The following is a 66,517-nucleotide window of genomic DNA, read 5'->3' as shown; positions in this document are numbered from 1 at the left end:
AGAACATATTTCTATGGGTAGAATCACTTGCATGTAATATTTAAACATGATGAAAATAGCATTATGGTAAAATCAGCTCCTGGTATTGTTCAGTGGGACTATGAAACATATGAACTGAAACAGTTCCCACTTTTTTTTTTTTTTCCTCCACAATAAAAGTAAAGATTGCTGTCCAGCTTCAGTCTTGCTCTTCAGAAAATGTGAGAAATTAGGCATTTCTCAGTATATGTTATCAGCAGTCACAGTTGGTCTCAGTAAATTCTGTATTTCCATCCTATTAGTAACAGTCTTCTGCCCTCTGGGAAAACTGCCTTGATGATCACCAGCTGTTGTGGGTTTAGTTCCATTTTGGCTTCTTGTTCATTTTGGGGTTTTTGGAGTTAATTGGTCTTTGAGCAGTTGTACTTGCAATAGCTCCAGCATTTTCCATCACCTGTCTGTACTCTTTCAAGCAACAGAATATGCAAGATCAAAGGGAAAACAGAGTCAGCTTTAGGAGTCTATCTGGGTATTGGATGCAAATCCCTGGGTGCAATTAGCAGAACAGATATTTTATACTCTAACTCGGCAAAAATGTGGTAGGAAGGATCAAGAGGCCTACATCAATCTGCTGTGTAGGATTTTAAGTCAGAGACCTCTGGCAGGCAATTTTATTATCCTGTAAAAACTAAAAAGCATGTTACTAACTCTAACCATGAAACTTAAAAATCAGCAAATGTATAAATCCACATGCTTAGGAATAAAAAGCAGAAAGTCGCTTTGAGACACCAGTGGTACCACGTACACTGGACTTGTAAAAGGGAAATAAATTTGCTGTTAACATTAAAAACATGAAAGAATAAGGAAAAGGGTCTTCCTTTATTAAGAGCCCACTGGAGGGCCCCAGTAAAGCTGCTGCGTTTTGTTATTAACTGAAACTCCTTGTAGTAACCTGAACCCTGTAGTGTAGATCTGCATTGGTGCTGAACTGTGTTGGTCACTGTTTGTTTTGTGATTACGGAAGGAGGCTGCAAATTGTCAGAATCTAAACAGTAAAAGTTAGAGGTAGTACATAAACATATGAATGGATTTACTAAATCTGCCCACAGTAGCTGTGGCTGTTAGCTGTTTGGAGTTAAGACTTGTTCACATAGTGCCTTTTTATTTCTAAAGAGGGTTGGTGTTGTAAACACGGAGTTAATCAGTGAAGTTGGAGTGGGTTGAAACAGAAGTGTGTCTTGCTTTCACTCTACTACATTCTCCTTAGCTGCATTTCAAGTGAAGGAGATTCTAATCTGTATTTGGGCTAGGCATTTTGCTACCCTTGTTTCACTATTACAGCAAAAAATTAATGGTGAATACCCTTCATCTGTGTAATCGTGTCTTGGTGTCTTCCGGTGATCTTTTCTGTGCCTCTAAATTCAAGCTGGAAGTGAAACAGCTTCATAATTCTTCTGGTACATATGGTACATGTCTTACATTTGTTCTGTTCAGTGAACCAGTCTGCTCCGGGAAGGGCGGATAATGGGAGGAAGGGCACCAAGACTTTTTTTCCCACTGTTGGGTTTTCCTGGACTTCAGTGAAAAAGGCTTCATTTTTCTTTTTTTACTTGGCTATTATCAGATGTTATTGTGTTTGAGTCATATGCTAGCATTTAAATTTCAAGCAGGATGTGATACAATATGCTCAAATTCTGTTAATGTTAGTATCTTTGTCTTGCTGTGCTAGGCACTCGTGAGATACACTCAAGGACCTTGTTTTAAAGAAGATATTAACATAATTCCTGGAAAACCTTAAATGGGAAGGAAATTAAGTCTCAGCTTAGTTTTGTGAAAACCAGCTCTTCAGAACCAGCATAAACTTCAGAAGTGAGGTTTTGAATGTGTAAATAGGGTGTTACTGTGGGAGTACATGAAAATCTGGAAAGCGGAATTCACCAATTCTCATTAAAAAGATGAAGCAACTACTTTCAAAGAGAGTGGTTTTCAAACTTCAGGTACTTTTGATTTTTTTTTTTTTAACGTAGCAAACTGCTAATAAAATTACTTTTCATAATTTCCTTCCACTTAGATCCTTCAGAAGGGACTTATTAGCCCAGAAGGTCAGCAGTTGAAAACCCACTAATCCAAGGTCCAGTAGTAGTAATGCAAGCAGAGTTTCTGGTGATCACATTAGTTATTACAAGGTCAAGGTTTTTTTGGTCCTCCTGGTGCTTTCTTTGGCATCCAGTCATGACAAGCACTGCAATCTATACAGCTATCTTCAAGATTTATTTTAAATTTGGGAGACTTTTAACTGGGTGAACTTACAGATCTTCCACAGTATATCCCCAACTTCCAACAATCAAAAACACATTCAATGCGTCTCACTTTGGTTTCCTGTAAACCTGTAAAAATCTGCCCTTCATCTTTTCTCCTACCACAAGAGATGCCACCATCTAAGCTACGTGTACAATTATGTAGAGTCTGCTCTTAACAAAAATGGTAAGTTTTAAGACTGTCTTGGGGCGATGTGCTGTTTTTCCTTCAGCTGCTCGCAGTAATGAGAACATGAGCTGAGAACAGTCACCAGGCTGTCCAAGTCTGCTGAAGATCCATAGAAGAGCAGGATTTCTTAGCTTCATGCTGATCAGAATCCCACAGCTCATAAAGTGCTTTGGTGAGATTTTGTGACTGTGTGGCATCTGGGAGGAAGAGCAGGAGGAGCTGGTGAGAGCAGCTGCTTGTCTGTTCGAAAGAGTTTTAATTCCTGGTGGATCCAATTGATGACTACTGTGCAGCGAGTGAGCAAGTAGAAAGCATGCTCACAGTATCCTGTAGCATCGTGACATTAGAATCATGCAAATTGAGGTTGGAAGGGAAGTCCTGAGGTGATGAGTCTTCTGCTCTGTAGCAGGTGCAATGAGAGCAGGTTTTCTTGGACCTTGTCCAGTTGAGTTTTGAATATCTTCGAGGATGGTGATCCTACAGTCTCTCTGGTCACCTTCTCCAGCATTTGAACACCCTCGTGATTTATGAAACAAACAAACAAACAACCCAGCAAGCAAAACTTTTACCTATTAGATATCTAATTGGAATTTCTGGGTTTCTGACACTGATCCTTACTACGTGTCTCTGACAAGCTTGGCTTTGTCTTTTCTATACCCTCTAAAGAGGCAGTTGAAGGTAGTAATAAGGTTTCCCTTATTTTCTTCTTCAGACCAGATGATCTCTGTTCCTTCAGGCTCATCTTGTGCAACACACTCCAGGACCATTTGCATTTACATGTGGGCACATCCTACTCTGCTCTCTAGCGACACGTTGCCTAAGTGGCCCCTGACTGTCCTCCTCCCCATAGCTTATGTTTCAAGGTATAACATGCTAGAAGGGGGTTCATGTTAATTTGCCTGATATTTAGTGTGGGCTCTTACGTAGTGAACGGGAAGCGACCTGGGAGACTCCTGTTCCTCAAGATGCTATGCTGTGCCAGTAGTGCTGGGCAGGTTCAGGTCCCCACTGTGTCCTGCTGCAAAACCAAAAAAATCTTGACATCGTTCTTGGCCCAAGTACTTGCTAGCTGCCTGTGATTTACAGCCCTCCTATGCTATTCTGTATTATATGCTGTTGTTTGCGTGGTGACTTACACAAAAGAGCCAACACAATAAGGGTAATATAGACACTTTAGTACAGGTCCTTTTAATGTCTGAGTGATTGACTTCACAAGCATGGTGTTCTTGTATTGTGGCTTTGTTTGTTTATTTCTTTTAATTTTATCCTTTGAGAAAAACTCCTCTAAACTCTGGATGATTTTAATTAAACTTGTAGGACTCTAAGCAAAACATGCTGTCAAGTTTCCAGATCATCCTTCTTCTCTCATGTGGTTCTATTTCATGGAAGTATAAATACTTATTTAACTTTTCTATGCTTCTATGCTTTTGGTGCTTACATGTTATCCTTAGTGTTCATCTCAGGATGACACCATGCCCAGTATAATCTGCACATATTTTTGAGCTCACTTTTTTTTTTGGCATATACACATTCAGTTACATTTGAAAATTCATACCCACCTCTGAAAGTCTTAGGAAATGTGGCAGCTTTGGGATAGAAGGGACTGTGTTAATTCATAGTTAGGGACATAAGATTAAGCATGTATGTTTATGATAATAAAGTAACCCACAAACTTTAGGTCAGTGTATGGAGCCAGTAGGTCAGCTCTCAAACTTTATTTTGGTCTCTTCTGCACCCTCGACGAACTTTTAAATGCAAAATATATCAACAGGAGCATGGTTCTAAAAATCTGTAGTATCATCAGAGAATACAGCCTATATGCTTGTTAATTTCTAGTATTCACAGAACCCATGCCACGTGTCCTAGTTAAAATTAATGCCTAGAATTCTTGGCAGTAGTCATCTTTGTTACTCCAGTCTGACATGTGGTTCAAATGGCAGTACTCCTTTCCAAATCTGAGTGTTTTATCAAGTCTGGATAGAGAGTTCTTAACACAGTTAATATCCAGTAATGTAAAAAATGAGCTAATTAAGATTATTTGTTATTTCTTTGTTGTTGTTGTTGTTGGTTGAGTTTTTGATTCTTTTTCTGTTTCTGTCTTATCTCTCTTCCTGGTTATGAGATGTTCTTGGTATCCTGTTTGGCTGTTTGCACAGTGGAGATACACTCGCTTTCTAAAATCTGTGACAGCATCTGTCTAGCACTGGAGAGGGAACATGCGAGACACAACACACCTTGTTCTCAGCAAATGCTAGTGTCTTATATCAAAGAAAGGGACAATAGTTACTTTTCCCTGGAGGCTTGGACTTGAAAGAACCACCCCTTCATGCTTTCATTTCTCATTTTCATCCACTCCTTTTCAAAAAAAAAAGGCACCTCTTATGCTTTATTTAGTTTATAATCGTGCCAGACCTAGGTAATTGTAAATTGTATTGATGTTTCCCCAACTCTCCTGGGGTATCCCTACAAGTGAGCTATATTCTATTGCTTGAGGACTGGGAGAAATGTGAGGGGAGCTGGAAAGAAATTCACAATATAGAAAACAGAGGGATAATGTAGGAACTGAGAGCAAGGATGGTCCTTATGACTCAGGTGTTGGACTGGCTCTGGATCATTTGTGAGACCCCTGGCTGCCTGCGTAACCACTGGCAAGTCACATAATTTCTTGGGTTCTCATCCTCACTTTATAGATGAGGAGTTAATGGTCCCAGCTTTCTCTTTGTACATCATGGCTATTTAGCAAGCAATTCAGAATAAAAACTAGTAAAAAATGAGAAAGAGTTTAGAAACTCTGAGCTAGCTGAGGTTCTCCCAGGGGATGCAATGCTTATTAACAGCATGACAAAAATACACTTTGGATAGTCTGCGCAGAAATGCCAGCAATTTTGAAATTGCATTCAGCAATGGCAAGGCCGTTGAAATACAAAAAAAGCTTTACAACTGTTCCAAATACTTACTAGTGGAAGACTGTTAACAGACGGGGAAAAATGGGGAGGTGTCCAAAACCAGCAATCCACCCTGGTGAGAAATCCAGCTGCTGGGAAGTGGAATGGTGCTGGAATTCATACCAGGTTGTTGTCTCTGGACACCAGTCAATGGACTCCATCTTTTATATCACCCTCCCATTAGCCATAAGGATTCAGTGTTTTTCAACTCCTTTTCTTGTGGCGGCTGGATATGGAAAAGGAGCTTTTTCTCTCAAGTCCTTACTGAAGAACAATTTCAAATCTGTTGTCCAGGAGAGGAATATCACGACTCTGCCCCACTTGTGCCTCCTGAAGGTCACCGTTGTCAGACAAAAATCGACCCATCTACCCTTCCTCGAGCTGCTTAGCTCCTGCTGTACAGTTGTTTACTGCTGGGCCCTGAGCTGTTTGTCTTCGTAGTCTTCTTTCTCTTTGAATAACTTTAGGATTTACCTCTAGAATCAGTGAGCGCTTTCTTCTGCGCAGTCTTGGGAAACCGGCATGTTTGAAAATGTCGAGAAAGACACCCCATTCCCTCCCTCCACCCCCACAAATTTGAGATGACTATAAAAAAAGAAAACCAAAGAAAGAAATAATTGGGAGTTCTTTTCTTTGATGTTGGTTGTACTTTTATGATTGTGTTTTTTGAGATTTTCCACATAGCCTCGAGGAATGGGGAAGCTATTTTTTTGGACGTTAAGATTTCAGGTAACAACTACAATATTCCAGCTGCTCGGGCCTCGGGCTTCGTGATCCTCACCAATTTATATGTGCTAACGTTAAGAGATTTGGCAGCACTTCAAGCGAGCGAGCGAAAACAACGTGTTTATTCCAAGCTTTGCTCCTGCCCTTTGACTCGAGAGCGGCTGTGCGACTGGCCTGGCTGCTCAGCCCCGCTCCGCCGGAGCATGGGAACAGCGGGAGCAGCAGCAAAGATGCAGCTGGCTGGCTGCTGACTTTGGAAGACATCATCGCGTCACGTCACGCTTGGTAAGTTATCTTTGCCATCACAAGAAGCAGGATTCCGCCCCCCCCCCTTTTTTTTTTAAAGCGGGAGGTAGGTGCTCCACAAATTGACCACGGGGATTCCGCCGTGTCGAGTAAAACATCCCATTCGTCAGTGGCAAGATGGTTTTTCAGCCCTAGAATGTGATGTTTTTCTGACCCTTAAAAGAAAGATCTCTGCTGGACGCCTTTTGAATCCCCTTTAAATTAACTGTTTGTAACCTTAATAGGATTTTCTTTTTCATTTTTAATATGTAAATTGTTTGAATGGAAATATTAAAGCCAGTGCAAGCAATAAAGATGGATTGCCAGTAAAATAAACAGTTTGGCCTCTGACTGCACAGAGGAAGCAGATCAAGTCAAGAAAACATTTCCTAAAAGTCACTTCTCTAACTGTAGGACTATTCTGATAGATGCTTCTTATTTGAAACCTACACTATTTTGTAGTTTACTAATCTACTGATTGTGGAAGTGCAAGTTAATTGACATTTTGCTTCCAAAGCAATACTGATATTATGATGGGCACTAAACCAATACATGAAATACAGACTAAAAGTGAATGGGAAGCAACAGAAATGTATTTCTGAAAATCTAAAAAGAGTTTGCAAATTATAGATAATGAACAAACATGAAATATTATTTACATGCACATAGTGTGGCTAGAAAAATTCTGGCTGTGGGTGAATCTCATGGAAAAATTATGATGGATTTTTGTCACGCCAGACTTTAGCCTTGTCTCTTTAAAACTCTTATGGTGAAACTCATAGGGAGGTATGTCTTGCCCAGTTCTCATTTACTGTTGTAAAAGTATACATATGTAAAAGACTCATTGGTAGAGAATGACATATGGGACTCTACCCTTGAAGTCACTAAGCCGGTGAGTGTATTTTACACCTATTTATGTTGAGCGGGCTCAGCAACTTGCATGAGGAATGTAATGTCCTGAAGGGCTGACTTCATAATTTGTGGCTGTGTATATATTTCCTTCATGAAACCACATTTATGTTTCTTTATTATCATTATTATTTTAAAGGTTTTTAACTACTCACAACTCCTGTTTCTTTTTCCATAAGCCCTGCTACCCCATCTTCAGTATTCTGACTTTTTAGATTTCAAATCTTGGCTATGGTATTGAGGATCAGGTTGCCAGCTGGGGACATCTGGATGGGTTTGAGATCTGTGCATATCAGAATCAAATCTCTTAACTATCTATTTTGAATCCATGTTTTCATTCTTCCTCTGCATTTATTTCTCTTTGTTTTGTACCCTATTTGTATGAGTGTACACAGTCTCTTGCAATTATATAAAAATGGTTTCCTTATGCATGGTATGAATTTTTATAGCTTTACATTCACTTTCTTTTTTTCCATCATCCCATTTTGTGTTTAAATAGGTAGAATAAGTTAGGTAATATGTACACAGGGACTGCTCCACCATGGACTGGAGCTCTCAGTATCTCTGTTAACACATGCCATAGCCAAAGAAGTTTACAGCATGCAGAGGGAAAAGGTTATTGTTAGTGTAACTGAATAAGTATTAGGGTTAATATATAATGTATAGGTCTATGTAATGGATAGTTTTTATTCATCATAAAATGTTCAAATGACTTGCAGATGTATGACTGCTGCAGCTGTTGCAGACCTTGTAATGGCATTAGGCTCTGACTCAGAAAGGAGCTCATTTGCCAAGAGATTCTGGCAGTGGCTACGGCTGTGATATTCCCATTGAAAAAAGTCTTGTCAGCAGTGGAGGTGGTGATACAAAACTGAACTGGAGTATGAGAAAGGGGCAAGGCTGGGTCTAGGTATGGCAGGGAAATGGGGGTTCTGAGAGCTTTCCTTTTTTCATGTTTAACTATATCAGTAGCGTCCTACCACTACGTGGTCTACCAGGAGAGCAGCTGGAATTTATAGTCACCACAGATTCTGGCTACATGCAGGTTATGTAATACTAATTGGGGAAAAAACACAAAACAGCAAACCTTTGATAATGTAAAACTCTGCTCCCAGCTTCTAGAAAGAAAAAGCAAACTACAGTCTCTACAAGCAGATAGAACTGAATCTCACTGTGCAAATGCAGTCTGTCGCAAAAACTGTGCAGCATGAGAGCTCAGCTATTTGCTGCCTCTGGAGACTGGGCAGGCAGGGGATATGCATGCTTAGCAGTCAAAGGAATGCCATCATCCTATGGATGCATACAGTACTCTGAAATAGTACCGAGGAATTAAAAAAAAAATCCCCTGCACATTTCGTGCTTGTTTTCCTAGGTCTGATTGAAGTAAAGAAAATAATGAAGACTGACATCCGAAACAGGCACACATTTTATATGTGGGATGTCATACCAAGATAAACATGCTGGGTTTTATACAACTTTTTGATTCCTGTGTGGCTGGAAATGAAGAAGCGTGATCATTTTTAGAGCGGAATTGAAGGCAGCGCAAAACAAAAGTACAATTTTGACAAAGTTCAGTGGTAATAGAAAGTAGGACTGAGGGAAGCAAACTCTGGAGACATCTGAACTGTAAATATCTGAAATGGGGAACGATCATTTTAAGAGTCATCTCTCAACGAAGAGCAGATTTTGTCGCTGCCTTTTCTGATGCTTTAAACTACTTATGGAGTGTATGAGTTAGTTATGAAATGGACTGCTATGCTGACTCTTGCTTTCTATGAACAGTTACCAAGCCATAAGCATTATTGTTTCTGGCACTTTTTGAAAAGCCTCTGATGATTCCAGTGTGTTCTCTCTGACCCTGTTCACTGCCATATTTATAAAAGTAAAGCTAGCAAAATATACTGATTATTACAAAAGAGATGCAATCTACATGAACTTCACTTATCAGATTTAAGAAACAAAAATTCCAACTCTTACTGATGTGACCTATGCCTTACATGAGTAAAAGAGAAGGAGTTGCTAATAGCTCCCTTCTCCGGAGCTCAAAATTCCATGGATAAGGGAAAAAAGACAGCCAGAATGATTGTATTGGCTGGTGTTTGGGGCTGTGAGCTGGGACCTAGGTCTCCCTTCTCCCTGGTAAGTGTGCTGCTCACTAGACCATGGTTACTCTTTTAGTCTGGACACATCTTAGTCAGCAGTCTGCTGGAGGACTCTACCAAGGTCCCATCAGTGTCAAGCAGTGTGTGACAGCAGTGGGCTGTTGGGCACACCATGCACTTCACCCTGCCTTGGGCTGTGCTTCAGAACCTTCCTAAGGGCACGATGTGAAGTATGGAGCTTTCTCATGGATGCAGGATGTGACTTGGCTTGGGCATTGGGTGTGAGAGCAATCGGTATGGTACAGGGCAGATTTTATTTCTGGTCTGGTTCTGCATTAGATGTGCTTCAATAATCCTACAGAGCACTGTTCCATCATTGTCTCTGCTGGTCAACATATACTGTATGTGACGAGGAAGAACTTCAGTAATGGATGGGTGCAGCTCCTGTCCCAGGAGGCCCTATAGCAATGGTATGAGGCATGTGATCTGGAGATCTGTGGGATTTCATGAACCCTTTCTATGGAAGGAGGCTTAAGTGTCTCCCTAGAAATCTGCACCTACTCTGGGAAATAAACAGGATGCTGCAAAACAAAAAGAGCTGGAAAGTCACTGCCCTGCAGCTTCCAGGTTAGGTGGTCCACGGGGGAGGTGGGTCTGTATCCCCAGGCGCTGCAGAGCTTTGGGAGCGTGCCTCTTGGGGTGTGCCAGTGTGGCACAATGCATCTCTGTGCTGCAGATCCCCAACCCAGGCCTGAATGGGCCAGTCTTTCTCGGAGGAAGGAGCAGACCTTGGCAGGGATACAAGCTTGGATCCCAGAAGCAGTATTGCCTTGTTAGCATAGCGTTCAGTCTCAGGCTAATTTGCCTTGCTTCTCAGCCCACCAGCTAACTGGGGCACAGCATGAGGTTGATATTACTTCTGCTGCTTCCAGATCCAAAGCTATTTCATGCAGAGCCAGTATAGGGGTCTCTGTACCTTATTGCTCTGCAAGCTGTTGACATATCCTTTCTTTCCTACAATGTTTTCTCATCAACGAATCTTAGAAAAAAATGGCCAGAATGTTTCCTGTATCTCCTCTTTCTTGTGAGGAAAGGCTGACTTAGGTAGTCTAACTCCAGGAGAGACTCGCTGTCAGGCAAAAGGACATTATAGCACTGCAATCTGTAAATGGGTTCAAAAAAAAGGAATAGAGGAATTAATTGAGGAAAAGTCTGCCCGTGGCCACTGAATATGATGGTCTGATTCCAGCTTCTCATTCAGAAAGGTGCTAAACTATGAACCCCAGGAGCTCCCAAGATACACCAGAGGAAGGCTGACCCAAGTTGTTTTCATGTTTCTTACACTCTTCCACTAAGCACTTGCTGCTGGCCATTGTTGGACTCAAGGCGGTTTGACCCCCAGGTACATGTGGAAGAAAGGATTGCCCTGCATTTGAGGACTGGGTGCCAGCTGTGTCCATCCAGGCTGTCACGTGTGCACGTGTTAGCCTTGCACTCTGATGACATGAGCTCTCCATGTTGAGGAAGAGCCTGAACGCAGTAATGGGAATGCTGCCCCAAACATCAACTGATCCCGAGCCTGGACCAGACGCCTGACTGCTCCAGAGGGGAAGGGCTTCAGCTAGGTGTGGTGGTAGGAATGTGTCACATCTGGAGTGACAGGGTGGATGTGTGCCTGGAGGATATGGTCTAAGCACCGCAGTGTGGACCATCAGAGATGGGCTTGTCTGCTTTCAGCCCAGGGGTAGGTGTGCATGGTAGTTTCCACAAATCCTGACTTGGCGGAGACAAGAAGGGGAATGTTTGTGGAATGCTTTTGCCCTAGGCATTTCCTATTTGCTTTTAGCTCAGTGCAGACGTTTGTGTGGAGCTCAGCTTTTCTTTTGCTTTGTGCAAGGAGCTCAGGTGCCTGGCTAGACAGTTGCATTAGGCAGCAAAGCACCTAATCCTCACTGAAGGCCACCTAATCCTCTCAGCTTAATGGCCTTCTACTTCTTCAGATACTCCCTTCTTTATTTTTTCTCTACTTGCTCAGCAATTGAATTCTTTCCTCTTCCATTGGCAAAACAGTGTCAGGAGCAGGCTGGCTAGCTGGCCACTCTCATTCCCTGTTACCAACACCTTCTGGTCTTCTAGGCTCCAAAATGCAGAAACCCATAAAAGCAGCTGGAAGTAAATGAGTAATGGAGAGGAAAGACAGGTCTCTGTGGACTGAAGAAAGTGCTCTGTAGACCAGTGTTTGAGAACCTCTCATTAATGCCTCCTGGTTATTTTTTCTGCATTTCACTTCACCGAATCCAAATCTCACTGAAGCCGGTGGGAATTGTTCCACTGACTTCTGTGAGAGTTGGATCTAGCCCCTGGTCTGGAAGGTAAAACTAGTCTCACTGGTTTTCTTTTATTTCGGTTGGTTTCACTTTCTGCTTCTCAGCTCACAGAATGTGAATGCATTCATAGTCCTCCATGGTGGGATTCATACAAAATATTCTCTTTTTATGTTTTTCATAAAATAAAAATGAAGATGTGTATTAGCAATTCCACCTCTGCCCTTCAGACTCTGGTTTTCTGTCCCTCTGCCCTGTTGTTTGCCCCCTTTCTTCCACAATGAGGTAAATGAAAATGTCTTTTTAAGTGTAACACATTTTTGAAGAAACTTTGCAGTCAAACAACACGATACTCTTAGCTTTTGGCATCATTAAAAGCAGCCAGTTTGCCCTCAGAAGGTAATCTGTTTATAGTATCCCAAGTGGAAAAAACATAAGTTGGATTGTGAAAGATGTTTGTTCTGTCACCGTGGAACTCCTCGTGCAGTTCCCAGGGCAAGGCATCACATGTGGGAAGGTGACAGTGGATTTCTACATCACAGCTCAGTCTCAGCTGTACTTTTACGATAAGCTCTTTTTCCTAAAATAGCAGTTTGTTCAAATTAACATCTCTAATAGCAGAAAGCGAGCAATGTAGAGTGTGGTACTGCAGAACATACAGAAAGGAACATTATCTTATAGAGCTTTGGGGTTTTATCCTCCAGATCGCCTAAAATTCTTTCCAAATAACGTGTTAAGATATTGGTAATGCAGTGACTCAACCATATAAACAGATGGAGTGAGTAGTATGCAGCCAGTGATTCAGCTAATGTACAGCTCTGGAAATTAAAATTTGATTTAACAAGGCAAGAAACATTGAATAAGATATTTATAATTTTTTTCCTTTTTTGAAGGAGGCTTTAAGTACATTGTTTTTTCTACTGAACAGGGAGGCTGGAAAAACATAGGACAATAATAGCTCATCAGAAGGATGGCATCTTGATCCTCCCACAGCAACTCTTTGCAGTAGTACTGCACTGCAGTGCCAGCTCTTGGTCCGAGCCCAAGTCCTGCTGTGGGACATGAGCTCTTAATTTCTCCAGGAGGAGTGTTCCCAGCTGAGTTACACAGATCTCCACGATCTAGTTCAAGCAAAGCTTGACATTTATTTAGACTGAGTTAACTCATTAATCTCAGCTTTAAAATCTTAAAAGCCATATCCATTATAAAATAAGTCGCACATTTTTCCCAGGCTCCTCTTATACCACATAAAGTTGTGGCTGCAGATGCGAATGTGCTGTGCCTGCAAACAAGGCGCACAGAGGCTGCATTTTGGAATGCTCTCCAAACAGCCAGGGGATATCTAAGTGGTTGACATGTATTATTACGTATTTTTTTTCCCTTGGAGTGATGAAAGAAGAAACTGGTTTGCTGCAGAGGCCTCCTGTTGTTAAGAGATCAGAACTTAAAGACTCACCTGATTTTTATGGGAATCTGGGGGAAACCCTGCTCTGTTTAGATTATTCCTGTCTTATCGCTACAATTTCAGCCTTTATGCGATAATTTATGAGTACAGATTATTGCCACCTGCATGGAAGCCCATCCCTTCACCTCTGTGTAAATGTTTCCTTTGAAAGCTTAATTATGAAAGAGTTGCTGAATACACAATCACACAATCAAGAGCAATGCCGTGAGAAGTCTCCTTTCCCTGGAGAGGTTAAATGCATATGAATGTTATATTATGCACACACTTGTAATATTTAGAACTTGAAAATTACTAAACCATGTCAAAGTAAGCCTACTTTGTCTAACAACTGTATGTAGGATACAGTTTTGCCCTCTAATACATTTATGCAATCCTATTATCATTAAATTGCAATTGAAAGTGTGTTTTGGATAATAGATTTGGGAGAGTGCTTTTCTCATTTGGTATGACAGGATCTTCATAGCTTCGTATTTGCAAATATTTGCTCCAACTGTGAGGAATGTTCTTGTATATCCGGGACTGTTCTGAGGAACCGAGTAAGGTCCTGACCCTACAAACATATCTGTGCAGGCTTTAAGCAATGAGCTGTACTTAATGAGCATATTTAATATGTACAATGTGAAGAAAGTAACAGAAGTTTGAGAATCTGTGTATTCTGTTATATGCAGTTACCAGCCTAAATATTACAGAACCTCATTTTTACGTACTTGTAACTTGGGATTATAAAATATTAAAATGGCATTTCATTCACCCTGCCATGTAGCTTTTGCTTTTTTAGAAGAAAAAAGCAGCTGTGTCACCATTGCTTTAAGTGAGTACACCCATACCAATGGAAGTTTGTAGCATAAAACTACATCAGTTGTGTAATAATCCTTATAGAGAATTTCCTCGTGATTGATGTCCTATGTCCTATGTATTGGACTCCTGTCCTTTTGCAGAACCGATGAGGGGCAACACAGTTTGTTTGGACAATTAGAAACAAAGAAAGAGTACCTATCCTTTCCCTTTTTTTTTTTTTTCTTTGCCTTTGCATCAGTCAGCTTAGTTATAATGCTTCATTCTTTTCCCCTGCTGCTCTTCTCCTCTCAGCTCCTGCTATTTTTCAAATGTTGAAGGCTTCTTTCAAAAGAATTGTAATTTTTAGTGCTTTTCATAAATCTTCATCTCCTGGAGTCATTTCAGCTGTGATATTTTAAAAATTAAGCTTAGCTTTCAAGCCTGCAAAGGCTATATCAGAGAAATGAAGATTAAATGAAAAGCAGGGACCTCTCGACAGGGCTTGGGAACAGTGCACTCAATGACTTTAGAGACGGGCAGCTGGAAGGCACAAGTTAGATCAAGGGTGATATTTAGTTTACTTTCTTAGGGGAACCAGGTTTATATGTTCATGTTATGTAGGTACAGGTATATTTGGGTGTGTATCCATGTTGTTTAATAATATTTGAGCCTGGCAACTTACACCAGAGAGGACTGCAGCAGTAACTTTCATGAAACTAAGTTGTGGAGCAGGGAAGATGTATCATGTACTCCCTGAATGATGGAAAGTCTGCAGCAGGATCTTTTATGCAACAGCATCCACTGACTAAAGAGAGACCTTGTGTACACCACAACTTTGGAAGAGATTTCAGTTAAAGTTTGCACCTTAGACCCTAAAGTTAACAAACCATGAGGCACAAACGTATGGGGAACCAGGCTTTCTTAATTCTGGTGCCTGGGGAGTCACGGGCTTGAAGATCGGGGGAGTCAGAACATTTATTGATATCATGAAGAGCGCAGGAGGTTTAGGAGGGTAAAGGATGGAGTAACCTTTATTACAAAGGAGACCAAGAGATGGAATTACTGGGGTGAGGGGAACAGAGCAGATGAGAAATTTCTACATCCATCATGTGTGAGGGGGGAGCTGGGGAAGAGAAAGTGGCGAAAGGGAAGAGAAGGGAAAATTCAAGTTGGGAAACACATCGGGCAAGACATCTAGAAAGGCTTTGAACATCACTGGGAGAAGAGATTAAATGGAAACCAAATTAGTTTGAATTTAATCTGTACTTTGTCAGAAGAAATCAGTGAACTCCTATCCAAAGGAGAGCAGGCAAGTCAGAAGGAGACAAAGGGTTTGTAAGGAGAATCAAATTTGAAGAAGAGGCAGGTCTGAGCATGGAAACCAGTTAGTTTTAAGCACTGTTTAGGGAATGTGTCACTAATGAATGTGTCAGGAATAATGAGAGATGAAACTTGTGGTAGAAGAACGCAGCGTGGCCACAGGAACTCTATTAGAGCTGTTGTTACACAGTGCAAAAGCAAAAATAGAGAAGAGGCTTTTGTAAGACAAACTAAGACTTGCATTTTAAAAAAATCTTGTTTATATAAGTCATTCATGTTAACTTTGAGGCCTGATTCACACATTGGAGCACTCTGGATTAGCACAATTCCTTTTCTTTCCCACTCATTCTGCCAGGTGTACAAGTTCTTTCTCTGTTCACAAGCCCAACATCCACATAGTTCTGACTGCACAGGGGAAAATGGCTCAAAAAAGGCTCCAGGAGGTCTAGCGAGAAGATGAAATGATGGTTTTGTTAGTGGACAAATGGTGGCCAAGTGTGCACGGGGTGACCAGATTCCTGAAGACCAAGAGCAACTGTGTTGGCAGAGCAGGGTCTTGACACAGCAGTTATGCTCAGAGGACTGAAAGCAGATCTGGCTTCCGGGAACATTTAAGTAGCAGTTTCTATTGCCAGACTATTAACCAGATCTTCTTCAAGTGGCTTGGCCCAGAAGATTGTTATATAAAACAAACTAGGTGGCTTGCTACTGTTAAATCAACAGGAAGAGTGGCATGGACCTTGAAAAAAGTGTAGAGCATTCCCAGTTTAACGGGGTACAGGATAATCAAGTAGATTCTCAGCTGCTGTCCTGGAGAGGGACGGCAAAACCTGAAACTAAACCTGCTTTGGTTTTGAGCTGAGCTTCCCGAGATGAGATTTGCTGTGCATGTAGCAGCTTTTCCCACCTTTGCCCTCAGAGAGAGAGGCACAGGTTGCTAGGGTGACCTTTCAGATGTCTTAAGAATGAGGAGCAATGTGGAGATGACAGATGACCCAAGTGACCCGACTGAAAGGTGTACATTCCAACCCTTCTGCACAGCAGAGAATCTACGAGAGAGAAAATACGAAAATATCCCAACAGCAAAATGGATAAGCCACAAGACACACATCCGTCAGAAACCGCATTTCCCCCCAATTCTCCTGCTCCTTAATTAAGAACATTTTAGGGGAAATGGGGCATGTCTAACAGTGCCCCAACGACCGAGGGCAGCCAGCCGTGGCAGAGGACCCCCCCCCAGCCCCTCAGCCGCCCCCCGGGCCGTACCGGGCGGGGCAACAGCCCCAGCCCTGAGGCGGCCCCAGGGAGAGCCGTGGCTAAGGAGAGGCGGCCGCTGGTCGCCCCCACCTCATGGCTGCCGCCCTCTCCCCTCGTGGCGGAGCCACTTGGTATCTCCCTCCTCCTCCCCCCCCCGCCCCCCGAGGAGGTGGTTTCACCTCCCCCCCCGCCCGCTCCGACCCGTGGGAGGGGCGTGGCCGGGCCCGCCCGGGCTTCCCCGCCCCTTTCGTCCATATTCATGAGCGCAAGCGGGGAGGTGACGGGGTAGGGAGGTGGCGGGCGGTCGCCCCGCCCCGCCGCCATAGCCACCTCCCTGCCCCGGCCCGTGCCCCGCCCCCTGCAGTGAATATTGATGAGGCGTGATGCGCGGCGTGGTGTCGTCTCGGGCGGCGCGGCCGGCGATTGGCCGGGTGCGTGTGTGCGCGGTGACGCGTGTCGCGGCGGTGCGGGTCCCGATTGCTGCAGCCGCTTGTCAGTGTGACGAAGATTGGCACCCAGGTAAGCGCTGTCACTCAAACCCGCTCCCAGCCAGCCAGCCAGCCATCCATCACGGCGCGCCCGCCGCCGCCGCCGCCGGCCGGGCCCAGGCGCACCACCAGACCGGGGGGGGTGGTTGGGGAAGGGAATTGGGGGAGCGAGCCCGGCAACGCGGCACAGCGGGAAGGGGGCACCCGCACTCCGCAGCTGGCCCAGAGGGGGGTTAGGGGCGGTGGCGGGCAGGCGCGGGGAGGGGAGCGGGGGGAGGCGGGGGGGGGGGGAGCGAGGAAAATTCTGGAACGGTCGCCGTGTAACCGTTGTCTCTTGTGGGCGCGCGCCAGCGGGGGCGCGCAGGCGCCGCGCGCGCTCGGGGAGGGGAGACGGGGCGAGAGGGAGCGCGGGCCGCTTGCTCGGCGCCGCGCGGAGGGGACGCGGGGCCGGCGGGAGGGGGGAGAAGGGCGGCGGGAGGTGGGGGGTGGGGGCGGAGGCGACGCGATACTTAAAGGGCCAGCGCCGTGTTGGCAGCCGTTCCTTAGGGGAGGAGGGGGGTGGGCAGGGGCTTTCCGGGGTCCTCGCACCCGCCCCCCCTCCCTGTCCTGACAGGCCAAGCCCCGGCGACCCGGTCCCACCCAGCCTGGGCAGCCCTCGCCTGTGGCGGGGATCAAACCACCACGGCAGCTGCCTTCCCTCCGCACCTGCCGCTGCGCAGCCGGGTGCGGCCCGGGGAGGGGGGCAAGGGGGCTGCCGGCGGCAGTTGGCCGCTGCAGGCGCGCGTAGCCCCTGTGCCGGCGCCGTGGGGGTGGGGTGGTGGCCCCCCGGCCCTGGTGCCGCTCTGGTGGCAGTGCGGTCCCGGTAGAACCCAGCCCCCGGGAGAGCGGGGGCTGGCGCGTCTTCGGCTGTGCTTCCCCCCCCCGCCCGCCGCCTCCCCTCTTATTCATAGAAAGCAGATTCTGTTCGCGGCTGGCACTTGGGGCAGTGTGCGCGGTTCTGGCGTGAGATGGTTTCTTCCTCTTTTTTTTTTTTTTTTTTTGGTGTGACCTCATTGTCTCTTGGCTCGGTTACGAGTAGAGGATTCTTGACACTTAGACGGAGGCTTCCTGAGTGTTTACACAGCCGCAATTAGGAGCTTGAAACTTGACGTTGCCCAGAGGCCCTGCTTATGATGTGTGTAAACAATAATAAATCAAGTGCTGGTTTTATCCTGAAATATTGCCTCAATTAGCCACATGTCCCGAGTCTCCGCGGAGTAGTCGTTAGCTCTCCCCCATTCCCACAACACCAGCTGTATGGCCCAGAGTTCATCAGTTGCAAATATAAGTAGTTAACACATCTATGTGATACTTCCCTCTATAGATTATTGCGCTTAAAAAAAACCCGAACAAACTTAAATATTGTCTGTTGTCCTAAATGGGAACATATAATTTTAGAGACATGGTCTCAGTATTAATTTTTTTTTTAATCTGCTGCTGCAGTTTGTGAACCCTTTTTGGGAGATGAGACTCTAGGTCTGGTACAATACCCTTATAAGTGTGGAGTTTTTTTAATGGCATGCAGTGAATTTTATTTTATTTTTAATCACATGCAGTGAAGAGCTGTCCAAACAAGATTCTTTTTTGTCCTTGTCCCTCTTTGAAATATGATGTGCGCATTCTATATAAACAGATTACAGAATTAGGGAGCATGGACAATGGGTTCTTGTCTGTGGATGTTGGAAAATACTTGAGCGAGCATCCTATGGAGGATAGCAGGAGGGTGTAGATAATTTTCAGTGTATGCTAAATGTCTCATCTAATTGCTTTTTTAAAAAGCTAAAAAATTCTTAGTCTTTACAAAAGCATGCACATATAGTTAGTTCATAATACTATTCCTGATTTTATTCTGGAGCGTGCGCTGCACAGAGTTTTACCAGTGTAGATTGCTTGATTAGGGGAATTGTAACAATTACAGCTTAATAAATTTATGCACCTCACTATTCTCCGTACTGTGAATACACTTACAGGTTGTTCCCTTTCCTTCGTGGCTTATAAACTGTTTACGGTCTGCCTGTGCTATGGGGTTATATCCCTTTAGTTATGTATGTGTAGTTAAAGTAATGTAGGTTCTGCAGCTGGGTAAGTGGTGAAGTCTTGAGTCCTGATTAGTCCCTGTTAGCTGCATGTACAAATTTAATGGATTATGCTGAACCAGGAAACAAATCGTTGTGATTGTAGCAGAAATCCTTCTATGTATTTTCAGAGCTTGTCATTGCTAGAGTATCAAGCAACAGCAAATGCATTTTGAGTGCATTTTCTAAATGGCTCTGTGAAATAAAATTGCAGAATTATCCTTTTCTGAGTCTGTGTGTAGCCATATATAATCATTACATTAAAGTTTTCAAAAACTTGTAAGGAAAAAATACCCAAAACATTTCACATGTGTTTAGTCTGAAGAAACAGTTTTGTACTTCTTGATATGTCATTGCTTTTAATTTGTCCAAAATAAGTAATTCTGCTATTTTTTAATGTATGTTCTATTTTCAGTTTATGAAGTGTATTGTGCATTTTCCCTGTTGACTGTTACTGTTGTACATATTTTCTTGTCATCTTATGATTAAAGTATTCACAAGAAGACTTCAGTGTAGGTTCCACTATGTTTTCTTAACATAAGTTTCAGCTAAGTGGTGAAAGGCATAGCTCCATTTACTTTATTTTGCAGGGCAAAGATAAGCTTTTATTTTGTATTTTGAAATTTCACTTTGTCATATAAAAAGTTAGTCTAATGTTAGGTAATTCACAGCCTTGATTTGTACTCTTGATCTAGATACAATTTTAAAAATTTGGATTATCTTTTGAAGATTAAAAAAAAAGAAAAAAATTAAAACTAGGTCCTTGCAGTCTTCATAGAATCATGGAACATTTTGGGTTGGAAGGGACCTTCAAAGGCCATCTAGTCCAACCCCCCCGCCATGAGCAGGGACATCTTCAAATAGATCAGGTTGCTCAGAGCCCCGTCCAGCCTGGCCTGGGATGTCTCTAGGGATGGGGCATCTACCACTTCTCTGGGCAAACTGCCAGTGTCTCACTACCCTGATTATATTAATAAAAAATGTCTTCCTCATGTCTAGCCTGAATCTCCCCTCCTTTAGTTTAAAGCCATCATCCTTTGTCCTATCGCAACAGGCCCTGCTAAAAAGTCTGTCCCCGTCTTTCTCATAGGCCCCTTTTTAGTGCTGAAAGGCCACAATAAGGTCTCCCTGGACCCTTCTGTTCTCCAGGCTGAACAGCACCAGCTCAACCTGTCCTCACAGCAAAGCTGTTCCAGCCCTCTGATCATTTCTGTGGCCTCCTCTGGCCCCTCTCCAACAGGTCCATGTCTTTCCTGTACTGAGGGCTCCAGAACTGGACACAGGAGTCCAGGTGGGGTCTCACCAGAGCAGAGTAGAGGGGCAGAATCTCCTCCCTTGACCTCCTTGCCACACTCCTTTTGATGAAGCCCAAGATATGGATCTGCCTTCTGAGCTGCAAATGTACATTGCCGGCTCCTGTCTTCCATTAGTACAACTGAAAGGAGTTTAGAATAAATGAAATATACGTGTTTGTTCTAAATACTTCAGTCCTATAAAATGGATATGTCTTCTAGAAGCTGTACTTTACTTTTCAGAATTTTGTTTTCAAATGTATTTTTCTCATACCTTTCCCTGTACTGTAAATGCAGTGCTGTAATACAGTGATAATAATTCTAGTTGCTACCACAGCAAGTTTAGAATTGTTTAGAAGCAATTCAGTTTCCTGGAAAAGAATAACTCTTCTGCTGGTATTAAGCTCTGTACTAATGGTCAAGGGTGAATGATCCTCAGGACCACTACTGTGATAGTGGATTTGGTTGTTCTGATGGTTCTGTTAATGTCCTGAATGAAGCAAGATGTAGTCCAAATTGTATTTCAGAGTATTGTGTAGTGGTCTGGAAGCCAAATGTTACCTCTGCAAAACTAACACACTTGTGAAAGCTTACAATAAAGCAGATTGATACTTTTATTTTGATGTAAGAAAGACTAACTTATTTTGTGTGTCTGTGAAATTTAAAATTCTGCAAATGTTACTTCTCTCTTGCAGCGGCGGGTTGCTCCAGTCTCAGTTGTTAAGAGTCTGTAGGCTTATAAATAATAAGTCTCAGGGCTGGGGAGTATTTTACCACGGCTTAATGCTGTACAAAATGTAAACTTATTGCTCTTCTAAGCAAGAGGATTCCAAGAGCAAGGAAAAATGCTGCTGATGGAGTTTTTTCCTTTGCTTACTTGCTGCCAGATGTTACCAAAGTATTTTACCCAGACCATTGTAGCTCTCCCCAAGGTAACTGAATGCTAAAGTATTCATGTTTGTTAGCAGGTTCTTCACTTTGTTCAATAAGATTGTTTCATGTCATAACTGTAGAATATGGATATCATCAGATGGAACTAGGAGTGGAAACTAGGAGTAGAAAATAAAGTAATGACACCAAGAATCAGAAATACTGATCTCTGCTGTAAATGGAGCACTGGCATGTTATTTTGAAGCTGGCAAAGGGCAGTAACTTGGTTCCTCTGCCAGCAGTGTGGAGATAACAAGTCGTGTATGTTACTGAAGGACAAGAAGGAAGTCTTTGTTGGAAGTGGAAATAAACCTTGGGTCTGCTTGTCATCATATGCTTGCTTTTCATTCATATGAACATGCTTGTTTGTTTTAAATATAGCAACTAAGAGGAGACCTCATGGCGGCTACATCTTCCTCACAAGGAGAGGAGGAGGGGCAGATGCAAAACCGTTCTCCTTAGTGACCAACGACAGAACCTGAGGGAATGGCAGGAAGATGTGCCAGGGGAGGTTTAAGTTGGTCATTAGGAAAAGGTTCTTCCCCCAGAGGGTGGTGGACACTGGAACAGGCTCCCCAGGGAGGTGTCACGGCCCCAAGCCTGACAGTGTTCAAGAAGAGACTGGACAAGGCCCTCAGGCACATGGTGTGACCTGTGGGATTGTCCTGTGCAGGGACAGGAGTTGGACTCAATGATCCTTGTGGGTCCCTTCCAACTCAGGACATTCTGATTCTAACTGCTCCAGGCCATGTTGTTGTCATTTTTTTTTCTACATGTGTGTATAAAAGAGCTATTTGCTGTTAAGCAGGCCATTTAAGTACCTAGACAGTCAAAAGGTGATTTTTGAAAATGGGTACTAACTGACTGTGATAATCATGTATTATGCCTTAGCCTGCCATACCATGGGTCTATAACTGTCATCTGCTGCAGCTGACGGTAAATTCAAACGAAAGAGTAGAATATGATGGCTTACTGCTGGGGTACTGAAAGAGGGATCCATTTTTTTAAACCATCAAATTCCAGTTTATATTTTATGTGTGAGTTTTTGGAATTGCCCGTGTTTTTTGTTGAGGACAGAGGAAACTAGGAAATATGTCTGTACTTCACATCCTGCTTTTTTCAATTTACATAGCGTACAAAACAAAGGGAAAAGGATATTATAATACTTATTACTGAAAAATAAAATTCAAGTCTTTCATATTCAAAGGAAACAGAGGCAATTATAAACCAGAAATTGGAGCATTATACGTGTTTAACATGCCTAGAGAACAGGAGAATGAAAACACGTGTGCTGTGTTGTATGCTTTATAACTGAAGAACTTGAACTTCTAGGTCAGCCTATGATCACTTAATTTATATGTTTTCTAGGCCATTTGTGTGTGTTCTAGGCTATGATAGTAGCCATGCCAGGAGCAAGGTTACCTGATTATTCTTTTTTTTTTATTTTGAGATGTTGTTTTCAGTAGCTTATTTCTTAGTCATACTGAAAATTGCCTTGATGAGTATGTTTGAGCAGAGTTATTCTGGGAACTTTAAGCTAAAATATCTCAGCATTTTGAAAATTACTTTAAGAGAAAGTAAATATGTTAATTTAAAGCAGAGGGGAAATGCTTGTTTGGCTTAAGAGCGTATCAACACTTGAGTTCTGGAATTTGGCATTGCGGAGGGGAAAGTGGAAGAGAGTGTAAACATTCATACAGAGCATATGGCTGTTCCTTGAGAAACTTCAATGAATTGTGAGCTCTTGAAAAACTGGTTCATGCATGTTAGTCAGCAAATATTTATTGACTAAATATCGGAGTATTCTGTGTAACATGAGTATCTTCCTGTCTGTTGGTCCTTGTATGTCACCTGACTGTGTAGTCATCATCTGGACCAAGTAGTTAAGCATAATGTATCCCCACAGCAGTAGGTGATGGGTAAGTTTAGTCCTAAATAGTCTTTCTTTATCTGTGCTTCTCTCTCAACCCCAGAATACTTAGGCAGCAGTTATATTCATGGAGGGATGAAGACTGGTGTTTGGGGAGAGGTGGGGAACAGAGGTTGAAGCTTGGTTGAAATGCAGTAAGCCCAGGAACCTGAGAAGGATGGTACTCGCAAAATTACAAATGGTCAGAAGTGGAGGGAACAAGAGAGGGCAAGAGGTGAGAAAGAGGACAAGCTGTACATTGGTGTGGAAGGAACAACAGGGAGAGGTAGTACTAGGCTGAAAAGCAGAAAGAGCATGGATAGAAAAGTAAGGGAGCCTATAGAGCTCTTCTCCAACAGTCGGCTAGAGCATGGCACCTCTTCCTTGCAAAAGCTAATTGAAAAAAGAAAGTAGCAATTAATTTTAGGGCCTAAACTTAGTAGCAAAACAAAGTTCTTCATGTTCCACCAAATGATAGAGTCAAAAGAGAGAAGATTCTAGAAAAGTTACTGACCGGCAGTGGATTTGACAGACGGTTGCAGGACCAGGATTTTGTGTCACTTTAGTTTATTTGGCTAGTCCAAGTTAATGCTTAGTTCATTGACAGGCTCATTATTTCTGAAACCATAAGGGACATAAAAATGAAATAATTGACAACAGAAGATCGTAATCTTGATGAAGTATTCAAATGCCAAAAATGTGTTGAGGAGATTTTCTTATGTATTCAACATCTGAAGTCCATTTTAAATGCAGTTATTAGTTAAATAAAACTTTTTAATCCTTTAACTGTACTTCAGTAGCATTAGGAATTCTTTCATGGAAAGAATAATTAGAAACCTTTATGTTTTATAATAAAAATGTTGGAAAACTTACATATGCTTAAATAAACTGCTTGTTAACATTATAAAGAATTCAATAGCAATAAAGACGTAGTGAGATTGCTGGTTATTCTGTGTCATCTTTATGAAACCGCAAAGTATAAACACAAAACAAGATTAATTTTAGTCATAGTTTGAGTGCTGATATAAATCATTATTAAAATAGGATTTCCTGTTGCTTTGGTTTAATTTTCTTGGAAGGATATGATAAAATGCATATCTCCAGAAGCAAGAGATTAATTCCACGCTTCTGTGGATATTCTAAAAGCTTCAATGGCAAAGGAATGGAATTGTGTCTAGTACATATGCAAGCTTGTTGTTTATCCATATGGTGAATGCTGGGGAGATGTGCAGAGTGGAGTTATCTTTCTTTTTTTAAATGAAGTTGTGTTTGAAAAAGTAATTAAATATCATTAAGTAGCAAAGTTGTACCAGAATCAGTTCCAGCTGTGGAACTGCCGGTACACGTCCTCTGGTATGTAAGGGGTTCTTGGTAGTCTTTTTAATGCAGTCCTCTTACCGCAATAGCAGCAAGGCAGATACTGCGCTGTTGTTTTGATTTTTGAGTCTAAAACATTATAATGACAGCACATTGCATAAATACTGAGGGGAAAAAAAATACTTCTCTGTTCTGTGACAAGTAGATATGTGTGGGGGTTAATTATTTGTATGCTAGGATTCACAAGCAAGAAATGTAAAAAGTCAGTTTGCAGTTTTAAGAATACAGAAGAAAACAAAACAACCCTGAAGGAACCTTCATTTACTATGTGAATATTAGGGATGGATGAGGGAGTGATGGGAAATATTTTTCGCTCCCTCATACCCTAATCCCTTGTGAGTCTTGGAGCAATTAAAGAAGGGAGGTTTCCGTTCCCCCTGGTTTTGTTTTCCTTTTACCAAAATTTCTCTTGAGTCGCCTTAATTCCTTACTTTATGGTGCTAATAAAGCAAGGTCAAATAACAGTGTGAAATTGATAGGAGAAATTGAGATGCTGCAGGAAGTTTCTTGAATTTGAGCATCTTTTAATAGAAGAATGAAGTTTTCATTTTGCAGAAGGTAGGAGAGGATTTCCTTCTGCAATTCCAGGAGCTAGTGGAGGAAGGATACCTAGCATACTGAGGTGACATTATTTTATTACTAGATTGGATAGGATTCCTTGTCTTTCTTTTCCTTGTTGTTGAGAAGCACCGTGGTAAATTGGGAAGTACATTAACATGAAAAATCGTTATACTTCCCAAGAAATATGCTGCTGTAAACACAAAAGATGTATGCAGAATCAAGGAGCTGAAGTTCTTCAAAAGACCCAGATACCCTTAATTCTACTTTTGTTATTGTACTTTGAGAAATTTCTATTGTCGTATGCATTGTTAATATCCATTTTATGTTACTGCATATGCAATTTTAGCTTGTAAAGTGACACATTTATTTATAATATTTTTTTCATATTTTGTACCTGCAAATAGGAGAATTTCCAGAATTCCTCTAAAATACCAAAAGCAGAGTTTACACAAAGAGTGAATTGATAAAGGAATGCAAATCTGTTTGTGGGATGGTTTGTCGTTTGTCATGCTGTGTGACATTGTGTGGTGATGCTTGGAGCATAGCTTGTGATATAAACACTTAGTATGGCTGGTTAAGTTCCGAAATGGGATGATATGAAAAGAGGATGCTATGAAAGATTAATGGGACAACAAAGCAGTATATCTAGTCTTCGAGAGGTCTTACTGAATAAAGTCAGTGTTATGTAGTGCGTATGTTCAAAATCCTACAGGCAAAGAAAGGTTGATGAAGGCCGACAGTGTAGCCTGTATTTCTGAAGAAATTCAACTTTAGTGGTGGGTTTTAATTTATTTTTAATTTTCAGTTTCCTAAAGTATAATATACTCTGGTTTTTAATGTAATCTCGTATTCATCAAGATTAATATATAAATAACTTTATTGCACTAAAAAACAATAAAGGGAAAAAAGTGACACCAAGTAAGATGTTCTACTGCAGCCAGAAATTGGTTTTGTGGATTTTTAGGGCTTGTCTCCCAGGGAAATTGACAGCATAGCTGTTGGGTAATAACTGTTTAGCTGTATCTGCCTAGTGTTACTCCCTGAGGCTGGTATTATATTCCTGAACAGGAACATCATATTTCTAAAAGTATAATGTTCTAAACAATTACTATACTTTGTAAGCACATAAGAGAGAGGAAGTGGAAGCCACCTTGGTGCTGAATGAGCACGTTCTCATTGAGCACAGTTTTAATAAACTTGTGTGCATCAACTTCACATTGGTTTGTTTGTCTTAATTTTACTGAATGCGTCTTTGTAGGCAGGTTGATGGAGATAAATAACCACTGCAGCAAAGGTAGAATGAATCCCTAATGGCATGTTGGCATATGTACTCTACATATTGATTCATTATTATTATTCGAATTTGTAAATATATAAATGTATCTTGATCTTAATGTCTCCTAGTATTTGTATATGTGAATGTGTGCACGTCTTCGTTTCTTACTATCCGACATGCAGAGTGAGAGAACGACCAAAAAAAAGGTTCTTCTACACTTGAATGAACAAGATCATAAAAACAATAGTAGGAACTTCAGCTGTGATATGCAAGTTGCCCTTGGTTTTGGTTTCATAGTTAAGTATCTTCTTTATTATGATACCATGACTTTAAAGCTTGTCTGCAAGAAGAATAAAAGGAAAAAACAAGTTGGCAAGAGGAATAAAAGGAAAAAACCAAATTTGTGATAGCAGTTCTAAGTTTAGGCTCCACAGTGCCCTGGTGTTGCCTCCATCTTTTACCAGGTGTATCTCCTCCCTGTTCTTGCCCCCACTGAGATATATGAGAGGAGATAACATGCAAGCTCAGATCTCTCTTGTTTTCTTGTCTGATATGTTCTAGGGTAGACTCTAGGCTTAGTTGCTGTCAAGTGTCTCTTGGAAGAAGGCAATATGACTACAATGTCCTCTGGCTCCTTCTCAGCCAAACATTTTTCTCTGCAGCATCTTTCACCTGGGCCTGCATTTCTTCAGTACTTCTTTCTTCCTGCCCTCAATATCTCATATGCTGTCTAGAAACTTGCCTGTGTCCAGAGTTTCAGCTGAAGGCTTTGCAGGCAAGGACTGCTTCTTCATACATGAAATATTTTTGACTGGCAGCCGTGGCACAATCAGTTCTTTGCTGCAGTTGTTTATGAATGAAGGGAGCAGGGTTTTTTTTTTTTTTCAGATTCACAATGGTGAAGTAGTCCTTTATGTCTGAGCAGAGACAAGGAGTAGATAATACAAATTTATTGGGCAGTGGCCTACATTCAGAAGATGCTATAAATAGTGAGAAGTCCTCTATTTGGCAATAGCCCAGTAAGTTGAGGTGGGTGAAAATGAGCACCAAAATTATAGAAGATAAATAGCATACAAAGAAGAGAATCAGAGAGTACACTGTCTCCTCATAAGAGAATTAGAAGTTGCAAAAATGAGAGAAGCCCGTTATTTGGAAATATAGTTCTTTGAAGGTTTAAGAGAAAGTGGTGAGAATTTTTAATGTGTCGTCTGCCCTTTCAGGCTTCAAGACCAGGTATATCAGTTGGGACCGAGACTCCTTCTAGCTCAGTATTTCATCTCTAACCAATGACTGAAGCATATACTGCCTTATAACTCCTCAGACTATCTTCCCTGCTCTTTTAGAACTAGGTTTCATGAACCAGGGGTGGTATCTACGTTGAGTGGCTCTTAGCATTTTGTTTTTCTTTGAATGTCTCTGGAAAACATTACTTCTCCACTTTGCATGGGTACATTTTGGTTCTCAACTCCAAATACCAACTTCATTTCACTTTCAAAAATACTGGAGTTATTCTCAATCCGGTTCTTTCGTAATTGGCAAAACTGGCAACACAGGAGCTTTGTCTATGTGAGAAACGGAGATAATCCGATTCAAGATCTTAGCTGTGTGTTTTAGCTGTCATATCATTTCAGATGGTCTTTGTGCAACATCAATGTCTGAAACTTCCTGGGAGATAGTTTTGCAGACTTTTTAAAATGCTTTTCAGCAGTTGTGTTTTCTAAATATATTTTCACAATCTTTGCTACTTTGCTTTCACAATCATTACTACTCTTTAAAAGTAGCTTTATTATATCAAACAGATGCTATTAAATTAAATATAATTAAAGTAATTTTACATGGTAATTTTTGGAAAGTTTTTTAAAATTGCTGAATAATTCTGCAGCAGAACCTGTCTTCACAGAACACGTGATCCTAATAATGGCTCACACCCCTTTCTATAGTCTATTAGTTTTTATCATGTAGTAGATCATTTGATCACAGCCATCATTAGAATACATTCCTTGGTAAAATCAAAGCATTGTTGTGGAGGAGATTTAAATTAAATAGTCTTTCACCTTTCTTGGTTTCATGCTTAATTTTTACAACACTAATTAGTTGTTCCTATTTGCATTTCATAGTTTTATTTTTGGGATGTGTCTTGTCTAGTCTAAGCAGACAGACACTGAGCTAGAGAGTAAAATATAAAGGTTAAACAGCAAGTGAGTTAGCAGTCCAAATGTAGCCTTCTGTTACAGTTGTCAGTGACGATAAATTGGAGAAAGAATGGAATAAGATGAGGGAAAATTCAAATAGTGGGGGTGGTTAGAGATTTTTAAAAATGAAAAAAAAAATGCAAAACATGCACAAAAAACCCAGTCAGTTTATTTGAACTTGGGGAGGGAACCACATAATAAACCAAAATATTTTCTTTAGTCATATTGTCTCAGAAAGTGTGATCTATGTTGTTGTCTCCTTCTGAATAATATTTCTCTGTTGGTTTTTAGGTTTTTCTCCCCTGTGTTGTACGTCAGTGGGATTCACTCTGCTGGAACAAGATAATGTCTCCTTCAACCCATTGAAGGAAAGGGGTGAGCAGCTTTCTCACGGCCAATATTTTATCTACTTTAGAAAGCAGTGTGCCATGGAAGCAAATATCATTATGTATTTTGACCAAAAGTGAAGCCAGTTCTAGATGCTTTTCATGTGTCAAATGGGCTCGCTGTTTTGACTTTTGTTTCTTTTTAACTTTGTATGTGAATGTAAGGACCTGTGTTGTAGAGCAAGTACCAGGACTAACATTAAATAAGAATGAACAAATAGCCGTGCTGAATCTGCCAATCATCCATTTCTCTCTGAAGGACTTCAAAGGAACATGTACTGGGGAAAATTAGAAGGAACGATTACTTGTTAACGAGTCTGCCAGGTAGTTTCTTCCCAACCCTAAGACAGTTAGTGGTTGGTTTATACCCTGAAGCATAACTATTTATATCTCTTACAAACATCTGTTGTAGCTTGTATATGTTAAAAATGATATTACTGAAGTCCAGCGGCTTACTTACACCTTATGTTAGTGTTACTGGGTGGTCCCTTTGTTCTTAATTATGAAGGAGTAAGTAGAGCAAGTGAGGAGTGATGTATGTTAAGTCATCACTCTGTGTACATGTTTCAGCTGACCTTTAATCTCTTCTCTTAGGTACTCGTTAACTTGCACAAAGTCTCCACATTTCTGATTATAATTACCCCTCTTAATTTAGCTTCCTTTCTACTCTACTTTTTACCTTCTTATTTTTATTAAAGGCTTGAATTTTTTTGTTTTGCTTTGTTTTGCAGAACACAAGGCTTTTATGAATTCTGTTTTGACACATATCCATGGAGTTTCTGATTGCAGTTCATGCATCGGCTTCTAGTTTACACGACTGTAGACATTTCCTTGCTTTTTTCTCACACTTTGTTTTCAAAATAAATAGAATGAGAGTTAATTCTGTTCTGCATGAAGCAGACTGGCTGACTCTGTCAGCCTTGGGGTTTTTTTGTTATTTGTAACTCTTTGATATAACACAAAGGCCCAGTTTTCCTTCTACTCTTGCTTTCTTTAACCAAGGATAATTGACATGTTTAAAGCTAAGTTGTCCAGAAGTCTTGTGTTGCTAGGCGCACTTCAGATACCTTAGGCCATAGAGTATTGGGTGTAGCTGTGCTGGTTAAAGATGGCCCTGCTGCGAGTTGATAATTGCCACACATGAGCCAGAAATTACCACACTAATAGGTCAGCCAAGAGCAGGGGTTGTGCGAGTGCACAGCAATGTGCTTCAGATGGAGTCAGCTGGTTTCCATCATAGCCACCTTTAACAGCGAGTGGGTTGAACTGGCCTAGCTGACGTGATGCAAAAAGGATCAGAAATCATTCGCGTGTTCTGTGAGCTCAGTGGTAGAACTGTGGAAGTAATTAGCTCTGGCAGTGTGGCAGTGATAAACATCTGGGAGTGATACCAGCTTTATCTAACATCATTGTTTGCAGAATGAACATCTGCTTAAGCTGTTTATCTGCTAACTAGAACTGGATGCTGTATCCTAAATTAGGTTATAAAAGCTAAATGTGTAATTACCTTTTCAGTTATTTTTCTTGATGTTTAACATAGTTTGTCTCTTACCACTACTGGGTAATGAGAAGATGTTTCTCTTTAGTGAACCATAGTAATTCCTCAGTTAATTGCCTCAATTTAAGTGTGTGATTAGCTCAATTTGTTCTTCTTGCTTTGCAGTAGTTGTCTTCACTAAATCTCATCAGTTGCTATCTTGCCTAATAGCTTAATCTTCTACAGTAATTGTAAGTCAGAGGGGAAGCTCTTACGGGAAATAAAGGATATACCCATGTAGAGTTCTCTCCAGCCATTCCCAAGGGAGAGAATAGGGTAAAAGTCCTTCTTGATTAAGTAATCTATGGATGTAGCTCAAAGCTGTGCACCTCTTTCTTCCTTTGTGTGGCCTGAGGGATTTCCAGATGTGGAATATCTATTCCTTATGGAAATCTGAAAGGAAGGGTTGGTCCAATTTGTCTTGATTCTCCAGAAATTCTTGCCATGTCCTATTGTCTTCACCAGTTTACATGTGTTATCTTTGTTGCTTCCCTCTCCATGTTGTTCTTTGTGTCACTAATAATGATCTCACATCCTTGCTTAACTCCGAGACATTCTTCCTCTTCTACGACTGTTTTACCCCTTCTTATTTCCTCCTTTCTGACTGAGAAATTCACTTTTCTCCCACAGCCAAACGATTTTTTTAACAGCATTTTGTGAGGAACTTCTTCAGCTTCTGAAACAATCACTGAATAGTGTTTACCCTTTTTTGATATGTTCAACTGTTCTACCTTTATTTTGAGGGTAATCTGATCTGTGCTTTGGATATCACAGTGAGAATTAGATGTGTACATTTTGAGAAGGAAGAAAAGCAGCATTTTTTATGTGCCCTTTCACTCTGTAAATACAGAAAGACACTAACGCCCCAGTTGTAAGCTACCATTTTTGAAAGAATATAAATGTTTAAACGTAAGGCAAATGCTTACAGTTCTGATGTTTTAGAATGCATCCCCTTAAAGTATTTTGAAAGATATTTCACTTTGTTATTGTGGCAAATGCTGATTTAACTTTAAACGATTCATAGCTATATCTATATATAAAAAAATCAGAAGTACTTCTATCAGTGAGTGCATTTATGTCATTCCCCTTTTTTTTTTTTTAAATTTTATTTTATTTTGGTGAAGAAATCAGTAATATTTTTGGAGTTTCAAAGAAAGAGATACCGATGTTCTGTAAAGACAGATCAACCAACTAGAACCAGAAAATACTTTCATTAAAGCTATTAGAAAAACTCTAAATGCAGTCTTTACTGTTTTTCTCTGTAAATTGTATTCTTAAAAAAACACCATAATTTAGCATAGGAGTTCCCAAACTGTAGCATACCTTTTAGCTAATGTTCCACAAGCTACTTAAGAAGATACATGCGTGCTGCTTACAGATAGAAACTTGTTCAGCTCTGCAAGCACATGGCCCAGTGCCAGAACCAAGACCTGCTCTATCTGCTCATATTTGTGGTTCCCAAGATGCTTTTGTGTGTGTAAAATGGCAAAGACTCCCAAAGAGTAACAGCTCCATTTAAGCCTGAGTGAGTGAAAATCGATAACCTAGTTTATAAAGGAATTCATACTTATGTCATCCCGGCAAAATTCTCTGGTCTTTAAAGCTGTTTAAAACAACAACAAAAAAGTAGTAATGCTTAGGAATTGCACTTTGAAAAGGACTTGATGCAAGCTAAGGCTTGAGTTTTGTCCTGAGAAGTTAGGTCTGTCTCTGTGCCTGAAACTGTTAAGCAAACAAAGAATAAATGAAATGTGTACTTGAGACTATTATAATCTGTAGGGGAAAATATCCAGAAATGTAAACAGTGTTCTTCAAAATCGTCATATACTGTGGTAGTATCCAATGGTGAAGGAAAGATTTTAAAATAGCTGGAAAAATTTGTAGTGATTTAACACACTACAATGAAAAAAAGTTTTGGTTTCAGATCTTAAACTGGAAAAAATTCTAAAACTTAGTTCTTTGATACTGACTTAAGTGGAAGAGAGCAGAAAACTGAGAATTAATACCTGGATGTAATCTTTTTTCAAGATGTGAGCTCTGTCTTCTTTTTTAATTTGCAATTTTTTTACAGTAGCTAAACATTAGGACTCCCATGTGTCAAGGAAAATTGAGTTCTGTGGTAATATGTAATGGTAATAGCTTAATGAATTACGTGATTTCAGTTGTAATGTCTGCTAATCTGACAAGAAAATGAAATGTAAATTAGTAATTTGATGGATAAGCTCTATTTGGTGGTGGTGCTATGCTTTTTTTTTTTTAATTACTGGATGTCTAACTTAAAAAAAAAAAGTTTAACTCATCTTGGCACCAAACTCCAGCTAATGGTTAGAGGTAATAACTTACATAAACTTATTTGTGTTATAAATCCTATTGAAATTAGTATTTCCCAAAGTATCAAATGTCTATGAAAATGAGACTTCTGAATTCCTAGGTCACTTTTGAAACTGTATAATCACAGAGATCCAGTTGTTTAAAAGGTGTTAAGATATTGTTCCATTCTTTGTTGAGCTTTAAATGACTTGGATGGTAGTTTCTTGATGTCAGGAGCAATTTGCGACTTCAGTTTCTGAAAGTGATTTCAGGCCCTAACGTTAGAATATGGGATTCTTACTCATAGGTAAATAGGGTATTCCTTAACACTTTCTACATTTGGTTCATTGGTTGTAGACTATTATTATTTCGGTTACAGTAATGCTCAATGTGTTGTTAGCAGATTCAAAGCACAGAAACGTAAATCTTTGCTTGTTTCTAGAAGATTTTATGTATTACCTTAGAATAAGTTAGTTAAGTAGTGCAAAAATAAATGCTAAAGTTTACTTGAAGTTTGTGAATGTAAAAGAACCTCAGCCTCTTATTAAAAATCTTACATTAAAATATAAAATGAGACAATTAACCATTTGCTGATGAAACCCATTGCATTTTCCAACTTGGAGTTTGCTTTTTGCTTTTTTGTTTGTTGAGAAAATGCACGTAACTGTAATCGTCAACTACTCACTGATTTGATTTTTTTTTTTTTTTTTTTTTTTTTTTTTTTTTTTTTTTTTAGGTGGAGGTGTGTGTAAATCTTTATCCTTTTTTGAACTTTCAGAACTGGATTCCAAGTGGTCACTTCTGTTACTAACTCTTTTTTTTCCTCCCCCCCAAGGAATATTTGTTCATACTTATGATGATTTGCTGTAACTGATGTTTTATTAACCATGATGGCAACACAGACGTTAAGTATAGACAACTATCAAGATGGACAACAGGTAGGTGTGTTTTTCTTTCTCTTTGACCTAAATACAGTTAGCAAGAGAAAAAACGTAGTGAATTCTTCCTTAATGCCTGCTTTGGCATTGTTTAAGTATCTGTTCTTGTTTGTAAAACAAGATCTTTAAAGTGATAAACTGCTGTTCTTTAATACTCAGATACTTATTAAAGGCTTAGCTAATCTTTGCGTGATTTTGCTTAACTTCTGGAAGAACGGTTAGATAAGCTGTTTTCTTCTGAATCTCCTCTAGATGATTTGTGTGCTGTAATATACCTGTTTTTAGGAAAGTCAAATGGGCCTGCTTAATATTTTGTCTATATGGTGTTATGCGTCTGCAGTTAGAATAGCTAGATGGCATTTACGCAGTTGTAGACTTGTTGGTCTTGAGCAAGTGAAGGATAAATTTAGCTATCTAGAATTATGTACTACTTTGACTTCGCTTAAGTTGATGCATATGCTGCAGGCTGAAAACTGGTAAAATACTTAAATTAATTTTAATGAGGTTATTGATTCGAATTGCTAATTACAAAGCTGGCCAATGAGCTTCCAGTTTCTTACCTCTGTTAACAAACAGCTACAACAGTGTGAAACATACTCAGATATGTCTGGTCATTATGTTTCTTTTTTGTACAACAGGCTGTATGTTGCAACAATTTGAATTGCTAAATTAAAATACTGTTAACTGGAGACAAGTCATGCCCTGGCCTGTACTCTGAAGACCCATTTTTACGTTACTGTGTGTCAGCCCTAAGCAGTAAATACAAGTACTTCTGTCAGCAGATGGCAACAGTGGTGAACAATCAGAAGAAAAACAGCAACTTTTTCCATCTTTTATAAAAATATGTTTATCTGGTTGCAAAAATATGTTTATCTGGTGGTGGTTGTTGTTGATTCTTTTATTGCGATTCTAATTTCTCTCTCTCTCCTACCTTACATCTTTTACTTTATTACCCCAGCAAATACATGCCATCCTGTGACACGTCAGTGAAGTAATATGTTTTTGTGAAGAACAGATTGGGAGAGAGCATTTTCATTCTATTTGTTTTGTATTTTAGGCTCTCAGTGACCAAGATAGGTAGCTTGGGTGCCTGCCGCTTTTGTAGTTTGGAAATGGCCCACAGAAAATAGGTCACAGTATTAAGCGAGCTGTTTCCTCCTTCTAGTGAGATAAAACCTTAACTGAACATGCTCTCTCCCTTCCAACTCTGCAGATGCGTGGTTCAACATTTATAATCACTTGTATAAGTCATCCCCTTTTATTTTGCTCCTCCTTCTTGTCATTAGCCAAGAAATGAGTCCATTAGTTGCATCACTTTTTGGTAGCATTCTGGCTTAAAAATCGTCTATTCTTGCTGAGGAAGGTTTTTGCAAAGCAGGCTGCTCTGTTGGGTAGGATACACTGGCTTTTTCTCAGTTTCTGATTTTAGTAGGAGATGGCTTGACCTCAACAGATAATAAAGCACAAACCTTTTGGTTCTCCTAGACTTCTTGTTGGGAACAGTGTACATTCCTTTTGCTTATATTGTGTGGAAACACATTACATTCTGTCAGTCAGGTTCTCTAATAGTTTCTGGAGGCCAGCTCTCTTCTCTGAGTGATGTGGTATGTACATCTCATGGGAAAAGAGGGCGTAGGATTTCATTCTGTGCACTTCCTTTCTGGATGTGCCAGTTCTGGCCACCTGGTGATATCTAGGACAGTGTCTGTCCTCTAGTAGAGGTAAAACTTGTTAGGTTTAAACTAGGGGAAAAAAAAGATTGCAGTATATCTGGTCTTTGCAAAGATATTCCCAGTGCCCAAAGGGGAGAAAACCAAGGAGTTTGGGTTGGGGGGTGGAAACTATGACTTTCAGAGGTCAGATCCCTTTGAGACCTTTTAGTCAGAAAGATATCTAGCTGGAGGTGATGGGAAAGCCACTTTCAGCACCTTCAAAGCCCCTCAAAGGCATTACAGGGCTCTAGTGCAATTTAGAAGGTGCTCGGTAGAAGCTGTGACTCCGTTGTTTTTCCAGTAGTGGCAGAGTGTGTAACTGTGCTAAATGGACTTGTAGAAGCAGCTACTGCTGTTCCCTCTATAGCTTGATATTCCTAAAATAATTTATTACAATATATGCATTTGAGTGGTAAAGGTCAGGGAGTGGTATGTTCCTGATAATTGGAAGATTGGAGGGACACAGAATATTTCAGTTCTTTGTAAGAAAATGTGCATTTTAATGGAAAAGAAAAACTTCAAGATCTCTTTTCTTCAATATCTTGATATAATGCACAGTAGGAAACAAGAAAGAAAACTTCAGAGTAGAAACTTTCCATCTGTTATTTTCATCCTAAAGGCTTTTAATTGAGGTATCTCCATAAGTTTTTGGGAGAAAAAAAAAGCCTATTTTTTGCTAGTCTGTTCCAAAAATAGCCACATCAGAAAGAAAGTGCTTTAACAATTTATTAATATCTGTCATAAACGTTTTAAAGCTGAGTGCTGAAACTTACGTGACCTTTACACTACCCGTCAAAAAGTGTAAAGGATTGAAAGAGAGGTTTTGTTACTGCTATAACTTGTTGCGTAACTGCCAAGTCATACCAAGCTTCTGGCTACTTAGTAGCCCTTTGCATTGGTTTGGGGTTTTTTTGTTTTGTTTCGTTTTAGAAAACAGTACACTTATTTTACATCAGGCTCACAGATTTACTCTTTTTTCTACAGATGCAAGTAGTAACAGAGTTAAAAACTGAACAAGATCCCAACTGCTCTGAAACTGATGCAGAAGGGGTGAGTCCTGCCCCTGTAGAATCTCAGACTCCAATGGATGCAGATAAGCAGGCCATTTACAGGTATTAACGTTCTATCTTTTGAAGGGTAAAGAATAGAGGATGTGTTGTGTTGGTTTGGGTTTTTTTAAGTTAATAATAAGTAGCTTGAAATAAGATGATCTCTTGGCTAACTGTCTCAGTACCTTGCTGGGAAAGAATGAGATCAAATTAGCTTTATTGCCAGTCTTCAGCCAAGAAAAAAAAAATCCCTTTATTGTGGGATTCTTCAATTTCAGCATAGTTTTAAAGGGTATGCTAAAGGTGGCTGCCTTTAAAGCACAAGTGAAATTTAGCAAGCTATGTAGACCATTGAACTATGGTTCACTATTTGTTATACTATAGTTTTTATCTTTAATATGAGATTTTATTGTAATTAAGTTGATCTTTACTCCCTGTTCTTTAGGGATAACAATTTGTTGCCCAGTAATTAGCTCAAACTGGATTAAATGTTGATATATAACAACACGCTAATTTGAGATTTTCTTTTGCCACTCAATTACAATGAATTAAATAATATGTCATAGCTTTTTAGCCTGTGATTGTTTATTTAAATATATGAAAAACAAACAAAACAACAAACGACAACAAAAAAGCAACACTAACACCTTTCATCATGTTTTGCTATAGCCAGCAGTGTTATATGTCCTCTCTTCCAAGATTTGGCTTTCTGTTTCTTACATGAGTGACTGTTACCTGAGATGAGCTAGATGTCTGACTTTTCAGTGGGGTACACGTAAGTGAAAATACTTAATCATGTATTTTAACTTTTATTCTAGGCACCCACTATTTCCCTTGTTAGCACTATTATTTGAAAAATGTGAACAATCCACACAAGGCTCAGAAGGCACAACTTCTGCTAGTTTTGATGTAGATATTGAAAATTTTGTAAGGAAGCAGGAGAAAGAAGGAAAACCCTTTTTCTGTGAAGATCCAGAAACTGATAATTTGGTAAGTATAAGCTGTTTATTTTATTTCTGAAACAATCATCACATTTGCCTCTTCTTAATTTCTGATCTCAGCTGGTACTTATAGTTTCTCCTCACGTTTTTCTTCCTACTAGAGATTCTTATGTTAATGCTGAGAAACACTTTTAAACAATTTCTTCTGACTCCTTTTTCCCCCTCTTATCTATAAACTTACATTGAGCTCTTCACAGTTGTTTCCCATCCTAAACTGTCTGAGATCAGTGTACAAACAGTGTACAAACAGACAAACAGAAACATACGCTTGCCATAGCCAGGTTGACTCTGCAAATCTATTGTACACTGTCAAGACAAATATTTATCAAAAACATGTAATCAATGTAAGTTTTTTCCAACTGGTTGGTTGGTTTGGGGGTTTTTTGGGGGGGGGAGTTGGTTGGTTGGTTTTGGTGGTTTGTTTTTTGGGGTTTTTTTAATTAGGGTTCATTTAGTTAATGTGGGAGAAAAACTGTTACGGGATGAGCTTAGAAACTCTTTAACGTATACATTTTTTTTCTTACATATCATTGTCTCCTTTACATGTTCTGAAAGTCCTTCCTGTGATGAAGCTGTGATTTCCCCAGTCCCTTAGTCTCCTTGAATCACACCTCTAGAGAACACCTCTTTTGGCATGCTAGTTTCTAAACTGTCTACCTGCCTTCATCTCTTTAGAGTCATGTTGCAACTAGATTTTATCATATTCAAGAGTGTTAGAATTATAGGAGCCAAATGTTTTGTTTTGGTTTTGAAAACCCGTTCCTTTAAGGGGACTGTGTAATAAAACGAGTCTTCGTCCTCGAGTCTACCTCATGGGAGAAAAGCCTACTTAAAATATTGAGGTGCAGAAACAAAACTAAACTGATGTGAGACTGTAAACAACAAAAATAGTAATGTTTTAAAGCTGGTATCTAGAAAGATTTATGTGGGCAAATAATATCCTATGTGGGAGGCTAAGGTAATGTACCTGGAGAAAACTCTTAAACAAAACCAAGACTTAAACAATAAATAAATCTGAGATGCTGTTTAGAATTGGCAGGAGGGTTACAGTGAACAGCATGTCAGGAGGGGCACATATTGTTGCAAAAAAGGAGTCAATTTTGGCTGCTTTTGCAAGCAGCCTGAATAGTCGTTTTGCATAACTTGATCTCTTTCCGAGCACTTTATGACCAATTGTTACTGTACTTAAGTTCTGGGAAGTTAATATTTAAATAGCGTCATGGAAAATAAAGCTACAGGAGTATCTATGTATAATAAAACCAGTGTGATAGTAAAGAAGGCTGAAGACAGTATGTTCTAGAATGAGGCAAGCTTTTACAGCTCTAGCTAAGGAGACCTAAAAAGTTACCTTCTCAGCTACTTGTTACATCCTTTTAACTGTAGGTTGCAGTGCCCAAGATTGAAATATCTTCATAAATTGCATCAGTTATCTTAGTCTATGCAAATATAAAGTCACCTTAGCTTAAATCTTCTTCAAGATGGATCAAGTTCACTTTGCCCTAATCCACCTGTAAGAGTGCTTGCAAAAAGTTCTTGTACAGCTTTGGCTGAGGAGCTGTTTGTGTTACAGAAGCTTCTGTTTTCAGTTAGGAAACATTCTGAGGCTTGAGTAAGGTTTTTGTGTTAGAAGGTGATCCAAAACAATGCCCTTCAGAATGGTGTGAAAGCAGCTAAAGGAGGACGCGTAGTATGATACGTATTTATACACTCAGTGTAAGGATTCTCAGTTTATAAATGCAGAACTGAAGAACAGTCATTGGACACTTTGATTGAATCCCTGAAATATCAATTTAATATCTTAATCATTAGATCTTTGTGGGCAAATTTTGATGCAGCTCATCTGATAAATATTTCTTGATACAGACATTGACTTAGTTTTCGAAGTACAAAGAAGCACTGATGTACCTACTAAAACAGTTCCGTGAATAAACCCTGTAGCAGAATCACTGTTGTCACTGTTGGAATTAAAAATAGAATATGAAAGAAGAAAACTAAAAGCAAGGGGAAATAAATGATAATTCTCTTTAGTTACTGCCCAAGTGTGAGCAGCAGTGGTGTGGGGTGCTTTGCTTTTTGCCTTTTTTTTTTTTTAATGTGAATGGTGTAACATTAAATTTATGAAATACTTGTAGCACAAGATTATTGTCTTACAAATGTAAGCAGAAATAAGTACTTCAGAATGATTACGAGATGGTCTGTCTGCAAAGAGTGTGACTGTTCTGTTGGGGTGCAGAAATCTTTGGAGACTGAGGGCCACTGGTATCATTATTTTAGGTCTTTCTTGAATTGGAAAGCACTCAGGCTAATTTGGGGGGAAAAAAGTGGTTTTTTGAAGGAGAAAGAGATAAATACTTTGAAGAGCTATTTGTTTCTGAGGAAAACTAAATGCTGGCTGGAAGCTGCAGTTCATCGCAGATGCTAATTTGCACATGTGCAAAATCTTGTGATACCTTTGGTTATTAAAGAATGAATTGCACACAGAATTCCCCAAATAACATACTAGTTTCAGGACATTGTGGTTTGACCCAGGTATCTAGAAACCTGACTACCAGAAATGCTTATGATTTTGGAAGTGCTTCTTTCTTTATCTCTTTCACTCTGTAATACGTTTGGGTTTTTGTTACTGCTATCAGTTACACCTCCAGAGGGCTTCTTGCACATAAACTGTAAATTTTGAAGGCACTAATAAAATTTTCCATGGCTCTTTCTTCAAAGACTCTTTAGAATATACTTGCCTCTAGTACTTTACTCAAAAATGAGAGTTAGTGCTGTTCTGCATGAAGCAGGTCTGCTGACTTGCTAAGCCTTGGGTTTTCTTCATTTGTAACTCTGGATTCAACACAAATATATTCTTTTCCCTTATCTCTGTAATCCAAATTTATTTTCAGAAGCACATCTGAAATCTAGTAGTTGGAATGTAGTAGTTCTGCCTCAGTGGATGAGGAGAGAGCAAGGGATGTGGTTTTTCTTAACTTTAGTAAGGCTTTTGACATTGTCTCCTATGATGTCAAATTGATAAAATATGGACTAGATAAATGAGCAGTGAGATGGACTGAAAACTGGGTGAACTACTGGGCTCAAAGGATGGTGGTCAGCAGCGTAAAGTCCAGCTGAGGGCTAGTCATTAGGGATTTACTCCAGGGATTGATACTGGAACCAGTACTGTTTAACATTTTCATTAATGAGCTGGATGATGGGAAAGAGTGAACCCTTGGCAGGTTTGCAGATGTTGCAAAACTGGGAAGAGTGGCTGATGACCAGATGACCGTGCCACCATTCGGAGATACTTTGTCACTTTCGGAGAAATAGGCAAACAGGAATCTCATGGAGTTCAACAAAGGGAAATGCCAAGTCCTGTACCTGGGGAGGAATAACCCCACGCACTGATACGCTCTGGGGACCAACCAGCTGGAAAGCAGCTTTGTGGAAAAGGAGCTGACAGTTCCGGTGGGCACCAAGCCAAATATGAGGCAGCAATGTATCCTTGTGGCAAAGAAATTCAGCATACTTGGGCTGTGTTAGGAAGAGCATTGTCAGCAGGCCAAGAGACGTGATCCTTTCCCTCTTCTTGGCACTGATGAGACACACCTGGAGTGCTGCATGCAGTCCTAGGCTCCCCACTGCTGGACACAGACATACTGGAATGAGTCCAGCAAAGGACCTCAAAGATGATTACGGGACTAGAGCGTCTCTTATATGAGTAGAGACTTGGTGAGCTGGGACTGTTTAGTTTGTAGCAGTGAAGGTCTGGGAGGTGATATTATCAGTATATCTAAATACCTAAAGGAGGGATAAAGAAGATGGACTCGCTGACTCTTCTCAGTGGTGCCTAGTGAAAGAGCAAGAAGAAATGGGATGTAAACTGAAACACAGGAAGTTCCATTAAAACATAAGAAATAAAAAAATTACTGTAAGCGTGATTGAATACTGGAGGAGGTTGCCCAGAGAGGTTGTGGAGTCTCCATCTTTGGAGACAGTCAAAACCCAACTGGACATGGCCTCAAGCAATCTGCTCTAGTTGACCTTGCTTTGAGCAGGGGCGTTGGATTAAACAATCTCCAGAGGTCCCTTCCAACCTCAACTGTTGTGCGGTTTCTGTGAGCTGATGAGTTTCCGAAGATCCTACATGCCTTGGCCTGCTTCACATGCTTTTGGTTGTGCACAAACGTTCTCTCACAGATCTAGTTTACTTTGGTTGTAGATGAGTCTGCCCTGTTCAAATAGTCCTTCCTGCCGATTGACCTGTTTGTGATTTTAGCAGTATCTTTATGTGGTATTCACCTTTGTTGATGGACTGCACAAATCCAGCTGATCTTGCTTGAGGTGGATGATGAAGTATTTATGTCTTATACTGAGGTCAGTACTATCTTAAACTGGAATCACATTGCAAAATCAAAACTCTTTGGCATTGAACTCCTGTTCTGTAGTCGTATTGTTGGCTATGACTTTCTATTACTACACACCAAATGAAATCTGAGTGTGACTTGTCCTCTGCCTGTCCTGAAAACTGGGGACTCTGAACAGCTGACATTCTGACAGACTGTTCATTTTGTCAGGGGCAGTGGGCAGAAGAGTTTGTCAAGTTGTAAAATAGCCAATACAGTTTTCAGTCTCTTCTTCAGCTGGAAATATTGGTGCTCGCACAGAGAAGGCTGGAGCTGGGCAGAGTTTTCTGCCTTGTGTCACATTAATATGTACATTTTCATATAGAATAAAAATCTCTTTTTAGTAGAGAGGGATTCTAACATTGTGCACCTTTATTATGTCTTCTGTTCTCGCTGGCCCTCCCTTTTTAACTCCAATGTTAAATCAACCATTCACTTGAAAGAAAGAGCTGCTGAAGACTGCTAATGAGTATGAGCCAGAAGGGTGGAGCTGGTAGGCCAGACAACTACTTGCTTTCCACCTGTGCTCTTATCTGACCCCAGCAGAGTCAGATAAACAAGGTGTAAATGCTTGCTCACTAGCAATCATTTAACTTGGAGACACTGAGAGGAATTGAACATCATGGTACTATAAATAGCCAAATTCAGGTCCTGTCCAAAAAGAGTCACAAGCCTGCCTACTGTAAGGAAATTGGCCACAAATTCAACTGTTTCAGTTGTTTTCTTCTTTTGGAAGCAGCATTTAGAACGCAACTGCACTGGTCAGTTTTTGTGACAGACTTAAACTAATGGCTCCAAAACAGTAGAGTATCATTTCAGGCTCCATACTGCCTGTAGGCTGATTGACTAATAATAGAAATTGTGAAGGGTCACAGATACTGATTGTAGGGCAACTTGGAATCCTGACAATGTTTCACACTGTGCACTCACTTGAAATGCCTTGAATATTCCAAAGGAAAAGTTTGGTTTTCATCCAGGGGATCACAGAATGTTAATCTGGACGGCACAGGCATTAGATCAGTTTGAACAGAAAGGAAGTTCATTAAGAACAGTGTAAAGTTGTTCTAACTTGAGTAATTCTTGGTAAACTATGGTCTGGATTACCTTGTTACTTTGGTATTATGGTTCCCATTCTAAATTATTTAGTGGTTTCCTGCAGTAGTAGTATAAAGGATACTGGGAAATACAAGTAGCATCCACCTGAAACTTAATTTTAAGGATATCCATATATTGCTAAGCCTGGCCTGTAAACCAAGTTTTGATAGAGGGATTCTGTTCTTTCTAGTAAACCACTCCAGCAGCATCAGTTAGTGATCTTGAAGTGACACGGCGAAGGGTTATGATCAAAACAGCAATAGCATTACTGGGCCTTTCACTTTTGCAGTGTCTTTCCCAAGTCTGACTTTGTCAGACGCTCTGTCAAAATAGGATGTTTGCAGTGAAATGGATGAGAACATTTCTATAAATATTGATGTCTTCTGGATCAGGTCAGAACTTTGGTATTAGGCTTCAGCATATTTAGAAGAGCGAGAATTTCTCAGAAGAGATTGTAATAATTTGGAAAGAGTTGGAAATCTTGTGCAAGGTTGTTTGGGTTTTTTTTTCTTAAATGGTGTTTTAAGGAACTCTGTGAAATTACCTGAATGAAGCATATTTTTAATTTGATTTATTCGTATGTTCTTATTTTTCTATATGTGCCTTCATGTAATAAGGTTAGCAATAGTTTGTATTCAAAACCTGCAGCACTAAAAATCATACAAAATTGTGTTATGGCTTCCCTAAAGCCTGAAGTTTTATCTGAGTGGTGTATAAGATGCCTCTTTTCCTTCCAAGGAAGAGTGTATTGCAGGAAAATGCCAAGTTCAATTCTAAGATCTGTCGAAAGAAAACTGAGCTAACTTCAGTGCTAGCTCCTGGACAGATTTGATCTGCTTGCCCTGAGATGTAGGAAGTCTTGACATTCTAGGTATGGCTTTACTCTTAACATAGATTCATCTTCAGGTCAGTAGAGGTAGTTGTCTTTGGACTGGGACTCCTGATAAATACACAAAGAAAGTGGCTTTTCTGTGGTAGTTACGTTTGCTCTTCAAGAACTACTGGCCGCAAACAGAACTTTGAAACTTTTACCTTCCGACTTCATTGGCTCTGACCACATAGGTTAGGCTATTCAGGGAGGTAAAAGAGAGAGTGCAAGTTTATGGTTTTTTGCAGTAAATATTTAGCTCTTATAGATATACATGGCACAGCATATTATTGGAGCCAGAATTACCCTCTATCTTGGAATGTCTTCTACAAGTTTCTTCTGGTTTTCAATAATTTTGTTCTATTTTCTGATTCTTGGTCATGCTGTCCATGTCTCCACTGATCTTCTCTCAACTTGATGTAAGTGCTGATTAGCTGCAAGAAGAGCTGCAGACCTCTCCATTTCGAATCCTAGTCCCTTTGGAAAAGAAGTGGAAGCTGAAGGTTGTGCTCATGTTTCGCTTACTAGACTAGCAGTGTGCTTTCTTTCCCAGAGCTTTAACTTCCTCATCTTTTTGGATTGTATACATATGTGCAAATTATTGCATTCACTTTAGTCTTTATATCGAGCACCAGTACCAGAAGAGATGTGTTCACTATTAAGAACCAGGTCTTGGTGGTCTGTATTGCTAGCCAGATGTTCCCAAGTGCATGTGCTTCTTTCTGGAAGCGTGCTCAGCTGTATCCCTGTAACATGGAGTATCATCTGTTGGATCTCCTTACCCTTTGCCCCTTTGACACCTCTGTCTCATTTTCACAGCTAAAACAGATCTTGGAATGAACCAACTTCTCTTTGTTCTCCATTAGTATCCTTAGGACTTACAGGGACAGGTTCCTCCATGTCTAAGAAGTTGTTCATCATGAGTGTTTGCAGGTAATTTTTAGAGCTTTCACAGATTATGTCTAATCTGTGTAATTCAGTACTTAACACTGCTTACTGTTAACCCAGCCACTGCAGAAACATCATGTTCCTCAGGATGGTTCCTACCTCTCGCATAGCTTCTGTACAGAGTAAACTCTTCCTATATATGGATGGCTTTTTAAAATTCCCCCACATTCATAGGACGATAGGATGATTCAGGTTTGATTACAAGCTCAAGAGGTCTGGATTCCAGCCTCCTGCACAAAGTAGGGTCAGCTGTGAAGTCAGAGCAGGTTACTTAAGGCTTTGTCAAGTCTAGAAACAATACAAAACATGTACTCTCACTTTTGTATTTGAACAGGACACTGCCTTTTTTGAAGACCTCCGAGTTTTTTTTTTTCATTTGGGGTAAGGATTTTTGGTTCAGTAACCTCTTCTCAAAGACTATCCTATTGAATTTTTAGTTTTGTCAGGAAAAGTAGTGGTGGTGAGGCCATTTGGATATTATTGACTGAACAAGCCATGCTTTTGCATTTCGGAAAAGTGTTCTTGCTATTGTAATGTACAGAACAGTCCAATAAACTTGTAGTCATACCTTTCCTAGCTATGTCTTGTAGCTGGGGACTCAAAATATGGGAGAGAGGTTGTCAGATCAGAACAAATGAAAACAAAATACCCCCTCTCCCAGAGTGATTTAGATCTTCAGAAGAAGAACACTCACCCCAGAAGGATTTGCTCAGGGAGGTAGGTGAGCTGTGAATATACATATTTGTAACTTTTTGCAAATGACAAGAGTAATTTGAGTAAGAAGATTACTCATCAGTCTGTGGAGATTCTTTCATAAATGTTGTCTACATATGTATTTGCTATATGCTTATGTGCCCTGAAATCTGTAAAAAATTGTGGGTGTATGTTTTAGATGAACAAAGATGAGCTGGGGATTATTACTAAGATAGTGCATAGTGTGTTCTGTGCCCTTTGCACCATGTACTTGAGGCACTGAAAAGACAGCATGCAGGCACAATCTAAAGCAGTTTTAGGGCTAAAGGTGTCTTCAAATTTAATATACGATATATTTGTATGTGAATATGCTCTGGATAGCAGTTTTAGCAAGAACTAGAAGTTTTTCAATAGTCTTTTTCTCTCTGCTTAATAGTTTACCATTATGACTGTTTACAACAGTTTCAACAATATACATATATCTCATGGTTACTTCTGTCTTTGTGCATATCTCTGAAATGATGCTCCAGGTTTATTTCTACAGCTGAAAAGACTGAATCAATTGGGTTATAAAAATTCATTGCTCCGTGGTATATTCTACTCGGTAGCACTAAATAACAAAAACATGGTGGTTGTAGATTTTTAAGGTGTGCCTGCTAAGAACATAGGAATGAAATATTACTGCTGCTGTGATCTGTCTGGTATAATTTCTTTGTATTACTTCTGTTCAACATGAGTGATTTTGTCAGGAGTCCTTGATTCCCACCCCACCATTTTCCAGGAAAGAGTTAACTTCTGCCAACAAATTTAAGTTTGGTCCACCCGTGCTGCAAGAGAGCAAGAGCCAAATGGCCACTATTAGTGTAGTTGTAAACGAGTAAATAAGTCCTGGCGACAGGCATGGCATATTTACAAAGTTTTGTTTGCCTTCCTAACAACAGTAGTGTAGCTTCCTCCAAGAATAGTGTGACTGTGTGTGGCTCTGCAGAAGCCTGGGAAGTGTTATTAGTTCTTGATTTATGGTAAACTTTGACTGTAATTCAATTTTCACTTCAAGTATCAACCATCAATTTGAAACTAAATCTAAGCTGAAGAAAGGGCTTTTATTTTTCCTCCGAACAAATGCTGATCATTAAAGAATATAAATATGGGTAATGGTTTAAGGAAAAAAAAACTCTCCTGACTGAGCAAAACTAATCATTAGTACAGTCAAATATTATGTGCCCAAAGGCATACTTTTGTTACCTCAGTTTTAGTTGAATGTTTCAGGCATTTACTAATATGTGTGCTCTGCGTTGGTCTGCCACACATGAAGAATGTTACGGTTTAAGCTTTTTGTCTCTGAAACTCTTTGGCTATTGTGATATTACAGAGCAATCAGTAATAATTCTGAAAGGAGCAAAATATCTTTAAACATAGATAACCTTTGGTTTTAGTTAAAATTTAGTTAAACTTGATTGTGTGTAAAGGTACTTAAATGCAGTTTAAACAGCAACCACTGCTGAGGGCTGTTTTAGAAGGTTGCTGTTTTATATACCTCAGCGCTGGGCCACTGCACTTATTATTTCAAAGGCTTTTGGTGGTCATAAGAGTTACCAGATTTTAATTTGAATCAACTGTCTCAAGTCTACAGCTATGATTTTTCTGCAGCTGTGCTTTTAAATATATATGCGTGTTTTGTTTTGTTTTTCTATTTAGCCCTGAGAAGGAATCAGATTTCCTTTTTTTTGTTATCACTTCACTTTTTTCCTCGTTTATTTGAACATGCTATTGTTTGCACTGGGTGTCATACAGCTGGAATACCTTCTACTGAAAAATCAAGGAAAAGATCTGTCACAATGAAAACTGAAGTCATGGTGTGGAGGGGAGCAGAGCCATGAGTTTCGCTGCCTTCATCTCCTTCAGGTGCTTTGAACAAAGGCAACTTCAGCTCCCAGTTGGCTTCTTTAGTTAGAAGTACTAAGCAGATTACTTAGTAAGCTATCATTTCTGGTCATTGGATCCAGTCCTCTGGCCAGGTACATGACCCTTCACATAGGATGGATTTTCCCAAATCGTGTTAAAATCAAGCTTTGAACTATGTTTCAAAATTATAATCTGTTTTGTTTCATAAGACTGAAGGATGTTTTTTCTCGGAGATCTAGTGTAACAAGTAAATGTTTGGGATGGCACACTGTGTAAAAAATAATTATTTTGCCAGTGTGTTATGTACGTATTTGAATGTCCTGGATTTCCTACTGCTTCATGAAAATTTAGACCATCTGGGTTTGTTTTTAGCTTTTGATCTTCTGCCATGACCCTTACAATCACCTAAGCTATTTTTATACAGCATGTAATACCATTAGCTATCCAAGCTTACGAGTCGTTTTCTCGCAGTAAGCATAAGTACTCTTATCATGTACATATCTCCTGTACTTCAATTTTTGTTTAAACATGGATTTGTTATTGGGTTTAGTGCTTTGTATTTAATGGTTTATATTTCAGAAACAGTCTTTTCATCTGAAAGTTCTTACAAGATTTTTACCCCGAGTTGTTAATCTTTGACATACATTGCAAAGGAACTTCAAAGCTCTAGGGCTGAAGAACTGTTTGATTATTTTAAGCTTTGTTGAACAATGTGACAAACTTTGGGACCTCTTTATTCTAATTTTATAGAAAAATAAAAGCTATTGTGTTTCCGTTATAGGCAAGATCACAGGCCATTTCCTAGGCCTTTCACCCTCCCTAGCAATCTGTGTGACAAATTCATGCTAGGTCACAGAAGGGTCTTCTCAGTGCATCTCAAATTCATCTGTACACTTTCAGTTTTCTTGGATCAGGGTGTAATGTGGAACTGAACCTGATATTTCTAATATGTAGCTCAATAAGACCAAGCCTGTTCCAACCACACTTTCCAAATATTATGTGTGGATGAGATAACTTTCCTTCACTTTCAGTCTTGTGTGGTGTATGACCCAGAGCTATATGATGGGGATAAAGATCACATGGCTGTGCAGGTTTGTTCTTTGCTCCCTGTACACCTTAACTATGATCTGTCCTCCTGATGTGTCACATATGACAGAGACAAAGATCATATTATTGGTGGTATCTTGTTTCCCCTGTATGGTAGTTTACTTATGCAGTGGAAGGATACAGGTTTTGTATGTAAACACGTTCATTTCACACTTCAGGAGCATAATGGTCAGAGCTAGAGAACTCTAGTCAGCACTTAGCAATTAGTAACTCTACTTTGCGTGGCTTTTGTTACTGGTAGTGTTTGTTTAAATCTCACATTAAATATTTTTTTAAATTAACAGTTATTTTGTTTCTAATTTTTTTCCCAATTTTCTCTCTAGATGGTAAAAGCAATCCAAGTTCTAAGAATCCATCTGCTTGAGCTAGAAAAGGTTAATGAACTCTGCAAGGATTTCTGTAGTCGTTATATTGCCTGCCTGAAGACAAAAATGAATAGTGAAACTCTCTTAAGTGGAGAACCTGGAAGTCCTTATTCACCTGTGCAATCTCAGGTATGTTTCAAATACAGTTAAGTGTATTTTTGCTTACATTTCCTTAGGAAATTATAATTACACTTCTATTGCTATTAGTTTGCAAACAGAATTTCTGCAGTTTGTTTTACTTTCTCAGAATCATTTATTAAGAGTAGAAAGAGCTGTACTTTTTAGTGCACACCCGTGTGCCACTGCCAATGGAAAAAAATAGTTGAAATGTGGCAGGACCTAAAGTCACTTGACATGTCTGTCATCCTTTTATGATTTTCCCTCAGTTGAGCAAATGGAGATATTCAGTATAGCCCAGAATTGCTATTTTGTTGGAAGGAGGCTAGGAAACAGAATAAATAAAGGAGAAGAAAAAAAAACCCCCTCCTTGTTAAGAAGGTCTCCTTAGTCTAGTCTGCTTCATTAAAATATTGAGGTGGCTGATACTTTGTATACACAATCTGTATTCCAGAAGAGACAGTGTCTGATGTAGTTGCAGTATTTGAGATGTATGTCATTGCCTGTCACCTGGGCTAATTGTGTGGTTATGACCCATACCCATTTCTATATATGTGAACCTCAGTTTATATATTGTTGACATTACCTAAATGCAATAACCAATTGCATTTTTTGGTAGTAAATTGACGACAGCTAATTATAGAGTTAGTACATTATGGTTGATGCTGCTCCTGTTAGATGCTGGAAAGTGAGCCTTGCCATCCAAGTACCTCCTAGATATCCAGTCTTCGGGGAGGGCCCTTCTCTGACTTACTAATGTGTTTGATGCTGTGTATTCTAAAAAGCCTCATTGACTTTTAAAGTTTACTGTCTGGACTCTTTACTTAGGTTTTGGTGTCTAGAAGTGTGGAAAGAGAGTCTAAAATTAGACAAAAGCAACTTTTAAAGGGTTCTCTGTACATCTGTTACAGTCTTCTGTAGAGACAGGAGGGACTGAATTTTCATATGAAGGAATGTCTAAGAGTCTGCATGGTCAGGGTTGAGTAAGAGCTATCCTGAGCAGAATAAAAGATATTGGGCATCTTGAATACTTAATACATTATTTTGAAATTAAAGGAACTAAGATAATAACTAAAAGCTTTGATGCTTGTAATAAGAGTATCAAGGGTCAATTTCATCTGTCCTTTTTCCCTTGTGCCTTTGGAAACTGTTTCTCTTAGTATTTATAGGCCCAGAATAATTTCTCTGCTAAAATTTCTCAAGATAGTTTTATGTCTTTTCTAACAGTTGCTTTCATGAGGTTTCAAAGCTAATGGTTGGTGATAATGAGAAAGTTAATGTAGGTAATGATGAACCTCTAATGAAGTCTCTTTCTATTTGAAGTTAATCCTATGATTAAACTCCAAATGTATTTTTAGAGCCAAAATTACACAAGCATGCTTTATCTCCTTTAAAAAAAAAATTTTTAAATGCAAGAAACTAATTGTTTTATTTTCCTAGCAAATTCCAAGTGCCATTGCAGGCACACTCAGTCCCCAAGGGATTATGGTGCCAGCATCAGCATTGCAGCAGGGAAATGTAACTATGGCAACAGTAGCAGGTATGACACAATAAAGAAAAACTGGCACCTTGCTCTTCATTTTGATTTCTTTTATAGTTGTTACAAAATATACACAAATACTTTAAAAACTGTGTTTTAACTCTAGTACCTGAAAAGTTGTTATAATACAGTCGACTGCCTTGCTCGTTTCTGAATGTTCATTTAATTTATACGTGTACCAGGTATGCATATGTGGCCGAAGTTACATATGTATAATATAAGAGATCTTTCTGTGCAATACTACTTTTGTGAAAAGATATTTCAGATACTGGGGTGGTTTACACTTTTTTTTTTTCCCTTCAAAAAAGGAATTCTGTTTGGGAAAATCATGCATTACCTAAAGTATTGCCCTTATTTGCTGTCTCCTGCTCTATGGAGTTTGGAACCACACCTACAAGTCTGTGAAATCCTTGATGTCCAAGTTGTTCTACTATTGTATGGAGACAACAGTTGAACTGAAATGTTTTATCTTGCCTTTCAGCAAGGTTTTAAAACAAACAGGAAAAAAAACCCTTGACTACAAATGCAACAAAGCAATGTAGTCTGCTCCTACAGCAGCAGATACTTCAGAGAGGTTATTCTGAGACACAAGATGTGCTTGGTGGCTTTGGTGCGCAGGAGCCCCTGTGCATTCACCAAGATTCTGTCACCTTAGTTGACGCAAACATCTGGGTGTCACCCAGCCGACTGCCCTAACCACTTGACACGCCAGTTGTGTCACAGGTGTTGTGACCCTTGTTGGCCAAAGAGTTAGCTCAGTTAAAAAAAAAAAAAGCAACGAACCATTTTATAGCCTGATAGTCATGATGTTTTCCTTTGAAAATACATTTAGAATGCCTAAAATACAGGGAAACATAATAAAATTTCATACATATTTTTGTGGATGGAAAAAAATGTAGGGTAGCAAAGAGCATATCTTACATGCTTACTAGAAAAGAATAGTTGCTATGTTATCAAAACTGTTGTATTGTCTGCACTGCTGATTGTGTGTTTAAAGAGAATGATATCTGAAGGGCTTTTACTTACCTATAATCTTTGTTGCTCTTCTGTTTTAAGGGGGAACAGTGTATCAGCCAGTCACTGTGGTCACTCCACAAGGTCAAGTGGTGACACAAGCACTGTCACCTGGGACTATTCGGATCCAGAACTCTCAGGTTTGTTTCATGGGCTTCACAGAATAATATCCTGGTTGAAGTAAATCTCACTGTTTTTAAGAGCTTTGGTTTAAATTTGATGCACTGTCAATAATGACCTCTGTGTACACACACATAGTAACTAATGTAAAATGAATGCAAGCGCTGCTATAGGAGTTACAAGTTGTATAACATGGCATAAGGTCCTAGACAGATCTCTGTTGCCACAACAGGTCATCATAGTTCCTACTTGTTAAGTATCTTTTTTACTGATGGCAGAAAAGTGTAGGTACATGGATTAAAAAAAAAAATATATGTTACACTACCCTTCCTCCCCGCCAAACCCAACAAAAAAAAAACCCCAAACAAACCAGAAAAATCTTCTGAATTAAATGGACACTTTTTCAATTATTTTAAACTTTTCTAATTGTTGAACTAGTTTGGTGGCTAGATAGATTTACTATATTGCATTTTGGTGCCACACTTTGACTCTTTATCATGATGGCAACCACTAGTACTGTGAAACTTAGGCATTTCAGAATTTATGTATGTCGAGAAGCATTTTGCAATAAAACTCAAAATACTCAGTTGTGAGTGACTATGGGAGTTCCTCATATTGAGCTCGTTATACCCTAAAAGCTGAAGGCTACCACTCTTTTTTGGGGAGTCTCTTCAAGAGTGGATCTGAAAAACTCAAACAACTAAGGAACAGTAAACCTGAAAACTAGACCATCTTCAGTTATGGAAAATCTTGCTAGCTTTCTCTTGGAGCTGGAAGTGGTAAATCAAATCTTGCAGGAATCTGGAGTCAATTAAAAATGTGAATGAGGAGGTACCATCTCCACAGCATGAAATGTGTTGGTAATCACTGACTCACTGTCTTCTTCCTTCTTCTCACCTTCCAACCAAAAAAGTATGCTTACAGAATCACAGAATGTTAGGGATTGGAAGGGACCTCAAAAGGTCATCTAGTCCAATTCCCCCGCCGGAGCAGGAACACCTAGATGAGGTTACACAGGAAGGCGTCCAGGCAGGTTTTGAATGTCTCCAGAGAAGGAGACTCCACAACCTCCCTGGGCAGCCTGTTCCAGTGTTCTGTCACCCTCACTGAGAAGAAGTTTCTTCTCAAATTGAAGTGGAACCTCTTGTGTTCCAGCTTGAACCCATTACCCCTTGTCTTACTGTTGGTTGTCACTGAGAAGAGCCTGGCTCCATCCTCGTGACACTCACCCTTTATGTATTTATAAACATTAATGAGGTCACGCCTCAGTCTCCTCTTCTCCAAGCTAAAGAGACCCAGCTCCCTCAGCCTTTCCTCATAAGGGAGATGCTCCACTCCCTTAATCATCTTTGTTGCCCTGCGCTGGACTCTCTGCAGCAGTTCCCTATCCTTCTTGAACTGAGGGGCCCAGAACTGGACACAATATTCCAGATGAGGTCTCATCAGGGCAGAGTAGAGGGGAAGGAGAACCTCTCTCAACCTACTAACCACCCCCCTTCTAATACACCCCAGGATGCCATTGGCCTTCTTGGCCACAAGGGCACAGTGCTGGCTCATGGTCATCCTGCTGTCCACCAGGACCCCCAGGTCCCTTTCCCCTGCACTGCTCTCTAATAGGTCATTCCCCAACCTCTACTGGAACCTGGGGTTGTTCCTGCCCAGGTGTAAGACTCTGCACTTTCTCTTGTTATATTTCATTAAATTTTTCCCTGCCCAACTCTCCAGCCTGTCCAGATCTCGCTGGATGGCAGCACAGCCTTCTGGCGTGTCAGCCACTCCTCCCAGCTTGGCGTCATCAGCAAACTTGCTGATAGTACACTCAATTCCCTCATCCAAGTCATTGATGAATATACTGGAAAATGCTGGTCCCAGTACTGACCCTTGAGGCACTCCACTAGACAGGCCTCCAACCAGACTCCACCCCATTGACCATGACTCTCTGGCTTCTTTCCTTCAGCCAGTTCCCAGTCTGCCTCGCTACCCGATCGTCCAGTCCACACTTCCTCAGTTTAGCTGTGAGGATGCTGTATTCTTACCTTCTTTTATTGTCAGTGGCATGCATATACTTGCCTATTTATATATGCAGTTCTGTCCTCAGATACCTTTCAGAAAGAAATGTGTAAAATTACTCCCTTATACTGAAGTGTTTTGGAAGAAAATACTTTTTGTATGTCTAACAAAAAATGTAAAATACTGAGTAGAAAATAATACCTGTAGCCTATAAACAAAACAAAACAAAAAAAGGATTTGACCTTCTATACGTATCTGTGGCTACTCTTGGTGTTAGTAGGAATCTCCGAACCCACCTGTGCATAGGTTTGGACTTTGTGTTCCCTGTCACCCATAGGAAATCCTTTTCCAAATTCTTCTTTTTTCAGTGTTTCAGAATGCCATGGAGGTAAGGAAGAAATACTAGGGGAGAGCTGTTTAAAGTTACTTATAAAGCCTTCATATACAAGCAGATTATTTAGAATGTAAAACATTGTTTTGGAAATGTGTATGCTCTAGATACATATTTGTTGTGATTTGATAGAGTAAATCTCATTTAAAACTTGATTCATACAGCACATAGACATAATGACTGGCTTGAAGAAATTGCTCTGTCTTGTCTGAAAAACCTGATTTAGAATGATTTCAGTTATAATTGTCTGAAATGTAATCTCATATGTAATTCATATGCTTTTTCGTCTTATCTCTGCATAAGCATTTAAGAACATATTCTCTAATGTTCAAATGACTGATGTGCAAATGATTTGATGTATCCATAGGAAGAGAAAAAGAAATCAGAAGTGAGAAAGAAATATGAACCTTTAAGAAAATAGTAAGAGTATTATAAAGTGAATTAAGTGTTCTGCCATATATATCTTCTTGCTCTTTGAGGTTTTAGGTGCATTTATTTAGCAGGACCTTTAGCATTTTTGTTTGCAACTCTGGCATAATAATTAATTTTAAGTCCTTCATTTGAGTCTTAGATCAGTACTATTTTACAGCTTCCATAGTTTGTTTGCACACAGTGAGTGTATTCAGCGTTGTGTTTTTCAATTGCTCTTCACATGTGCAAATGACTATATAGAGTGACAAGGCAATTGGATCCCTAGTGTAGTGTAGATTAATACAGAGGATTGTTAATCTGACATGCGCTACATAGGTGGATTTTATTCTAAATTATAGTAAATCAGCATTTGGCTGTTGTCACAAGATCACATACACAGCCTAATAACTCCTACATGAAATGTGAAAACTGTAGGTATCTGATACAGCATTTTCCCTGGATAAAGACATTTTAGAATCTTATTGTAGGAGAGCTGCTGTTTTAAGTCTTCCCTAGCAAATAAAGTAGCTTTTTATAATCAGCATGCCTCAAGCCTAATTTCATTCCTTCTATAAATGAGTATTCATACATTGATACAGAGTACTGCTATTACTGTGTTAACTGCCTTATTTCTTCTAAAATTACATGTGCAGCTTCAGTTGCAATTAAACCAAGATCTAGGCATCTTGCATCAAGATGATGGCTCATCAAAAAATAAAAGAGGAGTTCTTCCCAAGCACGCTACAAATGTGATGAGATCTTGGCTATTTCAGCACATAGGGGTAAGGACTGGACATGATCAGTAGTCACAAGATTTTATGTAACTCTTTTATGTGGTCTCTTGTGATTTTGCCTCATAAAGAAGGTGAATTTATTCTGTTGTTATTTGTGTAATCTCAGTTCAGTTTTCCCTGAAGTCATTTGGAGTAGCTCCACAGTCTAATGTCAGTTGATTTTATTATTATTTTCATAAGTATGTTACATTTGTACCTCACAATCTCAATAAACATTGTTAAAAGGGATCTTTCTTCATTTCATTGTGTTGAGAATGTAATGCTCTCTACACCCTGGTTTATGGCAGAAGGGACAATAGTTCCTTCGGTGTTTTCTGGGTGGTTTTTTTTTTTTTTTAGAGGAGAATTTCAGATTTTATGGCCTTATCTCCTTTCCAACAATCCTTCTAATGCGTACCAAGTGTATTACTGTCTACTTGTGCTTTTGACAGAATCTCTTTCCTTTGGCATAAATACTTATCCTGAAAGGATAAATGGGTCTCGAGGTATACCACAATATTTAGTTGATTGATATTTTGTGTTTTACAACTATTTTACAACAGACAAATGATACCGGGAAACTGTGTGTACGCTTCTTACACTATGTATATTCTCTTCGTCCGTTTAGTTCAGAGCAGCTTGATTTAACTAGAAAATGCTTATAGTATTCTCATATGACATTGCCTTTAGGCAGCATAACTAATCAGATCTTATGACATACTGTGTTGCCTGGGGATCATGCTGTTTAGTAAAGACTGTCAGCCATGAGAAGCTTTTTCTTCTGAATTACATATCAGCAGTTTAATGGTATTATATACACGTTCAAGGATAAAATCAGTTTTGTGTAGTAAAGCACTCTTTGATTTTTATCTTTAAAACTTTGTGATGTTTCAAAAGTTTGTTTTTTAACACATCAGATGGTCTTAATCTAGCGGCTTTAATCAGTTGTAATAAAGGAGTCTTTATTTTTGATGAGGAGATGAAACAAGCTTATGCCTTTTTTGTTTGCTTTTTTGGTCTTATTTAGCATCCATATCCAACAGAGGATGAGAAGAAACAGATTGCAGCACAAACAAATCTGACACTACTCCAGGTTAACAACTGGTAAGAGCAAAAACTCTTACTTTGTCTGTTGTTGTCTGCACATACTTACAAGATACAGAAAGTTAAGAGTATAACTTGGACGTCTGTAGTTGAACTTACTGTTCTACATGTGTTACCAAATATGTATGCGCTGATATACAAGCATATCATTTTTATAGTAAGGTATAATAATACTTGTGCCATTGAAATTATATAAGGGCTTCAGAAAACTTTGCAACATTAAGGAGTTACATTCTGTTCTATTGCTGAAAGAGATGGAAGTACTCTCATATCTCTTCTGCAAGTAGAGAAATTGAAGTTTAAAGGCACTTGGTGACCTGAAACTCTGAAAAGCATTCTCCTGGTAATCATGGTTGCAAATGTTTAAGAAGTTACTGTCAACAGATGTTCATTCTGCTCTTGTATTGAAGGATCCCATCCTCTGAGCAGTGATGTCTGAATGGAGAGTGTCAGTACCTCACCTACTCTAGTTCATGGTTCAACATGTTTTACCAGGTCTTATCTTCACTAGAGGTTTAAGATAATATACCTGTCCCTGCAAAAGAGAGGAGCGAGGGTGCTGACATGCATCCTATTCTGCTTGTGGCATTGGTTCCTCAAATAATTGAAGCTAAGTCCAGCAGGGATCCTCCTCAGATTTCAAAGATGATGTTGGCTGCATGGCTGCAGAGGGTTCCAGTGGAGAAATACTCAAGGTAGTGGCAGTAGACAGGTTCCAAAAGTGGGACAGTGTAACTCTGCCTGTCTGACACGATAGTAATGGAGCTCTGTGGTACTGGGATCTGACTCATGTCTCTGCAAAGCATTGCATTGCACCATGTACACCTGCCAGCTGCACCCTACTTCCTTCCATTGCAGGTAGAGGTGGGTCCTGGGTGTGTTTTGTCTGATTTAGCAAGAGATGCTCCCCTCAGTAACAGCTCCTTGCCACAGCTAGCTATGTTGAAATTGTTTCAGTTAACTGCCAGTAGCCAAGCAAGATGTGTTTTAAGTGTTTTCTTGTTCACTAGCAGAAAGGGAAAGGGCAGCAATTGGCATGCTCAAGTAAACAGGTGAAAATCAAGGAAAGGAAAGGAATTGGGAAAGATCTGAAAACAGTGTTTGCTGTTGTCTCCTGGATCAGGAACCAGACCTTGGAAAGCCAGGGAACCTGTACATCCAGCTGGTTTTAAGTACTTCTTGCCTTTGTGTTTAGGTTTATCAATGCTAGAAGGCGAATTCTTCAGCCAATGCTGGATTCCAGTTGTTCCGAAACTCCAAAAACAAAGAAGAAAACAGCTCAGAACCGACCAGTTCAGAGGTTCTGGCCTGACTCTATTGCCTCAGGAGTTGCTCAGCAGCAATCTAATGAGCTCACGATGTCAGATGGTAAGGAGAACTGGCTAAACCACAGATAATAAAGTTAATTCCTGTGTAACGGGGAAATGAAGGGTTTGATGCCTTTGCGGGGAGGGGAACTTCTTAATACTTCAGTATAAATGTGTTTCTAATCTGGAAAAACATAACAGAAATGTGTCAATTCTTCTACATTTTTTGTGTTTTGGGTAGGTATTTTATTGGAATTCATATTGAGAGACTGTTCTATTGTTTTAAAAGTTATGAAACAACAGAACAAAGGTTAGATGCACAGCAAGGTGTTTTAGTATGTGGATGCACGTCAGTAGCATTCTGTTTGATTAGCAGTACTGGACTGCAAATTCAGTTTCTTGACTCCATCCTGTTCACATAGCTTTCAATATTGCTGGAGGGACTGAGCATCTGCAATTCTATATACGCCTCATGTGTTTCAAGTTGAACACTGAGAAGCAGATAGATGTAATAGAGCCTCCAAAGACTTTGTCTGAAGTAACTTCCTTAATATCAGATGAAACAAACAGACTCACTTTAAGATAAATAACTGATTTAGTCTAGGGCTATCCTTTCCCGCCACCTGATGCTTTATTCCTTTCCGGTTTGTAGCAACTTTTCCCTCAGCCTCCACTGCATCTGACAACAGCTTTATCACAGAATCACAGAATCATAGAGTGTTAGGGATTGGAAGGGACCTCAAAAGGTCATCTAGTCCAATTCCCCCGCCGGAGCAGGAACACCTAGATGAGGTTACACAGGAAGGCGTCCAGGCGGGTTTTGAATGTCTCCAGAGAAGGAGACTCCACAACCTCCCTGGGCAGCCTGTTCCAGTGTTCTGTCACCCTCACTGAGAAGAAGTTTCTTCTCAAATTGAAGTGGAACCTCTTGTGTTCCAGCTTGAACCCATTACCCCTTGTCTTACTGTTGGTTGTCACTGAGAAGAGCCTGGCTCCATCCTCGTGACACTCACCCTTTATGTATTTATAAACATTAATGAGGTCACCCCTCAGTCTCCTCTTCTCCAAGCTAAAGAGACCCAGCTCCCTCAGCCTTTCCTCATAAGGGAGATGCTCCACTCCCTTAATCATCTTTGTTGCCCTGCGCTGGACTCTCTGCAGCAGTTCCCTATCCTTCTTGAACTGAGGGGCCCAGAACTGGACACAATATTCCAGATGAGGTCTCACCAGGGCAGAGTAGAGGGGAAGGAAAACCTCTCTCGACCTACTAACCACCCCCCTTCTAGTACACCCCAGGATGCCATTGGCCTTCTTGGCCACAAGGGCACAGTGCTGGCTCATGGTCATCCTGCTGTCCACCAGGACCCCCAGGTCCCTTTCCCCTACACTGCTCTCTAATAGGTCATTCCCCAACCTCTACTGGAACCTGGGGTTGTTCCTGCCCAGGTGTAAGACTCTGCACTTTCTCTTGTTATATTTCATTAAATTTTTCCCTGCCCAACTCTCCAGCCTGTCCAGATCTCGCTGGATGGCAGCACAGCCTTCTGGCGTGTCAGCCCTTCCTCCCAGCTTGGCGTCATCAGCAAACTTGCTGATAGCACACTCTATTCCCTCATCCAAGTCATTGATGAATATACTGGAAAATACTGGTCCCAGTACTGACCCTTGAGGCGCTCCAGTAGATACAGGCCTCCAACCAGACTCCGCCCCATTGACCATGACTCTCTGGCTTCTTTCCTTCAGCCAGTTCCCAGTCTGCCTCGCTACCCGATCGTCCAGTCCACACTTCCTCAGTTTAGCTGTGAGGATGCTGTGGGAAACGGTGTCAAATGCTTTACTGAAGTCAAGGTAGACCCCATCCACTGCTCTGCCATCATCAATCCACTTTGTTATGTCTTCATAAAAGGCTATGAGTTTGGTCAAGCACGACTTCCCCTTGGTGAAGCTATGTTGACTGCCCCTAATGACCCTAATGACATATCCTTGATATGTCTTAAGATGGCACCAAGGATAAGTTGTTCCATCACTTTCCCAGGGATGGAGGTGAGGCTGACTGGTCTACAGTTACCCAGGTCCTCCTTCTTGCCCTTTTTGAAGACTGGAGTGACATTTGCTTTCTTCCAGTCCTCAGGCACCTCTCCGGTTTCCCAAGACTTGGCAAAGATGATGGAGAGTGGTCTAGCAATGACCTCAGCCAGTTCCCTCAGCACCTGCGGGTGCATCCCATCTGGACCCATGGATTTATGGATGTCCAGATTGCTTAATTGCTCCTTAACTCAGCCCTCATCAACTAAGGCAAACTCCTCCGTTGTCCTGCCTTCCTCTGGGGCCTCTGGGGTATGGGGCTCCTCAGGACAGCCTCCAGCAGAATAGACAGAGACAAAGAAGGCATTCAGTAACTCTGCCTTCTCTGTATCTTCTGTCACCAGGACACCCACCCCATTCATCAGTGGGCCTGCATTGCCTCAGGTGTTAGTTTTATCTGCCATGTATTTGAAAAAGCTCTTTCTGTTGTCCTTGACCCCTCTTGCCAGGTTTAACTCTAAGGAGGCCTTAGCTTTTCTAGTTGCCTCCCTACATCCTCTAACAACAGCCTTATATTCTTCCCAAGTGGCCAGCCCCTCCTTCCATGATCTGTAAACTCTCCTCTTCCACTTGAGCTTACCCAGCAGTTCCCTGTTTAACCACGCAGGTCTCCTGGCTCCCCTCCTTGACTTCCTATGTGTCAGGATGCTCTGATCTTGAGCTTGGTCACCTTGAATCTCTGTGAATACTCACATTTTTCTGCACTGAATTAAGCTGGAATACTTGCAGAAATGGTTTTGTGATGACTTGACTGGAGAATTGCTGTAGTAGGTGTCCATAACACAGCTAAGTTTAAGATTGCTGGCCAACTTAATTCTGCCATTTCCTGATACTTGAGTGTTTGACAATCTGTGTAGCTTTTATTTTAATATAGTTCCTTAGATTTTCTTCCTGTCGGTTATAAACAAACTCTGTTATTTATAGATATGTGTTACTTAAAATTAGAAACCAAGCAAGATGCTAAAGGACTATGATTGTGCTTCTCCAGGTGCTGTTGTAACAATTACAGCTCCGGTCAACATGAATGTAGACAGTCTCCAGTCCTTGTCATCCGATGGTGCTACTTTGGCTGTTCAGCAAGTCATGATGGCAGGGCAAAGTGAGGATGAGTCTGTAGACAGCGGTGAAGATGACGGAGGAGATCTCTCAACAACAAATATCAGCGGGCTGGTCTTGGATAACAGCGATTCTCTGCAGTAGGAAGCAAGAGAGTGTGACAAAATGTTTAGGAAAAAGAATGGACTGACTGACTGACTTTTTATAGTTTGCACAGCAAACATTTTACACAAGTTTTATTTCTAATATGTTTTATATGTAGATATAGAAGGGTGCACTTTTTGTATTTCATAGTAAGCTTAAAGAGTGTTTTTGCAGGTGCAGCAACTTCTTTCAAATGTGTTATTTCTTTTCCTTTTCTTATTTCAGAAAAGTATATCTAGTAATATAAAGAACCATATAAGCACCCCTTTGTTCTATGAATTGGAAGTGCTGCAGTTTCTAAAGAATTATGCAGTTTTCAATTAGTGCTGTTATTTAACACAGCTCTTGATGGGCAGGTGATGTAAATTTAAAGCATGTGACACTAGTGTGTGGAACTTGATCATTAAGTTAGATGCATATATTTGAAAGATGCTTCTGCACCTTAAAAACTGCTAGTCTGAGGTGGACAGCAACACACATAAAAGGAAAATGTTGATGTGTGATTCAGTAGCGAATGTATGGCAATTTAAATAAGTTTAGTTTCTCTCATAGTCCATGAGCCTGTTTATCATTTGCTATAAAAACTCCTATTTTTACCTTGCCGGGGTTATTGGATAAAAAATATTTTTATAAATTCACTAGGAATTGGGATGACAACTGTATTAAGCAGGAAGAAAAAAAAAAAAAAAAAAAAAGGAATTTCCAGAGGGGGAAAATAAATATTTAGTATTCCTATTTGGAAGGTGTGAAAACTGACAAAATTTAATAAACAAGCCTACACTAGCATTCTATGATTCTCAGCTATCCCACAATAATATACTATATTTGATAATAGCATAAGAAGGGCCCACTGTTTGATGGGATTTTGATATTGTCAAACATTGATTTATATTATGTGTAAACTAATACTCAAATTACATTAACTCTGTATCTAGACTTGTATCTGAAGATATTTGCTAAATGAGCATTCAGGTAAGTAAATTCAAGTACCCACAACTTTTCCAGTTATTAGAGAAATTTAACAGTTTCTAGTTTGTACAACTGAATCGGAAAAATGAGAAGTTGCCTACTCTACAGTCATGAATTCTGCTATTTTATTGCATTTGAAATATTTTCCCCGATACAAAAAGAAATCTAACTTACAGATTTATATAAAATTTCTTCAAATCTGAAGGTTACTACTAGAATATACAGCAGGCTTTATTAGAGTAGAAAATCCTTGTGTGTCATTTAAAAACTAAGAGCTAGTGATGAAAATGTGCTTTTTTTGTGGTAACAGTTAATTTCTTTGTTTTCCTGAAGTTTGGAGTCTGTGTCTGTCTATCCATGAACACTTACTTTTGGAACTTTATATTTCCCGCTGTTAAGTACAAATAACAGACTCTAAGAGTCTCAAGGTTTGATCAACATCCTCTTCTCTCCCTGTCCATTTGTCACAATGTCAGGTTAGATCAAAGCCAGAACTTCCTTCTCATTTAGACCATATCTAGTCGCGTTTCTAACGTGACAAGGAAAAAGGTGTTAGCTTTTAGAATCCTTAGACATTGTATTTGAACAAAGCCCTTTGACAGATGCAAATATTTAATCGAATACTTAATTTCTGCTTCGCAAAACACTCAGGCATGTGCTTAGGTCCTGTGGATTTCAGCAGGATTAACACAGGTACTTTTTGACATGCTTAAATGGTTGGACACTGGTCTTTAAAGATCGTCTTCCAAGGCAAGTATAAGCTGGTGTGAAGAGAAACTTCAGGAAGAAATCTCGGTAGCATTGGCATACATACATGGAGAATAATACTAGTTTTCAATGACTAGTAGCTATTTTGAAAAATTGGCGTTGTGTTTTACTCAACACGAGCAACGCTTCTGCTGTGGCTTTCACTTACTCCTGGCTGAGGATCTTGCTGCTTAGTTGCAATGCTGTAATGATCTCCTCTGCTGGAGTGGTAATTTCTAAAGAATTTGTTTCCTTCTAACTTTCCTGCTTTGCCACTAATGTGTCATGTTTGTTAAAGAACACAGTAAATGAATAATGAAAGAGTTGATTAGTAAGGCCTTGACATGGTGTAACTATATCAAAGGCTATTGTCAAATCCAGTTAGACCCCAAAACATTTAAAAATACAGATATCATGTATAAATCATGCTCCTTTGGAAACATTCAACCTACTGCTCCTACAAAGGATACCTGAGATGACTAGAACAGAGAGACAGAGTCTGTATTTTTCTTTTTAGTTGTTTTCAATTTAACTCCATAAATGTTTTGTCACCCCCACAGTTTCCATTATATAGTAGGTTATATTTGTCGTTTTGTTTGGGGTTTTTATTCAGCTACCCTTGCTCATGTTTAATCCTTGTACCTCTAGCACTTAGGCAGATGGATACTCTACTTCTGAGTGTGTACAGGCCTATGGACAAATACAGGCTTTTCCAAATCAGCCTTTGCTGGAGGAACAGGCCATTTCTCGCCATCTCCTTTCCCTCCCTGACCAGATGTTGCCGCCTCAGATCTACCAGCAGAGCTTTCCCCAGCCCCCTTTGAGGTAGCCTGGGAAGCAGCTCAGCCGGCAGAGCTGTTGGGGTAGGTAGCAAGGAGCTGGCAGTGAAGGGAAGGGTAAGCCCAAACTAGGGAAAACTTCTACGGTTGAAGATAATGCGGAAATGGGCATTTTCCCACACTTCAAAAACCATGAGAACTGAGATCTTAAAAAGAGGGTATTAAAACTATTTAATATCATACAGCTGGCTGGAAGGGGGGTCAGTCAGGAATATATAGTTTATGTGCCACTTGGAACTCGGTTGGAAACAACCAGGCATCAGGGTTTGCAAGCTTCTGAAAGTTTGTTTTTCAGAAAGAAACCGTTATCTGGTTGGCTTTTTTATTCCCTGCACCTTATGTGCACCAGGAGTTCTATTCTTCCAAAATATTTGTGACCTTGTCTTCAGCTCATTTATCAATACTTAGAAAATGAAGCTGACAATTTACTGTGAAAGGGGGAATGTGGAATAATTTTACTGTCAAATTAGAAACATAAAAACATACGGACGTGAATTCCTAAAACTGAAAAGGCTTTACCAATGTAATCTAAGCTATTGCTTAATATATGGAAGTCAAACCTTGTCTTTTAATTCAGTGAGAATTCTGTAGTGGGTATGAACTGCACAGAAGTACTTGTTCTTCTCACGTTTTGGGGTTTTTTTGTGGTGGTATTTTTGTTTTGTTTGTTTGTTTTTTAAAAAAAAAGTAATAGTGTTCTTCCTATTTTGCTGTATAAGAAAGATTTCTGGTTTAAGCAAAGCATCACTATTCAGGAAGGTACATGTTTACTTTCGTTTTAAAACTCTTTACAGGGGACCTAACTTTAAACCTGTGTATAATTCACTCCTACCACCAATTGAAGTCATATTCATATGCAATAGAACTAATTTGTTTTTAATATCAGCATAATTCTTCTGCAATTATGCTAATTGAAACTTTTAGGGGTTTTTTTCAACATAATCTAGATCATTAACCCCAAACAGGGTTCTCAGTCCAATTTTTCCAAAATTTCTGTAACAGGCAAGGCAATTTCCTGTTGTTTTCTAACTTTAGAAACATTGCATTTTAGTAAATCAATTCCAAATTGATCAGGATGTATTTTGAAATAACTGTTCTAAAGAAATAGTCATATTGGAAAACATTTAGAGCCAACAGGCATGGCTCTGGGTCTGCAGGGTTTCCCCGTCTGGATATTGGGTCAAAGTGGAGTCCTGCTGACCCCCTGGCAGCTCTGTAAGGCTGCGTGTCAGGCTGCATTTACCTGCAAGAGAATTGGTTCCTTTTTCTGGTCCCTGATCACTACTAGGAACATTTTGCAGAGCCCTGCACCTTTATCTTGCCTGCATACCTGGATTTTCTTCTGGTGGAAAACTAGGCTATGGATGAAGGGCTTAGAAAGGCAGGAATTCTTGCTGACCTGGTGAGCACCACATATAATTTTGATGTTCAAAACATGGGCAGAACGCAGACCTACACTGAGGAATTAGAGTTCCCAGTTCTTATACTTTAAAAGTAGCATCAGGTTTATGGACAGCCTAACGGAGTAGGGCCACAAAGACTTAGTGCATGAACAATGTCTATTTGTTTCTCTAATCACATGGAAAACAAGGTAGTTCAGCTTCTTGACTGTATGAACTTGACAACCCAAAAGAAGATACAAAGCCTTTCTAAGGGATGGTACGTTCATAAAACCATTAGACTCGTGACACTTAAACATACAAACAACACGCCAAAACACCCTGGTAGTTTGAAAAACTGGAAGACATGCATTTAATTGTAATTAAAGCTGATTTAAGATTTATTTTCTGAAGCTGAGTTGTCTTGGGAGAAAAAAAATGAATAAGCATTTGTCTATGCAAGACATAAATGTCAAAAATGTGTGAATTACCCATTTTTAGGTGCTGTATTGTTATTGTCTGACTCCTGTTACTTTGATTAGTCTTTTAAACCTTACAGCCTTATATTCAGCTTAGTTTTTAGAGTTGAATAGGTAAAATGTAGTTTTGAAGTCCTGTTGGAAATGTAACTGGCATTCACTCCCTCATGAAAATCTTGCATGTTAAACAATGAAATGTTTCAGTTTCCTAATAATATATTGAAACTGTCACCACCTCCTAAAACCAGAGCATATCCATGACAAAGTTGATTTAATTGTAGTGTGCGAATGATCAAATCATCAGCCTCGTGCTGAATACACTTTGCTCTTTACTGTTCATTGTAGCCGAATAGTAAAAGCAGGTTGGTTTTGCCGAACTCAGTGTGGGTTCCTCCCCCATCCCACCCCTGACATTGGCTTGCTAAGCTCCTTCAGATTAGTTTTGGGTTGTTTAATTTTTAAGTCCTAAAGTAACCCGATCATCCAGCGTCAAGTGTAGTGAAATTGGCACTAATGTGCTTTTAAGCGGTTGCCCAGATCATGGTATTCGTTCATTCCTGTCACCTGGAGATAGAAAAACCTGTTCCTTTTCTGTGACTTCAGCTCTCTAGGACCTGCTGAGGGATCACAGCTGGTTTTTGCCAGAGAAAAAAGCAAGGCACGAGAAAGCAGTGGAATGCCTTACCAGCCTTGGAGACTGACAGAAGTCACCCGTAAATGTTTCCATTAATTAGCAACGTTTGACTATACAATCGACAATCCTTAAAATGTGAACCCTGTAACCTTTTTTTTCCCTTGATTGTTAAGGGATTTTGAAGGAACTGATCTATCAAGGGATAAAGTTAAAAATCGGAATATGCTTCATGGATGATTTATTTTTACACTACTGTTCTCTGTGAACTGAAAAAGCACATTTTTAAAGCAAAGCATTTGCATTACTTTAACATTAAAAGTATTGTTTGACTGAAAGAAAAATTTGTTTTCAAGATATCAGGAGCACAGTTTCAAATGAGTTAAC

The 66,517-nt window shown here is 39.9% G+C and overlaps 1 protein-coding gene across 4 annotated transcripts; it reads left to right on the top strand.

Annotated features, from left to right (window-relative positions):
- Nucleotides 1-6,402: 6,402 nt before the first annotated feature.
- PKNOX1 (PBX/knotted 1 homeobox 1) lies at nucleotides 6,403-65,843 on the top strand. Of its 4 annotated transcripts, none has more exons than XM_065628862.1 (12): nucleotides 6,403-6,422; nucleotides 29,007-29,090; nucleotides 33,784-33,886; nucleotides 36,583-36,710; nucleotides 37,466-37,637; nucleotides 48,973-49,143; nucleotides 50,572-50,671; nucleotides 51,728-51,825; nucleotides 55,271-55,399; nucleotides 56,418-56,494; nucleotides 57,690-57,862; nucleotides 60,875-65,843. In XM_065628862.1, the coding sequence occupies exons 3-12, from the start codon at nucleotides 33,836-33,838 to the stop codon at nucleotides 61,084-61,086; spliced, it is 1,311 nt and encodes a 436-aa protein (XP_065484934.1). In that variant the 5' UTR covers nucleotides 6,403-6,422; nucleotides 29,007-29,090; nucleotides 33,784-33,835; the 3' UTR covers nucleotides 61,087-65,843. The 4 variants fall into 4 exon arrangements, with proteins under 4 accessions (XP_065484934.1, XP_065484909.1, XP_065484918.1 ...); XM_065628837.1 differs by lacking the exon at nucleotides 6,403-6,422 and adding an exon at nucleotides 16,995-17,095; XM_065628846.1 differs by lacking the exon at nucleotides 6,403-6,422 and adding an exon at nucleotides 17,636-18,238.
- Nucleotides 65,844-66,517: the final 674 nt, after the last annotated feature.

The sequence above is a fragment of the Caloenas nicobarica genome, chromosome 1 (assembly GCF_036013445.1).
Source record: "Caloenas nicobarica isolate bCalNic1 chromosome 1, bCalNic1.hap1, whole genome shotgun sequence".
NCBI lineage: Eukaryota > Metazoa > Chordata > Aves > Columbiformes > Columbidae > Caloenas > Caloenas nicobarica.
This window is presented reverse-complemented; position numbering and strand designations above follow the sequence as displayed.

Coding starts and splice junctions, on each gene's coding strand:
- PKNOX1 (XM_065628862.1), top strand. CDS start 33,836: ATGATGGCAACACAGACGTTAAGTATAGACAACTATCAAGATGGACAA. Junction 36,711..37,465: donor GATAAGCAGGCCATTTACAG/GTATTAACGTTC, acceptor CTTTTATTCTAG/GCACCCACTATTTCCCTTGT. Junction 50,672..51,727: donor AACTATGGCAACAGTAGCAG/GTATGACACAAT, acceptor TTCTGTTTTAAG/GGGGAACAGTGTATCAGCCA.